Genomic DNA, 71382 nt, shown 5'->3' with positions numbered 1-71382 from the left:
TCTTCACTGTGACTACCTTACCTCTGATTCTCACCATGGTAATTCTATATCAGGTCCAAGTTACACCAGTGTAAAGCAGTATGTTATGCATCTTGGTTTTTACATGGGTGTAAGGGCTGATTATTTGGAGGAAATGCATTAGGTGTCCAAGCCTCAGAGGTTTGAACGTGCAACTTCCATGCCCTTCCAACTAGTTCTCTCAAACCCTTTCCTCTCCTGACACCAGTACTAGTCAGCAGGACCCTCAATGCTCCTAGCCTCTACCTATACCCAACAGGAGGACAAGCCACAGTGGACATTTCACAAAAAAATCCCAACTTTGTTCTTATGGCTCAGGGGCCACGACTCTCCAAAAACAAACAAACAAACAAACAAAAAAACCCAGGTGATGCATTATTGACCTATCGTCACTACACTGCTCTGCTGAAGATATCAAAGGGTACACGGTGGCACATGTGTAGAATGTATTATAGTTTCATTTGTACTCTTTTAGAACCTGAACCAGCAAGATGGTTAAGCATGTGCTCATAAAGAATCAAACTGACTTCTACATAGAGTTGGGCAACATACTTTTTAAACTAAAATGCTGTAAATCCCCAAATTACCCTATTTTAAATGCAATACACTTTTTAATTTAACAGTTTAATGACTCTATTTCTTTCAAGTTTTGGGGAAAAAATCATTTTGAGGGAATTTTCTTTCCTCACCTTTATCATCCCCTTTCCCATCTTTTAAGGCAAAACCTAGAAAAAATAAAGCCCTTGGAATGCATGTTTTTCATTTTGGGGCATTTTGTTAGGGAAAGATACATTTGCAAAGAAATTACAAGATTTCATTGAAATCTCCACTGGAAAGTCACAATGGGAATTGTCTGCACCCAAGGTTGGGGTTTTTGACTGGGCTATGCCAGTGCTCCTGCTGGGATTTAAATTCCAAGGCTCCTGGCTAGAGGAACCTTGGCCCTTTGCTCAAGGTCAGAACAGTCATCATCTTTTGGGTCAGGAAAGCATTTTATCCTATTGCCAGATTGTGGGGGGTTTTGCCTTCCTCTGTAGCAGGGGGCAAGGCCCTCTTCCTTGGATCTCTTGAGTTTATTTTAACTGCTGTTGTGGCAGCAGGACATTGGCCACCACTGTCCCCCTGCATGACCTGTGGCAGGTTCAGGTCTTGTGGTTGTCAGGGTTGACTGTGTAGCTTTACTTACAGGTTTGACAGTAGATTTGTATAGGCTAGTTTAGATAGGGATGATCCTGCCTCTGGCAGGGGGTTGGACTGGATGCCCTGCAAAAATGCCATTCAGGTGTGCTTTTCTATGAAATAAAAAAACCCAAAACATTTATTTTTAGCTTTCAAAAAGAGACATTTTTTCAATATTCAATTAAAAAAATATATACTTCCATGGGTAACTTAAAACCAAACAGTGTTGAAATGTCCCATGACAAATATTGTCTTATTATTTCAAGCACCTCTGTGTCTATAAACTTATGCAGACATGGGCCTTGTCAAAAGCCCATCAAAATCAATGGGAGCTTTTCTACAGTCATCAATGTGGAAAGCTTCCAACAGTGATAATATTTATGGCATAACAATATCCATATTTCATGGAAAGTCATGAAGGGCACAGAAGCAGAGATAAGGTTTTGTGAGGAGCCTTAAGTCTGAATTTCCTTAGATTCACACAGGCCCCTGCTAACACATTACATACATTATGCAATTAACTGGCTAATTGTGCAATACATTTAGACCAGTCCCACATGCAAAGTCATGATCACACCATGACTATCGAGCTCTAAAAAGAGGCAACCAGCTACAAAGTTGGTGCTTGAAACTATGCAAGCACTTCGTAGCTGGTTTCTATCCAGCTTTCATCTGAACATATAGGAGGGCTTGCAGCTAGCTAGGCAGCTCTGTGCCTTGGGCAACCATGCAATTCCTTGGGCAGCACAAGTTGCCGCAGTGCCGACTGCAGTGATGTGATCAGCCGCTGCTGTGGTCATAGCTATTTTTGCACCTTCCACAGAGGCAGTGCCCAGGACAACTGCCCCAGTCAAGCCTCCTCCTTTAGTTACATTACTGGATTCAAATGTGTTTTTAATGACTTACAACATTCTAATACTATCTAAATTTTCATTTAATTAATATAAATTTATCAATTAAGCCCTTAGCTAGCTCCATGTATTTTGTCTCAGAATTTTTCCATTCCTTATCTCAGTCCCAGCTCCTGTACAAATGCAGTCAATGAATGCCTTGCTATTGAATTCAAAGAATTCAAGCCCTTTGATCAAGCCATTAATGGACAAAGGATCAAAGTTTGCACTGGCATGCAACTCTAACAGTTATTGTACAGAGAAGTGCAGTCTTTTATTTCAAAGTGGAAGCAGTCACAGCTCAAGTCAGAGTCACTGAGCTTGTGGCTTTCAAATACATAGCTCCAAACACTGGAAACAAGTGAGGAAGGAATCTGCAGTGCTCACACAGTAGTAGTAGGCATCTGGCCGTCTCACAAGACAGTAAGAATTATGCCAAGTGAGACATCAGCTTGCTGAATGTAATCCTCACTTGAAAGATAAAGCGAAGCTGGAGATTTCTCCAGTGTGTAAAAGCCTGGGCATTGTATATGGAGACACTGAACTGCCCACACACCAATATCCCCCTCTCAGCCATGCTGGTTTCATCCCGAGGAAAGGCAGGTGCCAGTAGATTTGGAACCAGTTTGGCCTCAAGAGCTGCCAGAGCAAAGATCATCCAGATGTCTGTCTACCTGGGCTCCATTCCAAGACTGGCTGTGGACCAGGATTAAAGAGCCCAGCCTATCCTATCATGGAGTGGACTTTACTTCCACAACCTTTTGGTGGCATTTCCTCCACCAGGGGTAAGACTAATACCCACCTCTAACATGCTCTTCTGCACAAAGCCTTTGGCACCCTAGAGATTACCAGGTTAATTTAACCGCCACCCAGCACTTGGCAATACAGGCCAACCTGGCCTGATCTTCATTAGCACCACTACAGTGTTCTTAATGCCCTGAGTGTGAGCACGAAAAATACATGGAAAAGGAAAGCAAAGCAGCATCAGCCTTCAACAAAGAGTCAGTTTTGGCTCAAGGGTTATATCCCACAATTCAAGAAAGCTAATTAATGGTGGTTTGATTCACTGCCTGAATTGATACATTGAACAACAACTACAATTATTTTAGGTCAACGGGGAAGAGATTTTTGTGGATTTTGGGTTGTTTGTTTTCTGAAAGCCAAAAGCTGAAGAACATTCATTTTGGGCAGAACTGAACATGTCAATTCTTTTCTCCCCCTCCCTCCCCCCTTTTCTTTAAAAAAGGTTAAATTAGCACAAAGCATGCTTTGGCAGCAACAAAAATCAAATGTTTTGTTCAGAAATTGTCAAAGAAAAACATTGCCACTTTTAAAAATATTTCTTCAGGTTTTATGCCAAAACAATTCAGCCTATATTTGTGCTTTGTTTTCTTCAACCTCAGAAATGAAGGTTGAATTTTTTTCTGAATTCAATTAAATGGAAAAAAAAAATACATAAAATGTATTTTTCATTTTAAAAAGGTTTTTTCTAGAAAAAATTTGGCCAGCTAGCACCCTAGGGCATTTTTACGTGTGCAAGCGCTGCAGCGCTACAATCCTTGCAGTTGTATAAGCAGCAAAATGCATATCAGTACTGAGAAAATGGCAGCGGCGCGTTTTTGAACTAAAACACCTCGAAGGTGCTTTAGTTCAAAAGTGCACTGCCACCATTTTCTGCATGCTGACGCGCATTTCACTGCTTATACAATTGCATGCAGCAGAGGAGACTTGATTAATCGAGTCTGCTCTGAAGTGGTGGATCTCTGGCGTGTTGCGGGGAAAAAAAAGTATGTGTATAAATATTGTTTTACATGACTAACATACGAAGAACTGTTGTCCTGAATAGCAATGCCCTTTCCTGATTCAGGACTAGGATACAGATATCAGCATTTTAGTGCTGCATGTTAAATGGAGAAAGCAGAATTCAAATTCACTAAATCTGTTTTCACACAGCTGGGAATGGATGGCTGTGCGCTTCATTGTGATACAACTATCAGCAAAGCAGCTGGGTCCTTCATGTGGGCTGTGCAGGTCCAAGCAAAGCCCATGGATGGGGGAGCTGGTCAGTCCAGCAGGATGCTAAAACATGCTTAGATCTGGGCACATGATCAGTCCTGCAGCTAACTTCAAATTACACACCATGTCCCCCTGCGCCTCTGTTTTTCCTCTTCAGAGGCTGGGCAAGGTCAGCGTGGCTCACAGTCCAGTACCACCTAATTAGGATGGGAAGGGATATACTCCCTGTGGCCCATTTAGTGCCACACTCAGGGGGCATGTCTACACAAGATGCTTAATGCGCAGTAGCCTAATAACACTGCACAGTAGCATGTCACAGCATGGACAATGTTAATATGCTACTGCACAGTATTGTCACTAAAAAGGTGTTCACTGGTACTACTATGCACTAACTCTAGTTACTGAGCATTTAGTTAGTACTTCATTAAACAAGTAATAAATGAAATGCACTGTAACTACTGCATTTATTTATTTTTATTTAATTTTTAATATATTTTAATTTAAATTTAATTTTACAATCTTTGCATTGTCCTATGCCTGAAGAAGCATGAATGTGCCTGAAAACTTGCAAATCAATAATTTTATTTTGCAACTATCTAGCTGGTCTAAAAGATAGTCACCTCTATAACAAGTTCTGATTCCTCTTACCTGTAGACCTATATGACTACAACCTGTATCCCAGTAAATACTGTGCATTAATGAATGTGTAGACATGCCCAGAGGGATTTAGGCCATCCCTCTCTACAGAGTCCCTGCCCTGGGGTTGTTTTCTAACCAACTTCATTCTTGCCACCCTACATGTCAGAGGGAGGGTTCCTGCCTCCACCCATTAATCTAGGTTTTACCATACCCACCACAAGCCTAACCTCCACTTTCACTGCAGATGCCCAGGGTGCAGGCCAACCCCATCTTGACACAAGGCTTCTCTCTGCCCCAGAAGTGTCCCAGCCTCCCTTTCATCTTTTTCTCATAGCCCATGTCTGCCCCGTTTGGTTATCCGTGCAACCTTGGTCGCTGCAGGGTCCTAGTTTCTCCACTGTTCCCATAATTTCCACCCCCCCCCAGCTTTGCTGGGTTTACAGACCACATCACTGCTGGCTTTCCCGGTCCCACTAATAGGCACTCTGGTGCAGTCAGATCCAATCTCATTTGAGAGACTTGCATGGACAACTGTGCATAGGTTCACACAGCTATGGGAGATGCAGAATGTCACAGGTTAAAGCCAGGAGTGTCATGGAACTACACAGGTCTAGCTGCATGCTTAGCTGCTTTGTTGGAAAGCAGTCTTTATGCTACTTCGTGCTTTTAAAAGCATCATCAATATCTTCATTTTGCACTTACTCCAAAAGCCAGTTTCTGCCTTCAAGAGATATATACTGTTCCCGCCGATTTCAGTGGAAGTTTCACAACTAGAATCTGACCTTAAAAATGGTAAGAATGGAAAATTCATTGAAGACTTCTCCCTTTCTGATATGGTGGGAACTTGCTAGCCAAATGGTTTCAGAAGGATGTCACAGATGCTCTGGAGCTATTATTATCAAATATAGGTCAGTTCAGTTCACTGAGACTTTATAAACATAGCAAGCTCTGGCCAGAGTCTATCACAGACACAGAACCCTTGGCTCTCCACCAAAAGCAGGTACAATTTGTCTGTTCTGCGTACATTATATTGAGTAATACTACACAGGTTCTAAGCTTCTAAACCTCATCTGCCTCTTTAGTAAGAGACCCATTGTCACAGCACTGCACATGTTGACCGACTTCCTGACACCTCTTCCAAACACTTCCCTTCTGGACCCTCTGCTTCTCTCCACAATCCATGCAGGTTGCTACATCTTTCCACTTAATGGTTTCTCTTGTGTTTTTGGGGTAAACATTTGTTGGTTTGATGGATTGAGAGATTCATAGAATATAGCTCATTCTAGGGACATGAACTTTACTGCCAGCCCTTTGCAACCTCTTAGGTCTTCAAGTGGGTTAGTCCTCAAATCAATCTTGTACTTCATACTTGGGTTACCATGGGTTACTTTTACCATGCTGATGCCTTTGCTATCTTGTGTAGTGTTCTGTTGGTTTTCTGTTGCCCACACATCTCACTTCTTCCAATTCTTCTGCATAAGCCCAAGTGCTGGCTCAGGTATTGCCTGTATGTGTCTAGATGTTCTGTCTGTCTGCAACTACTCTGCAGTTGTCTTTGATTGTATTTCCAACCCTGTCCCAAACTTGTAGCTACCCCCTAAGGCCTCTGTCTCACTGCAACTTGGACCGGTGCCTTCTACTATTGCTCTGTGTGGCTATTTGATTTCATCTAGACATTAAGGGCTGGAAGGGACCTTGTGAAATTGAGTCCAGCCCCCCTGCCAGAGGCAGGAAGTCTGCAGGGATCAGATGATCCCAGCAAGATAAACATCCAAATGCCTTTTGAATGAGTCCAGATTAGGTACTTGCACCACCTCTGGGGACAATCTGTTCCAGACCTTGGACACTCAGACTGTGAAGAAGTTTTTTCTTATATTGAGTCTGAATTGGCCTTCTAGAAGTTTGTGGCTGTTAGGCCTAGTTATCTTTTGGGGAGCCCTGGTGAACAACTGCTCTCCCACATCCTGATGCATGCCCCTTATATAGGTCATAGGCAGCCACCAAGTCCCCCCAAGCCTTCTTTTCACCAGGCTGAAAAGTACCTTGTCCCTCAGTCTGTCCTCTTAGGGTTTGCTCTCTTGGCTTTTGATCATATGGGTGACTCTCCTCTGGACTCTCAAGCTTATCCACATCCTTCCTGAATTGGGGGGCCCAAAACTAGATGCAGTACTCCAGCTGTGGTTTCACTAAGGCTGAGTAAAGCAGGAGGATGACATCTATGATTTTGCTCAAGATGCATTGGTGGATGTATGCCAGAGTTTGGTTTGCTCTGCCAGCCAGTGCATCGCATTGGGAGCTCATGTTCATCCTGTGGTCAATCAAGACCCCCAAGTCCCTTTCGGTCATGGTGCTAAAAGCGTAGCACTGCTGAGCCTGTAAGTATGATTCTGTTTTTTTCTCTTAAGGTGGAGTGCCCTGCATTTCTCTACATTGAATGCCATCAGGCTTTGGTCCATCCACTTTGCAAGTGTGTCCAGGTCAGCCTGTATTCCCAGCTTGTCCTCCAGCGTGACCGCCTTCCCCTACAGTTTAGTGTCATCCGCAAAGTTTGCCAGTCTGCATCCGATGCCTGAATCCAGGTCATTAATGAAGATATTGAAGAGTACTGGCCTGAGCACTGAGCCCTGGGGGACTCTACAGGTAATCTTGTGGCACATTGATTTGTTCCCATCAGGGTCGGACCCAAAGGGTACTAATTGGAGTCAGTTCCCCAGCCATTGAACCATGAGATGGTCAAGGCCATAGTTCCCCAGCTTGGTCACGAGGACATCATGGAGACCAAGTCAAAGGCCTTCCTGAAGTCCAGATAAATGACATCAACCTCGTCTCCCTTGTCCAGGCAATGCATCACCTGTTCATAGAAGGAGATGAGGTTGGTCAGGCAAGACCTTCTAGTAATAAAACCATGATGGCTGGCATTCAGTAGGTTGCCTTCTGTTAGCCTGTTGCAGATGGACCCTTTGATAATTTTCTCCAAGATCTTTCCAGGAATGGACGTCAGACTGATAGGTCTGCAATTCCCTGGATCATTTTTCTTCCCTTTCTCGAAGTTTGGGACCACGCTGGCTCTTTTCCAGTCTTCTGGTACATCACACAAGCACCACAAGCTTTCATATATCTTGGCAACAGGGCATGCTATGATGTCTGCCAGCTCTTTTAAGACTCTCGGGTATGTCCTTCCATGACAAGTGAACAGATTTATTTTCCCCATGGGAGGATATAGGGTTTTGAAAAGAGGGGTGCAGATGGTATGGAACATCACTGCATTTAAGAGCACATATTTTTCTCCAAGTAAAAAAAACCCTAGAAGCTTTCCTTATATGTTAGGGGCCAAGGGCTATATTATTTAAATTTAAGATCAAAGCAAAAACAAATACAACTTCATTAGAATGTACATTACTTTGCTATATCATTTATTAAAAAAATACAACAAACTAGGCACAAATAATTCAAGTGTGGTGTTTCTTTAGTTTTGTAGTTATTAGAATTAAATATAGATCTTTCAGTTTCATAAATCCACTCTTCTTGAGCATCTTGATGGTGCATCCAATGCTTCACTAAATGTTATTTCTACCCAAGTTAGTGTTTCCACTCCTAAATTGATGGTTTTAGCTAGAGTTAAAAATAAACAGTCTGCAGGGCTGTGAAATAGGAACTCCATTACCAGAAGCAGCTAGCAAACCGCAAACTGCAGAGGAAAGAAGAGCTTGAGTGGCAGAACATCAAGACCATTAAAAAGGAGAGAGGGCCGTGATTCAGGCAGACTGTAATGAACCATGAGGTCAAGTGACTCAGTCAGTGTGGCCTGAGTAGAAATGCTGCTGCCACTGCCAGGCAGCTGGTTTTAAACTTTAGGTGCAGCAGGAATCAAAGGGGAGTGCAAGTGCACCGATGCACCCCCTGGATCACCCCGGTTCTGATCTTTGATCACGACACTCTTTGTACTGCTCCATGTCCACTCTCAACTGAGAATTCATTCCTGGCTGGCGAGCTTACTCTGTCATCTCAGGCCTGGCTCTGTCCCCAGACTTGAACATACAAGCTGTATTTGGGTTTTGATCTTGTGTCCATTTGTCAGCAGTATTCATCCATGATCTAGCAGCAGGTTTTTATGTAGCCCAACACCATCTCTGTTCTCCCTCTTCTAAAAACAATTTTAGGTACCAACTCAGACACTTCCCCTGATACCAGCCACAGCATTTCCCAGATTCATGGTACTGTACATTCCTTGGTAGATGCAAGATATATCCTTACACTCTTGAACAGAAAGCTCCTGAACAGTCAGATGTTTTCCATCACCTTCAGTAAGTTGTTCAGTGCCCAAGAAATCTGCACTTTAACACCTGAGGTCCCTCAACCACAGTCTTTGTTGAAATACTATTTCTAAAATGTCAGAGACTATTACTTTCCTTCCCTTCTCAGAATGCCTTTTCACATCTCTCTTGGAAGCGCTTTTAAGTGAGGCCTGCTACCACAGGACACTTCTAGCCAAGACTAAGCAGAGAAAAGCCCTCTTCTCCCTCAGGCCCTGGAGCTCCTCAGCTCTTTTTGGCTTCCTCAGTCTTTTGCCTTCATGCCCTGAGCATGGGCTAAAGGACTTGGTTTTGAAGCCATCAGTTTACTCTGCAGGACTGCTTTCCCAACTGTGTCGTTTAAATACTAGTCATATTATAAATATTTCAGCAAAAATACATGATGGATTTCTTCTTCTACTTGTTTTTCCAAGACAATTTTTTGGTGTTCACTCCAAAGTACATACTTGTCATAGCTAAATGCAAATCCCAAATATGAAGGCAAACAGCTAGCCTTCGTTAAAACATTTTTTTTTTCTTATGAAAGCAGCAGCCTCTCAGCCTGAAAAACAGCTCACCAGAATTTGTGAACCTTGGGAACAGAGGGTCTGTCAAAATTTGGTTTCAGCAATTCCCCAATGTGGAGTGCGCTTGTATGGCTGTTTCTAAATGAGCGGCTGGCTGGCTGTTTTTTAACTGAATAGCAGATTCTATGGGAAGCCAGTGGGTCACTCTGAGATCTCCGAGTAACCCCTTGGACTGCGACAAGCTCGCGCACAGGCTTTGCTCCAGCAAAACACTTAAGAACGTATGTAACTTTAGGGCTGCGAGTAGACTTTTGGACTTCAATGGGGCCACTCTCAGACTCAAAGTTAAGCGTGTGCTTAAGTGCTTTGCTGGATCATGGCCATAGTTTGTTTCTCTCTCCAGAATGACTCAACCTTCCAAAATAAATACACAGAAGACGGCAGTCCTCATTACAGCCAAATCAATAAAAGAAACGGGGCATTCTGAGACCAACTCTATATTGGATACTTGATGTTTCAAAATAAAAATAAATTTAAAAAGAAAAACCAACCTCTTTTCAGTAAGTGCAAAAACAACCTTTCCTCCAACTCTGATATCTCCAAAATACCTGGCTCTGCCAACCTCAAAAACTTTCCCCTCTTTCCAAGGTCATGTAAACACACAATCTCTCTGTAGCACGTTTGCCATGGTTGCTCACGTCAGATCTGTTTTCATTTTCAGGACAGGCACAGAGGCTACTGTGTGTAGTTAGGAAAAGCATGCTTGATTCATAGATTTCAAGGCTGGAAAGGACTACTATGATTGTTTAGTCCAGCTTGCTGCATAATGCAGGCCACAGAATTTCATGCACAATTCCTGTAGCGGAGAGATGTGTTCGGCCCTGCTACTCCAGCAACACCATCTCAAGTGATAACTTCTGGGGCAAGAGCATTTCTTTTGAAAGATATTTCCATCTTGCTTTAAAAGTGTGAATTCCCTGTTCCTTTTATAAGGGTAAGAGTTCACTCAGAGACTTTTGAGTGATGAGGAGTTGACCATTACCATCACTGCTGAAGTCATGTCTTATTTCCAGGCTGAATATTTTTCTGACTTTGAATTCCAGGCTTTGATTCTTGTTAGATATTTTCTCCTTTGGTTGCTGCATAGAAACTTTGGCCTTTTCACTTTGCAGAACCTGTTTAAAGGCTAGAAGTTACTCAACTCCTCCAGCTTCTTTGCATTTTATTTTCATGTCTGTCAGCCAGTGAATGTAGCTTTTCATATATTTTACAGTGTTGTGCTGATGTTAAGTTTGTGGCTGGTTCATCTTTGTTTTACAATGGCTGGTTCTTCTATGCAACACACCCTGTGTTTTAATGGTTATTAGCTTTTTTTTTTTTTTTTCTGGAAAGATTTCTGGATCCTTTGGTCTCCACAACCTGAAGGTTTTCCACGAAGGAGCTTTTTAGATCAGATACATTTATATGCCGTTCTTTGTAATATATTATCACTGGCTCTTCTGCTGTTTCTGCAGAGCTGGAAATAATTAGTTATTTTTCTTCGCTTTGTTAGTGAAGTGTGTCAGAAAGAATGGAAAAGCAGTTGTTGGCTGTGGGAGAGGTCATGTAGATGTACATAAACTTGTCAAATAGAACCCATCTTTTAAATGTCGGTACTTAGGCTTATTAGCCCCACAATGAGGTGGTATAGTCAACCAATACAAGCTGGGAAACAGGAGTTCAAAGTAAATAATGCTATCCTTTTGGACGTCTTCACCGGGGATTTTTTTTCCAAACATAAATCCAGGCAGTGTCATTTCCCAGAGCCTTCAAATGGAAATAATTACTGTAAGAGAGGTGTTTAGTGATTGTTCATTTCATTCCAAGCCTATGTTGACAGTATAAATTGCAACATCGCCAATTATTCCATTGCTTATCATATCAGCTACTTAAAAATTGGGGTTGGCGCTTGAGAACAGCTCTGGCTACATTTTTTATCCCTTCAGTGGTAGTTTCAGTGCCTTTTCTTGGCTTCTATAAAGTTAATTGGAAACAAATACTTAAAGGTGACTTAAAGGGCATAAACCATGACAGATTTTTTTAATATTGATTTTTGGTTTTTTGCACTGCAATTGCCAATAGTGTTTCAAAATTAAGTTGGCTAATTATAGGTCTCCCTTTCCAAGTCAGAATCCCTTCTTAAGCCCCAGGGAAATTAAAATGTAGTGTTTCTGAAATGAACAGATTAACATGTTCCAACTCAAAGGCCCAATTCATCAGCACCTCTACCTATTTTTAAGCATGTGGATGATTAAGAATGAGCTGAAGGGCTGTCCTGATCACAGAGGGATTCAAGAGTCTGCACAGGTATTCCTCACCTGGGGTCTAACCAGGGGAAGTCAACCTAAGCAATGGTTCCAGGGGAATTAAGTGCCTAGAGTCTTATTCAGGTGCCTTGGGTCTTCCCACCATCCCAAGTAACACTAGTGTGAATTAGATCAGAACTGGGGCCTGTTCTCCGTCAGAATTGCAGGTGTGGAGGCTGAAGTACAGCAGAGGTAAATGACATGACTAAAGACATGGATTCAGTCCCCTACTCAGACGCTTATGCCAACCTGTCTCTGGGGGGGCTCCAAAGGTTTCAGATAGGTGCACACAAGGGTTTACTCAGTTGGGCTTCTCTTTACCAGGCCACAAGTTCCCCTGAAGGGCTCCTTCCCTGAGCTGGGTCAGAGGATGCTAGTTCTCCCCACCCTGCCCTGGGTTATATAAAGTACTTACTGGGCTTAAATTGCATCATCCCTAAGGTCAGACAGCCCTGCAAGCTTTGTTTCATGCAATTACTGCAGAGGGCCAGGATGCAAAAGCCTTGACCAGATGAACCTGGCAAATTTAGTGACTTTCAAGAAGGCTTCTCACCTTCTCTCTTCTTCCTTCCCTCTCCCTTTCCTCATTTCCTCTTTGCTGGCTCTTCCTCTTGCATCTCCTTTCCCTCCTCCTCCCTTCACCAGTCTTTTCCTCTTCCCTTTCCCTTGCTCCATTCACCTCTCCCTTTGGGGTCCATCTATATGGAGCATTATGAGATAAACAACTTGATACCAACATTCCCTCCCTTCCCCTTTCCTAGAGATTTTTCCTTGGCAAAAAACCATCATCTTTCCATTGAAATACTAAATCTCTATCATCTTTAGACTGAAATATTCTGATGTCCTGTGGGAAATTTCACAATTTACCCCAGCATTAAAAAAAAACCCAAACCCAAGTATGGGTATGACATGAAACCCTACACCATTGTAACTTATCTGAATTGAGGAGAGAACTATCTTGGAAAAAATTAAGAATAAAATTATACCAGTTTAACTTAAGCTAATATTCATAGTGTGTGTTTGCCACTTCCCCAAAGTTAGGGTGGCCACTGATGCATCCTCAGAATACTGGACCGCCCCTTGGCCAATCAGCAGTGAGGGCCGTCAGGCCCCTTGGCCAATCAGCAGTGAGGGGCAAGGCTACCTCCATCCTCCCTGGCTGGCTGGTAACACTTCTCCTCCTGGCTGTGCACTGTCCTACCTCCAGACACAGCCAATAGACTCACAAGGGCAAGCGATTGACATACATTTCTGCCAATTAACTGAAAAACAGGACTTTTTGCTGTCCACTCCTGGCTCAGGAACGGATATGGTACAAAGTGTTTAAAAACAGGACCAGTGGATCAGGTAGAAAGCAGGACTGGTGACCCCTATTACCTGCTCTCCCCCACCTAAGGTTGAGGTGGTTAAAAAAAGCCTACTGCAGGCAACTGCCCTGGGAGAGAGGACATCCGTCCCCTTGAGATCCCAGTGTAATTTAGGCCGGTATACAAAAATATTAAAAATGCTGTATAATCACAAGAGTGTCAAGCTCATGTGTCCAGGCCCATTATTCAATTTACTTTTTAAAAACCAACCCTCTCAAGGTTTTGGGGTCCCCTTTCTTTGTTTCCTCCCTCCTTTTGCCATTTTTCCTCTCTACTCTTCACCTCCCCACCCACCAGTAAAAAGAGAGAGGAAGATAAAAATATGCAAGAGGGTTGGGGAAAATGCACATTTGGTTGCTTAATTAAAATGGAAATGAGGCATAAGCAATTTCTGTCTCTGCTTTTCACTTTTAGGCTGTGCTGAAGCCACTGCCCATTGTGAAAACAGCCAAAAAGCTGCTGTTTGACCAGGCCCTTTTAATGAGAAAACTTTTTAGTAAGAAGTGTTCAACTAGCCCTACTCATGAATCGAAATCCAATCCTATAACAGTGAGGCTTGGGACCTCTGGGAAGACCTTGGTGATTCCAGGAAATATCTGTCTGAATGGTCTCTTCAAGATGAAGCTCAGCTTCTGTGCTGTGTACATACCCCCCCAAAATGGCTCATCTTCCCTGCCAGACTGGGTGGGGCTGCATACAACGAACAGACATTTTGTATCACCCTATGGCTAACATTTGAAGTATCCCAACCATTTTCTCAGGATTAAACCACCAAAGGATGAATCTGGACCCAAATGAGAGATGAAAGGGCAAAGAATCCTGACAGTGATCTCAGAGGCCAGTTCACTAATCTGCTGCAAGGGGCACCTGGTTTTGCAGAGCACAGTTTGGAGCACTGCTTCTCAGGCATAACACAAGAATATCATTGAGAGCAGTGGGCATCACTTATATGGGCAGTAATCAAAACAGGGAAACTGTTGCATAAGAAAGCATTTCCTATATGTTTGGGACTTCCAATATATTATATGGGACCATATATAAAGCATCTATTTTCTTCCCTCTTCCCCCCCACACAGTCTAAGATTTAACAGGCCAATTTCATTGCTGAAGGTCCTGCACCAAGTCATGGGAATGGCACCTGAGGTGGATAAATTTGCCTTGATGCATATCAGTACAGTCAGCTAGATCCTCTGCTGGCAGAAATGTGCATAGTTCCCTTGATTTTAGTGGATCCAGGCTGATTTTATGCCAGCTGAAGGTCCTCCCCCCACATGTTGAGCACTGAATACACAAGGCCATATATCTACTGACATAACCTAGTTACGTTTGCCAGCATTTTAATGAACCTTGCCACATGTATTTGAAATCTGTGAGCAATCCAACTAATGAAATATGTATCCAGTGATGGAAAGTACCTGTGAGAAGTAAATAATCATGGGTATTTGCAGTTTCCCACAGATGGGCGGGACTGGAAAGTATGCCACTTCCGGCACATCTCCATGATCATTCTGCCATGCACTGGCAGCCAGCTGGTTGGCCGTGGCCATGGCTTGTGACCAAGCTGAGCCGAAGGGAGGGGAATCATGGTATTAGCGTTAATCAGCATCTCACGAACCTTTTTTGTGGGAAGTGGTATCAAAGCTGCCTGGGAACATCAGAGGCAGCACAGGCAGGCTCTGTCATCCACATGCAGGGAGGGGTGGCGCTTACTCCATATCTCTGAATATGAGGAAGAGGAGGAAAGAATCTGTCCATAACTAATCTTTCCACCTCAGCAGTGACTCAGTAATGACTCCCAGCTGTGAGGAATGTGCAATGAGGCCCAGAGTGACCCACATACCATTGCTCAAGGCAAGAGAGGACTGACTCATTTGCCATGTGAAGTAACACGCTGGCAAAGAAAACATGTTTGCAGTGGGCAGATCTCATGCGTCTCCAAGCTGGGGTTTGGGTGTTTGCAGATCTGGCTATGGACAACTTGTATGTGGGATGCAGAAGTAGCTGGCCAGATATTCATGAGGCTTGATGCTCCCAAGCAGCTGGCCGGGCCCCTGACCCAAGTGACCTGAACATGTGCAGGCGGCAGGCCAAATCCATAAACGCATGCAAGAAGAGCACAGAACTTCTGGTATATATAAATGACTTGGAGGCACCAAGACAATACCAGCTACAGTGACCTGAATGCACGCAGCCTGCTGTCACACATGACTTGGATTCAGGATACCTGATCCATGCAAGTGCACACAGTCAAAGCATAGGGTCCCCGACACATGCAGCACACGAGGGACCTCCCTCCCACCCAACCTGCTCCCGGCAGTGACGCACAGAATACAAATACTAAACAGTAGCCCTAAGGCAGTGGATGTGTATTTCTGCAAGGGCATTCTTGAGTTGAAATCAAACATCTGGAAATATCCTTGCCCAAAATGAGGTGGTGTCTCAACATATATTATAGGAACACGAAGACACAGAAAGGGAGAGGGCACTAGAGGAAGAGATGTCAGTACTGCCAGAAAAACTGAAGGGGGATACATGGAGAATTATGCAATTACCTGCAAGTACACAGACCTTGTGGCTGGGATTTTCAGGGGAGTTAGGGACCCAACTCAGATGGAGTTAGGTGCCTAATTCACCTAGGTTGTCAACACACAGCTGAGTGAATCGTTCACAATAAGCAACTGATTTGACAATTATAGCTTTTTTTCTGCTCCTAAACATGGGCGTGAGCCCTCTTTTAAAAATCAGTTCTGCAAATGTGCGAGGAGCCTGATTCCGCAGTCTGTAAGCATGTGCTTACATGCATTCTTGAATTGAGACCTTGAGAGTAGAGGTGTCCCACCTTTGTTCACAGCCACCCCCTCCACAGACTTGGAAGTGCAGCAGTCTCCCCACAACCTTATTTGCACATACGGGTAATAGTAGCCCACCTTGATCCAACAATGTAAGGGCCACATCCTTGTTCCAAAGCCAACGGCAGTTTTTGGCTGTTGATTACCAAGGGCCCTGAAGGTCCCTCCTCAGTGTAGCAAGATGGTTAAGATGAGCCGAGTGGTATCAGGAGTATAATTGAGGAGAGACCAATAAAGCTTGTCTGCCTGGTTTTTCAAGGTCACAGAGGTGGTGGGAAAGAGAGAGAGAGAAAAGTTGACTCAGAAACCGCATGGAATTTTTTGCCTTTTTAGAATTCTGGGAAGAGAAAAAAATAGCCACAGTTATTCAAAGCACGCCAGGATAATAACAGGCTGTTTACTGTTTATATGCAAAGAATGTCAGGCAGTCGATATAGTACAGGGAAGAGGGATGAGGAATTCATCAGACTTGTTCAGACACACAAAGGCTTCTGCTTATCCAAGCAAACTTCAGGGCAAATATCCAGCTCCTTCCTACCTGAGAAACAGAAGAACAGCAAACCCGCCCTCTGCGTTACACGTACACACGCCTGCACACATTTCACCCAAATGCACCAAGATGTTACTGAAACAGCAATAAGCTATGATGTGGGCAGACAGCGATCTAGGGCTCGAGAGGGATAGTCTGTGACTTAGGAGACCTCGTTCAACTCCCTGATCTGCTACTGATTGACGACTACATCCGTGACCTTGGGCAAATCACTTATTTTGATAGGGAACTGAAGCTCAGCAGGGCTACCCTCCCATCTCTCACAGGAGTATGGTGGGGAGAAATATATTAAAGATTGTCAGAAATAGATTAAAGAATCCTTAGGTAATGAAGACCAGAACATTATATCAGACGGAGAAGGTCTATAAGGGTTAAGAAAAAGACAGACCCATTGGGTGTCTGTAGAGGAAAGTTAGGTCTGCCATTATCGATCTACTGTATAGTACTCATGGCTGTCCAGTGCCATATCACCTCTGCTGCCCATCTTCTAGAGTCGGGCATGGTTTTCCTCATTCGATTTTAATGAGATGCCTTTAATGGCTCTTTATAATGTAAGGAAATCTCTCTCTCTCTCACTTCCTTGTATTTTGTACACTAGAACAGGAAGCACTGAGATCTCTTCTCTGTCAGATCGACACACGCACGCATGCATAAGTGTATGCCCTATTCATAGATGACTGGTAGGGGGTGCATGTGCCCCCTGATGGCCAACACCGATCCTGTCGGCAGGGCTGGTGCTCCCCCAACAGGGCTGCTGCCGTTGGCAGCTTCTGCAGGCACCCCACCACATTCAGGAGGCACCAGTCACTCATGCCCCTATTAAAGAGATGCCCAGTGGACACTAGGATGAGATAACATTGAGCCCTAAGCCTTAGCACTATTCCAGTGACATCCCAGTGGAAAGAAGATGCCAATTTTTTTTAACAATGTAATCAACCACAGGAACGTATTACAATGAAAAGTGGTAGATTCTGCAGCCCTTCAAGGTTTTAAATGAAGATTGAATGGCTCTCTAAAAGATACACTCCACTTCCCTCAGGAAAATGGCTTTTATGCACAAACACAATTCAAAGACTCTTTCTGAGTGATTATGGAAGGGATTGCACTAAAATGAAGAGCATGATCCCTCCGGCCTTAAAAAAAAAAAAAAAATCTGACTGAATTAATTGATCGGTGAATTATAAAGAAAGCCTCATGAACAAAAAAACCCACGCACAAAGAAATCACTAGAAATTGAAACTGAAGAGAACTGCTGGAGGAAAAGGATAGAAGACATCATGAAGGGCAACTGCTGGGGGAAGAAACCTGGGACACGGAGAAGGAGGACAGGCTAGGTTGGTCAAGAAAGAAAAGCAAGGCTATATTTTCCTGTTTACTTATCTCTGTTCAGCATTCTGCAAATAATAGGAGTGATTAATTGCAGAACGTTGTATTTACAGGGAAGCTGCCATTTCATAAATGTCAGGCTGAAGCGTCATCTGCTCCCTGCCAGCTCTTCACAAATAGAGAAGTTATCAGGAATTTGACTGAAATGGCTCGGTACATTTTTAAAATAGCTAAAGAATGAATAGCAAGAAGGACACTTAAGCTAGAAGAGTATAAACTGGTAAACATCAGTCCTTAATCCCTTTGGGGAAGCTAGCCCAGAAAGGGGAAGAGAGGACAAGCTAGGAGGAGGAATGCCTTCTGTACCTCCATAATACGTATCGCATTAAGTTGCGCACTCTCAGACCGTACATATAGTAACTTGATGGGCTGCTTAAATCTGTTCCACATTCCTGTCATACCGTTGTCTCCACGCTCATTCGAAGAGCACTCTTGGGCATTTGGCTAATCAAATTGCTTAATAGATTGAACATTCTGAAACTTATATAAGAAATAACACACCCAGATGTACAGAGCAAGACTGTCATTCCATCCAGGGCCTCTTGAGACATCCCATTATAGCCTCTGCTGTGCAACTTTGACCTCAGATGTAGCAATGGACCAAATTTATCCCTGGTATAATTCAAGTAGAGTTGCACCCAGGATGAATTTGGCTCTAGTATCTTAAAGAACTATTTTTCCAAAGAGCACACAATTTTGAATGCACATTATGTGCTGAACACTTAGAAAGTTAAACCTCGAGGGCTTCAGGAATTTGGTTTTAAGACCTTTTAACACTTTCAAGCAGACACTTTGGAAAATAAAAGTGCATGCCAAGCCATGGTGTCCATTTCTGGTTCTAATTTCCTCATTCTCACGTATAACGTATACAGACTGAGGCAAGTACTGAACTTCAGAAAGGTTCAGCCATATTGGTCTAGAGGCAAAAGGAATCAGAACTCATGGTAGAAGTGATATCTTTATTAGACCAACTAGATTTTTTTTAAACCAACTCTTTATTTGCAAAAATCTAGTTGGTCTAATAAAAGATATCACCTCTACCATGAGTTCTCAGCTTCAGAAAGACCCTTCCCAGAGTATAAAGGACAAAGGAGAGATGTCTGGATTGGGCCCTTTCTCCTTCAACTTGTATTACATCAACTCAGAAGAAGGCATTGCTTCCACCTGTGGGAAACTGTTTGTCTTGCAGCAAAGAAAGTGAAGGAGATAATTCTGCTTTTCTACCAGATGAATACCAGAATTGGGAAGTCAGGTGGTTAACTACAGGATGGATGGAAACCTTTTAGGGTGGTAGCCAGTCATTGGTGGAAATGGTCTTTATTGGCTCTTGGTGCCAATTTGTGTATGAGGAGGTTTGGAATTTCTTCATGTCAAACGTGGTAAAACAATCAAGAATCTGTATTGGAAAAGTCTTATAGAAAGGGTCTCCAGAACTAGGTTGAGATATAGCCACCTCAAGAAGGATAACAGAAATAACCAATAAGCTGGGGCGGGGGGGTGAAGACTGATCAACAAAGAAAGTTATGGTTTAGAGGTCAAGAAGTATAGGAGTGAAGTGAGAATCACCAAAAAACAAGCTGAGCTAGATAGTATGTAGTATATTAAAAAAAGAATATCAGGTTCTTCTACTGCACAAACAAAAAAAAGAAAAAATAAAAGTGGAGCCATAAGATAGTTAGGCTAGAGATTAAGGATAACCTAGGTTTGGCCAAAAAAAAAATTTGGCCAAAATACCATGCCTCAACTTTCACTAAGGATGATGGTGGGCATCTTCCATCTGCTGAGGGAGTTAGTTAGCCATGTTAGTCTGAAGTCAGCAAGTTAGAAGCCAGACACGGGCAATCAGCTGGATTGTGGGGAGTGACGTGGGGTCTGCAGCCAAGCCCAGTGCAGCCCCCAGCACCAGCCAGCAATCAGTTGATTTTCAGTATTTCAGGTAGGCCGCACACATGGTTTCTACAAGTCCCCAACACATGGGGAACTTGGACTGCCACAGCTTGATCCTGGGGTCCCCCTGTACCACAGTGCATACAGCCCACATGGTTTTATAGGTCCTGGAACATAGAGGCCCTGGGGTGGGCAGCTGTAGCCTGATCCCAGGGTCTCCAGGCACCAGGTTGAATAAATATTGCATGTGCAGCCCAATATCTGGTTTTTATACATCCTGGCACATGGGGGCTCATGGATCAGGGAACCTCTCCCTGATCCTTGGGTCCTGTCACAAAAAGTGTGCATGCAGCTGGGCTGCACACAGTTTTCTGACATCCCCAGTACACAGGGATCTTGGGAGACCCTGGGCACCAGGGATGTCAGAAAGCCATGGATGCAGCCCAGCTGTGCCTGTGTTTTTTTAAAGGTTATGAGGGAAGTGAGCCCAAGTTCGGTGACATACTCCCTGATGTTGTGCTCACTCATCCCCCACCTACCTCCCAAGTCAGGCAGCAGACTGGGGTCCAGGAACTGGTTTTGCCCCCAGCCAGACTGGGTCAGGAAGAGCTGCGTCCCAGACTCTGGGGCTGCCCCATGCCATATCCTGGCACTTGGCTGACACGAGCCAGCCCCAACCTGCCACACATTCAATTTATGGCACAATACAAACAAGCCACAAAGTTGTTACACATTATGTCTACAATAATTTTGTGGCTCATTTGCCATATTATCATGCCATAAAAATCAACTTAAGTGTGTGGCTGGGTTACTATTTAAAACATAATTAACACATTAATCTCACCTTAAACGTAACATGTCAGCAGCTTTAGATACCAAGGCCATAAGTGCCCTTGGCAGTACCTTGGATAGATCCTGCTGTTTCACAAAAGGCTAGCCATGCCCCACTTTCTCACAAACTCCATGTGTACTAGGCCTGTGCAAAGCAGCAAGTATTTGCTTGGGATTCAGCAGATTTGGAGGGACAATGATTTGATTTGGCCATTCGAATCACTGTCCCAATCCAATCTGGATCTGGAGACTCAGCCATAGACTACACGGCAGCAGTCCTCAACCACGCTGGACACAGCTGCCTTCAGCTGGTAAGTCTGTTGTGGTGGGCAGAGTGGGGAGGGAAGGGGTGTCAGGGGGGCAAGGGGCAGATCAATGCCTCCACAGCAAGGGAAAGATTGGGACTCAGGCAAGCTGCCTAGCTGGGGCAGGGGGCGTGGGACTCAGGGACAGGGGCTCCCCCCACTGCGCACTGCTGCACACCACTGGTCCGGAGCTGCTCTTCTGGTGGCTCCTCTGGTGGCTCTTGCTGCTGGTCCGGGAGGACATGGGAGTGGGCGTATGCCCTCCAATCTGTGTGGGGCAGGCTGGGCCAGGCTGCTCTCCAGACAGGCAGTGGAAGGTGTTGGGAGCAGGGGCTATGCCCTCCTGCTGCTCGCCCAGCCGGGGCAGGGAGGCATGGGACAGTGCTGCTGCGCTGCCTTGGACAAGGTGTGCACAGTAACCCAACTGGCGGAGTAACCGATAGTTTCCCATGAAGTTAGAGGCAAGAGTATGAACTGAATGTTGTTGAGAAAATCCAAGCAACCACCACAGCTCAGGGTGTTACCTAATGAGGGACCATACCCTATATCAAACGTATCACAGGGAAAGGGTATCATTCTAGCTGCCTCTTGCTCAAGTGAGGCGATTTCATAAGAGCCTGGCAAACTGAGTGCTATGGCAGAGGTAGGGGTGTCCGTAGGTGTGTCATCTGTCTGCGAGACGAGAAGAAGTTACTGAATCACTTGCTCCCTCTACTCATGCACTGCACAGCCTATGAAAATGCCCAGAGAGGAAGTGCTTTAGACTGTGTTTTCCCATTTGTAAGTGAAAATACATAGGCTGAATGAGTAAGTGAGTAAATATAGAGTTCATAGCAAGCCTGCGGAGATAGTCATTGCTGCCAGCCCTGAGAGCAAGTTGGCACTTGAGATTCTAAACAGAGAGAAAAAGCATCAACAGAAGGTGGAAAAAAAAAAAAAAGGAGGGTGGTTTCCCTGGCTGGTTTGCTAGCAAGCTGGTTGCAAGGGCAGCCTAAGCACCAGAATGAATCAGCTGGACACTGTCAGCCCTCACCCCCACTGCTCATGGAAACACCACAGACCCCTGGAAGACCTCCGTGAATAATATTTAGAGTGGCAGGGGTTTAATTTACATAAACGTTAATCTGCTAATAAAGAAATGGGCCTGCCACCTACGCTCTCTACCCCGAGGTGAGAGGTGAAGCAGATCGGATTGAATGGATTCCGGGTACTGCATGTACTCCTGTGAAATTAAGTAGCCATTGTATATCATGGATAATTTATAGGAAAGGACACATCTGGTATCAGATACCCACACAATCCAGGCAGGATGGTCTCCTGCAGAGCCGCACAGCTCTGCCACCTGCATCTCTGATTATATTAGAGTGCAAATGTACGTCTCCCTGAGATCTTAGAGTACAGAGTCCTGGACTGACCTCAAAACTAGTGAAGACTTTGGTACTTAATGCCTTTTTTACCTCAGTCTTCACAGGCACAGTCAGCTCCCAGACTACTGCATTGGGCAGCAGTTTCAGGAGGAGGCAAGCAGCCCTCAGTGGCAGAAGAACAGGTTAGGGATCCTTTAGAAAAGCTGGACATACACAAGCCCATGGGGCTGGATGCAATGCATCCAAAAGGTGCTGAGGGAGCTGGCAGATGTGATTGTAGAGCTGCTAGCCATTATCTTTGAAAACTCATGGTAATTGTGGGAGGTCCCAGACTATTGGAAGAAGGCAAATATAGTGCCCATTGTTAAGAAAGGGAAGGAGGAGGATTTAGGGAGCTACAGACCAGTCAGCCTAACCCCAGTCCCCAGAAAAATCATGGAGCAGGTCCTCAAGGAATCCAAAATGGGAAATAAGAATTAAAAGTTTGGACCATGTGTAGGTCAGACTTGCCTCCATTTTTCAGGATGAACCATGAGAGAAAGCAGGACACTAGCCATAAGTAAGATATGTCTGTTATATTCAACAGGCCCATGATTCATCATAAAAGATGGGTCTGAGATGGGATTTAAAAACAGTAGGAGAGGCAACAAGGTAAAATGTGTCAATAGATGACAGAACAAGGAGCTAGGTCTGAAGTTGCAGCAAGAGAGTTTTAGGTTGGATATTAGGAGGATAGTGAAGCACTGGAACAGGCTACCCCGAGAGGCTGTGGACTCTCCATCCTTGGAGGTTTTTAAAGACCCAGGTCAACAAAACCTTGGCTGAGATGATCTAGTTGGAGCTGGTCCTGCTTTGAGCAGGGGGTTGGACTAGATGTGACCTCCCGAGGTCCCTTCCAACCCTCATTTTTCTATGACACTATGAATAGCATTACTCCAGACGATGAGAAAATGTGCTAGGAAGATATAAACCACCCAATGTGGGGAATTCAAGAAACATTCAAAGGTATTTCATTGAGTTGGTACAAAAAATAAAAATAAAAAGAGCCTTATGTTCTGCAGCTAAAGAGGGAGAAGAAAACCAAGCTTTTTCCATTTTTAATCTATATGTATGCAGCTTTTTTTGGTTTTCATTAAAAGCAGAAGATTTGTATTTACATTTTTGGCTCCCAACCGGAGAGAAAAGGAAATGGTTTCCAGATTCTTAGTGAATCCCTCATTCATATTATATACTTTGATCTATATAAGATATGAGGGATTCATTGTTTATATATATATATATATATATATATATTCATCTATATTTTAAATCAAAACTGAAAGAAAAATTGAAGATGATTTTTTAAAATCTAGCCCTAGTATTTAGCAGGTCTAGGAAGCAGGTTGGAAGAAGAAAGATGAGGCTGCAGAAGGGTAGGAGAGGAAGCAGGAGTGAGGTAGGAGGGAGGACTTGGGACTAGATAAATCGTAGAAGTTGTTTAGTGAGAAGTAGTTGAGGCATAAAGAAATGGGCTGCTGGAATGATATAGTAAAACGTAATGGGGGAGGAAGGAAGAGCGAGCAAGAATAAACATAAAAATGAGGGGAGTCAAGTGGAAAGAAAAGCAGATAGGGACCCAAGGCGAGAGACAAAAGGACAAGGAAAGAGTGGAGGGGGAATGCTTGACTGAATGCTTTGGCATCCTGATTTTTAGCTGGTTTAAGTCAGTACTGCTGATCACTATGGAGCAATGCCCATTTACACTAGCTGTGGCTCCATCTTACTGTCCCAAGCAGTTCTGGGTTGAATTACACCAGCTGGAAATCTGGCCCCATCCAAGTCAATAGGCCACCTTGTTATAAGAGGTCTGGGGATCTGGTACCTGGCCTGACACCCCATCCAGCTGTGAGCCCATCACTCTTATGCTTTTTGAGATGCTTCAGAAAGCAGTGACTCGCACCTTCTTCCAAAGCTGTCAAGCAGCGCCGTACTGGGTCGGACCAGTGGTCCCTCTGGCCCAGAAGCCCATCTCCAGTAGTGGCAGAGCTGTGTGCTTTAGAGGGAGAGCACTGAACTGGATATATCTAGAGTTTGTTACCCTCCCTATGAGGGAATACCAGAATGCCACCGGTAACCCAAACCTCCCAATTAATAAGGATGTCACCATGTCACCACCAGATGGATTTTTTAGATTTGAGCCTTTCTGGAAATACGCCAAGAAGCTCTATGATGACAACAAGAGCACTGAAGAACAATGGAGGGAAGCCTGGTCAAATACCAACCTGCCCCAGAAATACATCGTCCCAGCCAGGATTTGACCTACCAAGAAAGTTTTTGTCCTCCCCGAACCACATCCGGACACTTTATGGAAAATGTGGACACCACATAAAATGTAGAGTTAAAGAGAGAGTCCAGGGTGAGGTTGTGGTGAGATTTTTTCAGATGGTGCGACACATTGTGAACAATTGCCCAATTAGATCATTTAATGGCAATCTAAAAATTAATGCATGCGGCTGCATCTGCAACAGTCAAATGGTTATTAAATTTAATGCATGTATGTTGTAACCCTAAAGTGTCATACACAAGAGGACGACACTCTGCGGCTCCCACCATCACTGGCCAGAGCAAATGCCTCCGACTATTCTGCTTCATAGCTTTTAATAGATCTATTGGACTAGATAAAATTTATGGACCTTCAGAACCTGGCCACACCATCTGCCTCTACAGCCTCCCATGGCAGCAAGTTCCCCCAAGTTAACTACATGCTGCCTAAAAAGAGTACTTTCTCTTGTTAGCTTTAAGTCTGTCTCCTACTCATTTCAGTGGGTGCCTCCTAGTTCTAGTATTTGGGGACTGGGTGAACAACAGCTCCCCATTCCCTGTGTGCACATATAGAAGAAAGGAGGATTCACAAGCTGAAAGGAGGATTTGCAGCTAGTTTATTAGACATAAAGTTCAATAGAAAGGTGAATTCCAACTGTGAGGATGACTATCAAAATCACAGCGCGATTATCCCCTTCCAAAACAGTAGGTTCCTCAGTATCATTGTGGCTCCAACTGAGTTCATGCCCCCCTTGGCCTGGGCATGCTGCAAACATATTCAATGGCAGTTCCTGCCCTGAACAGTTTATACCCTAAATAAGTGAAGAACAATCCCCATTTAAGTCACAGAGAAACAGAGCCCAAGGACAAAGATTCACTCAAACACACACCAGAGGACTGAGGGAGAACTAGGAACAGTACTTCAGCCTCTTTCATCCTTTTCATCTCCCCGAGGCTTCATTCCTGGAGGTTTTCCGTCACTGCGTACAGCGTTCCTGAGTCATCGTGGCCAGATGGACTTCAACCCCAAACACCGAAAGAGCGAAGCAGACACTGTCAGGGGAAATCCAAGTGCAAGGGGCTCAAATAAGACAGCCAGCTCATAAGGGAGGCCAGGTGGCCTGGAGATGCAGCCAAGATGACAGAGGAAAGCTCCAAAAGCCTTGCAACAAGTGGTAGGATGCTTGACAGAGATGCCCTACAAGAAAAATGATGCCAGCCCTTTAGATTTCCCCTCTCTCCCCCTCCCTCCTCCCCTGCCCTTTGGCCATGCTGCCAACACAAGTCTTATCAAGAAAGTATGAAAAGCATTTCTCACCTGAAGACTCTTCCTGCTGTGGAGTTTAATCAACCCATCCCCCAGGGCTAAAGGGAGCTGCAGCCGTGTCAGGAATGCAGCCCTGCTTGCTACCCAGCGCAGCCGCAGGGGGCTGCAGTTCCTGCAGGGTTCGTGCTGCCTCTCATGGGTGGAGCAAGTGCATTGACACACCAAAGAACTATCTTCTTGTACCACATGCTTGTGTCACTTGGGGAAAGCCACTGGTCCACTGTTTCTTCATAGTGCAATAGGGTCAGGGCCCACAGTGCAAACCCATGCAAGTCGGAGAACGCCACTCCTTCAGGGCTTTCTTTGAGACTGCCCCCATTGAAATACGTTTGCAGTGGAGCCTGGGTTGGTGGCAAACAGGGAAAGGGGGCTTCCCTCATCCTCCGATCCCTTTGAAGGTGCAGTGGCTAATGTAGCCTGGCAGAAAGTGGTACTGCTGTTGTGCCTACTCCTTGAAATTCATGCTCATCTTTTGGGACAGCTGCAGGCATCTAGCTGCATATCCTCCAACTTCAGTGAGAGAAAGGCAACTAAATGCCTCAGAGGATCTGGACCTTGGTGCCTGTACCCTTCCTCCCCACAGCAGATTAAACAGATTTTTAAGGCTAGGAGAGACCATGAGACCACCTACTCTGACCCACAGAGGCCAAGGAATTTCACTCAGTTACTTGGGGGTTGTGTCAAGCTAAATCACTGCTGCAGAGACAGAGAATTGTATTTGTTCAACAGTTAATCACTCTCACTGTTAAAGTGCACAGCTAGTTTAATTTGAAGCCATCTGCCCTCAGCCATTAGCTCTTTCGAGCTGTTAGACTGAAAAGCCCTTGAATACCTGGTATTTTCCCCAAAGGAGGTACTGGATACACAGCAGATCTGTTCGCCTCTTCATCCGTTTTATGATAAAGCTACAAGCTGAGCTTTTGCAGTCTCTTGCTTAGAGATACCTCTCATCCCTGTCCTAGAATCACTTCTGTGGCTCTTCTCCTGTGCAAGCTGGGTCCTTAAAGCAATGGGCTGAGGACACCCAAAGGGTCCACAGTGGGCTGGATTTACTGAGGAGCACTCATAGGGAGGAGAACAGAGAGTCAGTGAGAAAAGAAAGGGACCAGAGACTTGCTGTAAGAGGAGACTGGAACCAATGTGGAAATGGGAGTTACAGGCTAGAGAGGATGGCTCCCTTCTCCTTATGGCACGTTCCCAGGCCTGACAGCAAATGGCTGGCAGCAACCAGGCATATTTGAAGGAGAAGCTGCTGCTGGGACTGAAATAAATGAGCTGTCAGCATGCGAGGTTCCTGGTATGCCAGGAATGCAATAAAGCTCTTCATTGGCGATTGCCTGGCGTTTATGAGGGAGGCGGGGAAAGACAGGCCTGATGCTATGCCCATTGCCAGGTATGACCAAGGCTGCACACATATGCCACTTGCCCCTGGCACACTGGTGCTGCCTCCAGCATGGGGCTGTGCTAATAGCCCTTCTTGAGACTAGGGGGATTTATTGCCCTCCTGAAAGCGGGTCCATCAGTGGGCTTCAGGGTTCTTGATGCAGAATTGCCCCACACACCTCTTTGCCTGCCCTTATCCTGAAGGAGGAGCGTGAAGGGCTAACCAGGACAATCTGCTTCTTTGTTGTTCCCTGCTCCACCTATTCAATCAAATGACCTTCTTTCTTAAATTCATCCCTGATTCCAGTGTATACAACATGTTGACCAACTCTGACTCAGGCTTCAAGTGGGGGGTCAATTTTAGGCAGCCTCAACCATTCTTAAAGAGCTAACTTGAAAATGACTTGGCAACTGAAGGAGAAGAGCAGAGAAGAAATCCGGAGTACAGTGGCTATTACCAGAGAAGTGGGAGGAAAACCGGGCAGGTGATACCTAATGATACGGTCTCCCCTGAAGTGCCATCTTGGGGTGTTTTCTTATCCTAGCGATGATGATGGTATCTAGCCCTTCCATGGTGCCTTTTCAGATAGGAAAACTGGGGCACAACGAGGGGAAGTGATGTGATAAGGGTCATCCAGCAAGTCAGTGACAGAGCTAGGGAATGGAAAACAGGTTTCCAAAGCCCCAAGCCCAATGCCTGGCATGTGGGGGATGCTCAGTCACATCAAGAGTATCAACCTCATTTGGATCCCTGGACTCTGGTGGCAGGGAAAGCAGCAGGGTAAGTGGGACCAGGCAGCTGTGGGATTAATGCAACCATTGCTCTCCCCCCGCTGCCAACCCATGTCCCAAATGGGTCTCCATACCCAAGTTAAAAGCTGGACCCTGCCCTTGCTTGCCCCACTCAAGTTCTTGGCCCCTGTTTGAGCCCCACAGGCCACATGACATGGATCCACTGGCCAGATCCAGCCCATAGGCTGTATGTTTGACACCCCTGATTTATCTAATTTAGTTGCAAGCATTGAGATCAGGGCCTTTATGATGGGCACTGCAGAGACGCAGGCTAAGCAGGCAAGACAAGATGAGATGGGGACCTGAGCAGCCAAATGACTTCCCCAAAGTGACCAGCAGGCCACTAGTAACACAGCTCTCTGAAAGCTACAGCCAGCTCCTGAAGTGCCTTGCTACGCTCCCCCTCAAGCCCTTCCCCTGCAACAGTACAGATGGCCTCTCACCAAGGGTGGGAGACAGCCTTGAACGTGGCCATCTCCTGGCCTGCTTCCTAGCTAAGCATGCTAGGAGTGAGCTCTTTCCCTGACAGATTGGCCCCTAGGCAGCATACGTGACTGTTTCTGCAAGAGTATTTTTAAAAGGAGCTTGTGTACAGAATTCCTCCGCTCTGCTTTGGAAATAACCCCCGTCTCTGAGCCCGTCTGCATCTCTTCTGTAAATAGGGGCACATTTCTGGGTGGTGCGAAGGATCACTGCTTTTCCTGTAAATGCATGTGCAGTTGCTGTGTCTGGATTCACAAGGCATGTACCCCTCACTTTTATTTCAGGGGCTGCTCTGTAGAGCCTTTCTACTCGGAAACACAAACAGATTAATGTTCACAGAGCCCATCGGGGGTCTTGCAATGAGCTAAATACTTAAAATAATGAACTTTTTTTCCATCAAAAGGAACAGGCTCACAACAGTGAGACACTAGCATTTTCCCTTTCTGTCCCGGATGCCCATCAGCAGCTGTAGAGGGATTTAGGCATTCATCAGGATTTGCCTGGTCTGCGTGAAGGTGGAGGCAGCTCACAAAAGGCTCATGATAGCAGGCCCTGTCAAGACCTGCTGTACTCTCCTGTTAGGTCAGATTGATATTGCTATTGAAGTGCACCAAATCTGACCCTTCCAACAATGGCCAACATTACTTGAGGCTTCAACAAGGCTCTGCTCTCCCCATCCATCCCAGGCTGCTCTTCTCATGTCTCCATTTTCCATTCTACACATCTCCCTTTCCAAGTATTGTTCTATACAAGGATGCTGGTGGTTGGCCCCTTCCCCGAGCCCATAGCACATCCATCATGGCAGATGCCCTGGCTTCATTCCTAGCTCATGTTCCTAGTATTTCCATCTTCTTTCCTGGATCACTTACACCATAAAGGAGATTGCCGAGAGACGGTGGCACTGGATAGAATGTCATTCCTTTTAATGCCCAAGTATGTTCTGGAGGCATGCATCTATACCTTGGTGGATATCCATATGTTAATCCTGCTGGCATGTACTTACTCATGTAAGCTGTTGTGCCGATTTCAAAAGTGCTCCCAGGATGAATAAGTGCTCACCGACATACCAGTTGAGCACCCTGGGAAGGAGCCGATTGTGTATGTATTCCAGAGGGGATTTTCAGACATGCCCAACATTTTTGTGGGAGCAGCCAGGCCCCTTTCTAGTAACTTTAGCATCCTGTCTAATGGGAATGGAGTTAAGCCAAAGGTGAGTTCACTGGGGAATCCCCCTGTTTGTGCCAATGTTGTGCCTTCTTCCTGCATGTGTGTACAGCTATGCCAGACGCCACAGCAATGGCAGAGAGCAGAGGCCAGTGGCTCCTAAGCTCTTGATCTTGCTCAGCCACCAGTGTGCCAGGCTGCTTCAAAGAGACCACTGGATGCAGGTCCTTTGTTTTCTCTATCCATCCAACCCTAGTCCTGCACTGCCTCTGGATGAGTTAGTTAAGGTTTTAAAAGCTCTGGGAAAGTGGCAAGCCCTAGAAGAACCCATCATTTTCCATGTAGTTGGACAGGAGCGAGTAGGATCCTGCAGGCAAAATTCAGAGCAAAGAGCTTCCCTCCCTTCCTTGAAGCTTGTGGCCCTGCTGTTCCCTCCATGCCAGCAAATTGTGCTGGCTGTGCTCCGATTTGTTTGCAAGAGCTGCAATTACATTCCAGCCTAAGCCTGGAGGCGGTCATTCACTCCGATGGTGCTGATAAGGCTGGCATTCAGAGAGATAAGAAACCTAGGCAGGCAGGAGGGTAAATACTGGCATGCACAGGGCGAGCAGGAAGTTTCAGTCTGGCCCAGAAGAGTTACTGTAGCTGGGCTGGAAAGGTAGGCACTTCCCTGCCTCCCTCTTCTATTCCACCGAGCCAAACCATGCTGGTCCTTTCCTCACTGCCTGCCCAAGACTCAGCCCAACAGGGGTGTGAAGAGCAGCCTGAAGAACTTGAGAAAAGCAGTAGCTGCTGGTTGCTTGCAATATCTCCAACCCCAACCACATCTGCTGGGACTTTCTTGCACTTAACTGATTAAAAAAAAAAAAAAAAAAAGGGGAGTTGGGAAGATGGAGACAACCTGGTTACAGGTTTGCTCGGGATCTTCCCAAAGACTGCTGAATGACACAACCTTTAGTCAGAAAGGTGTCTGCATGTGGCTTATTGATGATTAAACTAACTGAATCATAGGCACATTGGGCCACGAGGAGCCTCAAAGGCCCTGGAGTTCAGACCCCTGCTTTCATAGGAACCATTTAACCCACAAACCCTTAAAGAAGTGTCCAAAACCTGCATGCACCAGAGCTGCAAAAAAATGAATGAAAACAGAACTCCAAGCACCTATAACATGCCTCATGTTCAGGGACTCCCTTCATGCTTTGAGAAAACAAGAGCAAACAGAAATATAAACCGCTGGTGCTGGGCTCCCCTTCCTCCCCTCTCTTGCTGGAAGACATTTGCACTGAACAGGGCTGAGGAGCAGGTACCAGGTCATAGGCCAAACCCTGTGCAATGGTCAGTAGTACCTTAGCCACTGTGAAGACAGGGCTCTCCCTTCCCTCCAGGCACAAGCTTCCCAATGGGGAGGCCATCAATGCTACAAATACGTTCCAGGTCTTTTCAATAAGTGGAGTGGAAGAGACCTGCTGCGTGCCGAGTTGCCATTGCTGGCTTGCTGTGATTTGCATCTGAAGCTTAAATACAACAGAAAACAGTAATTAAAGCTATTTTCTTGGCTGTACAGTCACTAAGATTTGCATGAAGCCACCTTCTAGAATTATGCTTTTTTGTTTTTCCAGGAGTTGGTCTAGCAAAACCACCAGGGGCGGCATTTTTAAAAAAAATCAATGGTAGAACACCAGCTGCCCTAGTTGTGAAGACATCTGGTATTGAGGTTCAATGGGACCACAAGCATCCCCTGTATGAGAAGGTAGCTTTTAGGACACAGACCCCTCTAATCAGATGGGGACAGAACATGCGAAATGCATCTTGCATCACCCACAGAAGTATGCAAACAATTCCCTAGTTACATGCAAGCAGATGAGCGGATGAGCCACCAGTTAGACCACATGACTCTTCCTGGACTTGTCCCTTTGTCCCATGTAGATGGCAAGCTACCATTGTACATTTCACAAACTTCTGCCAAGCACTTGGAGAGCTGAATGCCAGCCTTTTACAAAGGACTGGAAAGGTTAAAAGTAGCAATAGGATGACCAAGAGGGTGAAGCACAGGAGTTTGGGGTTTTTTGGTGTTAATTGTTTATTGAACCAGCCATCTAGTTATGAGATGTAGTGCCTTTCATTTGTGCCCAAAAGCTTGTCTAACAGTTCCAGTTTGTCCAATAAGAAATATCACAAAAAACACCCCCCTTGCCTTCTTACAGATTTGCTACACCATCACAGCTACAAAGTGCTCCAACAGTACTACAAAAGGGTAAAGACAGAGAGCAAAAGGCTAGAGTAGACCTTGTGAGATGGCAGAGAGGAAGCTTCTTGGCTGAAACTAATGCTCCTCAGCCTGTGGGTCCCTGCCATCCAGGGATGAGGGGTTAGGAGCCACTGAAAATACTATTATTATATTTCAAAGCAAAGAAAAAAAACATCTCTCTCCTCCCTGTTACTCTGGCCCTTCAAGGCTAGATATTTTATGGACACTCATACAAGTAAGTTATACAGCCAATCATGGATGCACTCACTTTTCACTTCTCTATAGGAATCACAAAAACTCCAAATACAACCTGGCTGTGCTGAGCCCCACAGGACCACACAATAGACTATTTTAGCTCTGAACAGACAACAAATAAGAGAGGAACCAGGCCTATTCAACATGCACTGGGGGCACAGGCAAGAGAGAAACCAAGAAGCTAAACCAGCTTACTTTAGGTCCCATCACAAGGCAGTAGCAGCCAGGACCAGCATCCAAGCTATTACACCCATCCCAGAACCCTTCCCTCAATACCCTTCTTCCAATATTCAGGCCTCTACTTTTATACTTGCCTGAAGCTGCTTTGGCGGACTGGAGAAGCAGTAGAACAGTCGCATAAGAGTCGGAAGGCAAATAACACCAGGAAAGTATCTTTGTGGCCTAGCTGTGAGTGGTCTCCTGGGCTAGAGGGCTACAGGAAAGCTGGATGATTAAAAACAGGGGATGAGCAGCAGCTGAAACTACCAAGCATGACCTTCTTCACTCGAGGGCACCTGGGAGGCTTCCTCCTGGCTGCATTAGAAAAAACTGCAAGCAAAGTTTTTGGGTAGAGGGGATATCTTTTGTTAGACCAACTAATTAGTTGCAAAAAAGATCCCTTAGAAAAAAACTGTATTAAGGGAGCTGATGGAAGCTCCCACAGGTGTTTCCAGAGCCCGTCATGTGTTGGGGGATGTGTTGTCTTACCTATACCTCCTGCATCCTCTGCAACCATCCCGCTGTTCCAGACCTACCTTCCCCCACTACTCTGCTGGCCCCAAACACTCATTTTCCCTACTGTGTGCTCCCAGACAGCCCTCATCCCAGTCTGAAATAGCCCTGATGTCTAGTTCCTGGCGCCTTCTGACCAGGAATTCCTACGTGTGCTGGGCTACGTGATGATCTCTGATTTGTGTGGATAAAAAGCTCGAGGGACCAGGCTGAAATTAGCAGCCCCATTTCATTCATATCCGAAAATAGCCTTGGACCCAATTTTTATGGCAGTAAATAGCATAGACCTGACTTTTCCTGATTATTTTTGAGCAGGAAAGGAAAGTAAGCATGCCATAAGTGTTCCTGTCCTCCTCACAATTACACTGTTGGCTCTGGAGCAGAATTCTTTGGGTTAATCACAGCACATACCAGAACTCAATGCATCATTAGTGGTTACAGATTAACTATCCAGGTCAGCCTTTGCAGGACACAGAGCTGTGCTGGTGAAGCAGAAAAGCTTAATGGACCTTACCACGGCTTTTGGGGAAAAGCACATTCCCTGCCCAGGAATGTGGGTGATAAGATATTAATGCCTCTCTGAGCCCAGCAGGGCAAAGCTTGCTGGGTGCCAGGATGGGTGATGACACAGGGGAAAACAGCCACTTGCTGTTGTCTTTATCCCCAGTTTGCAGAGAAAGGGGAAGGCTGAGAGGAAAAACAGTGGGGAGAAATGGGGATGGGGAAATGAGGTGGAAGGGAGAGAGAGGACTTCCCTGCTGACATGCACCTTGATCATCATGAGCACATTCCCCTCCAGGAAGGGGCACCAGGGACATTTGGACAGTTCAGAGAAGAGGGACTCAGGTACAACAGGTAGCAGGCAGCAGCAGGAAGCATGCGCCTGACAACACAGTACAGAGCGGGGAAGCACACTCTGTGCTGCCGGGCAGGGAACAGTGCTGCTTGTTCTTGCTCCAGGACCTGTGGACACCACATCACCTGTCTGCCAACAGCAGCGCCTATTCAGCTAAGCACGTCCATTGCATGGGCATATAGGGACCCCCTTACCATAGCAATAGGGTCTCCCAGCTCCCCTCTGAGGTTAGCACATGTTGTTATCCTACTACTCCCTTCACTTGGGACCCCATCTGGATTAGGTGCCCAAGGGTGGGCCTACACGAGCTGCACACCACTCTCCAGGTTGCCCCTGCTCCCCCCAATAAACCCTACCCACATTTCAAGCCTGAAAACATAGTGATGAGGGTGATTAGAGCAAGGCCCCCACTGATGGTCCGGAGAGATAGCACTCACCAGGGGCGTGAGGCCTTGGGTCTGTTCCCTCTTCTCCCTGAAAGGATGCAGATCCATATCTCCTGCGGATCCATGTCTCCGTAGAGCTTTATAATCTTTCCTCTCTGCTTCATTGCAAGCACGTGCTTTGATCCTGCTGATTTAAATGGGGTTTGCTTTCCACACCCCTGACTATCCTCCCCACTGGCAGTGCTCCTACAAATGCTTTACTTTCACACCTATCTATCACGGACCCAGAGGAACATATATATCCACCTTCAGCTTCCTCTGTGCAAAATGAAGTTTATTTTCTACCTGAGAGGACTTTTACCATCTTTAATTTTCCCTCAGCATGAAGAAGGGTGTGTGTGTGCCCTAAAGCTTGCAAAGCAAGACATATATATATATATATTTTTGCGATTTCTTAGTTGGTCTAATAAAAGATACCATCTCTGAACCAAGAGTTTTAGAGTTTTGCATTACTTTCACCCCATAAGAAATTCCATCTAATTATCGTGGCATGGAAGGGGACAAGGCTTTGTTTCACTTGTGTAGCAGGGAGAGGGGCTGATTCTCCAGCCTAGATAAGCCCCCCTTGGCCAAAGATTTCTGGGTATTATAAAGTCCTCTCATGATGGGCTGGGGAAGCAACAAGAACCACATTTCTGAGGCCAACACTTCTGAGAACACCTTGGGAATGGACACATTATTAGGACTGAGAAGGGGCAGGCCTGAGAGACAGTACAGGCATATTGGAAACACGTAGTGCTCTGGAGGGTGATGCCTGGTAAGGATGGAGTAGGACAGACTTGCCTGGCTGTGGCCGGTCATTTCTAGGTGCTCCCTGGCACTGTTCACACCTACTTGCACCTCTCCCGAACGAATTTGCAAAGAACTTGATCCCAGAAAGCAGAGAAACACCTGTCAGCGAGCTCCAGAGAGGGAAGGGGTGGAGGCAAGAGAGGAATGTTTAAGCAAACACTATTCGTTTTTATGGTTGGCCTTGGGCATAGAAAAAATTTAGCGATCAATCCTGTCACCTGCACAGGGAAAGGGGTAGTGGGGAGGAAGCCTAGAAATCTAGCAGTGGTTTGAGGCTCTGGAAAGCTCAGTTCTGGTCTTAACTTTGCCACTGCCCTGCTGGAGGACCATGGCCATGTCACTTATCTGTGTCCCAGTTCCCACTCCACTCCCCATCGCTGTCTTGACAAGATTGCCAGGGCCTTGGGGCAGCGACTGTCTCCCACATGGTGTGTGATGCTCTGCACATGGGGTGCTGTGGGCGGGCAGGGCTGCTGCAGCTGCATGAACTACGAATGGCAGAAGAAAGAATTATGACAGAAAAGAAAATGACCATTCAAAAATGTAATGTGCAAGACTCACTCAGATCACTGCCAGACCTGGCACTGTTGTCTCACTAGACCTGGACAGTTCTGCCTTTCCCCCGTGACAATGCTGAGTGCTTCGCTGTCATTTACCAATGGGGAAACTGAGGCAGGAATCAATCTCCTGCCCCACAGCTGGTTTGCACCTCAGGCTGACAGGCAGCTCTGCAGAATGGTAAGGCAGCCCTGAGCGGGCATGCCCCAAAGCTGTGAAAGGCACATGAGGCTGGGGGGACTCCAAACCAGAGGAGTTAAGTGACTTGCCCAAGGGCACACAGGGAGTCCATGGCCAGGATGGCACCCCGCCTCGCACATGCAGACTCAGGCTGCTGCCTGTGCTGCTCTAGCAGGGGTTTGACTCTGGGCTCCACTCACTCAAATCTGAACCTTTCACTTGGCTTTATATCCTCCGCCTTGGGCACCAGTATGGCTGTGCTGGATCTGCGCACTAGGCCCTAGATGGCAAGCCTTGCCCCTGGCACAGTCCCAGGATTGCCTGCTACCCTATTTCCACTGGTCACCTTCGGGCCCTTCTGTACCCCATGTCCTGTCTCTGCTGCCTGTCGTTAGGGCTGGGCACAAGACAAACGTGCAGCAGATAGACGGGCTCCTAGGAAGGCCACTGAGAATGGCTCTGCCACTGCTTGTCTCTCCCTTTCATGTTTTGGGAGCAGCCCCAGGTATTGTGCACAGGGAGAGGTGCCTCCTGTGGCTTGGACTGGCTGAGGGAGACCCCAAGGTCAGCCTGGACATAATATCCCTTGCAGATTTCACCCTGAAGGCCACAATTCCCTCTCTGTGGAAGGGGAAGATAACAGCTCTTCCCTTTTTTGCAGGGGACAAATACCCAATTATGAGATACTCAAAGGCCAGGGTGATGAGCCCCTCTAACATTTAAAATGAGACAGGGGTTTTTGGGTAGATGTAATCTCTTTGATTAGCTACATGATATCTAATAAAATTGTATTAGATATGTGATTTTATTAGATATGCGAGATCACACCTACCCAAAGAACCTTGTCTGCCTATGTCCTTAGTCCAACATGGCTACAACCAACAACCCTAAAAAATGAGACAAAGCATTTCAAATGACGGGCAGGATTTTCACACTCGTATTTCCAGCTATAAACTCATCCTCCACCCCTCCTTAATGACAGAAGAGCAAAGAGGGCATGGAGGAACTTTTCTGGACTCTCCACTCATTCTTGGTTGCCTTAAGTTTTGGATCCTCAGCTTGAAGGCACCCGACTCACATCGCTCCCAAGGGACTTGAGGATGGCTTCCATTAACTCTCTGCTGGAGCATCTGCTCCTGAGTCAGTGGGGCATTTCTGAAAATCCCAGCCTGGGTGTCTTAACGTCACACAGGGGCAAGGATCTTCAAGGCTGATGAAGGGCATCAGGTACTTAAACTGACTCTTAAATTCACGCTCTTTGAAAAACTCAAAGAGTCCAAGATGGGCTTGAGCAGTGAATGTATTTGAAAATTGTAGCTAAGTCTTTTGAGTGCCCCAGCTAAAATTTCTCTTACCCTGTTTCATATGCAGGGAGTTTCTCTCAAGCCCTGCACAGTAAACTGAGAAAATACAAGTGCTGAAAGGGAAGCTTTTCACCAACAAGACTGTTCTCCTTTGTCACCATCACTCTTTGGTCATTGCCTGGCCCCATGGTTTTACCATTCTTTAAAAAAACAAAAAGCAAATCCCCAAACCTTAAAAACACCGTTTTTATTTTTTTATTTTTAACACCACCCCTCTGAGTCTGAGAATAAAATAAAATAAAATAAAATAAAATAAAATAAAATAAATCAGACCGGCCTTTCCCTGCCCCCAAACTGGAGCTTCAGCACAGATATAATCCAATTTACTCCATGGGGAAATAACCTGCAGCCCATCTGGAGCAATTTGATCTCTGGGCACACATTTATCCTATCCCTGGCATCCCAACTATTTAGTTGGTCTAATAAAAGATACTGGATTTACCCAAAGAACCTTGTCTGCCTACATCCTTAGGCCAACACAGGTACAACCTACACCCCTTTCCCCACCCCCTGCATTCCTGGGGCACAGAAGGTCATTTAAATTCACCACAAAAGAATCCTACTTGCTGCAGCACTTTGGCCCCGATTCAGGAGTGCACTTCAGCATAACTTTAGGCCTGTGAGTCGTCTTATTGACTTTAACTGGGTTATGTATGTGTTCACGCTAGTCTGAATCAGGGCCTGTCTTCTGAGTTTTTGTGCACCCAAGAATGTACTTATGCCACCATGCAACTGAAATACTGGTGGGCAGGTGGGTAGGAGCCAGGTCCCAAGCCAGTGGTTTGCACATGGGACTTAGAAACCAAAACATGCTTGTTTCACAAGCGGCTGGTACATGTACCTCTTTTACCTGTGCCTTATTTCCCCATGCCTGCACCTTTACAATTCCCAAAGACTGCTTGTTAAGTGAGGCAGACCCAGGCAGAATTGGTGGAGCAGGTTACCAGGGGGTCCCATGTCATGCTCTCCATTTTTTTTGCTGTACTTTTGCATATTGATTCCGAGTCTTTCAGGGTCCTTGCTGGCTTTTTGTGCATGGGGGAGCAAAACACCCAGTGCTACAGAGATTATTCTGCACTTCCTAGACTCTCTCCTTTAGGAATGTGACTCTAGCAGTGAGATTTAGAATGCAGGCTCCTAAATCACTTGGGCGTTTGGGAATTCTCTCTCAGGTGCAGAAATGCAGACAGCTTACTTGCTTAAAACCCTAGCTTCTCTTGCACGCGGTATGGTGTGAGAGAACACTACGCCTTTGTCAATATTTATTTTTTTTATTAAAATACTGTTATACCAAGTGGAATGCTACAGCAATCTCGGTATAGGGTGGCATAACAAAACAGCCAGGTTTACATTTAAATACTTAAGATAACTTAAAACGCACAAACAAAACCTCATTGTCTTTGGCAGAAAAAAAAAAGTTCACAGCACGAAAAAAATACTTAAAAAGAAATACCAATATTAATATAAAATATATTAAGTTTTTTTTTTCTCTTTCATATTTTTGTTTTGTTTTCCTTGTTGTAAACAATGCACGCGAACCAAATGCATTTGTTACATGTCTGGGAGAGAAATATAAAAAAAAAATGCAGTTGTCCAGCAAATGCAGATGTTTAAAGAAGTAAGAAAGAAAGGAAAAAAAAAAAAATATATATATATGAAGGTTAAGGGTGGAAAGCTTCTGAGTTTAATGGATTGAGAACACTCATTAAAATCCAGATTGGCTACTGTCAGAAGCCAGCTGTCAGTAGACAAGGGCAGGCATGAGGATTGTGAATGGTCATAGGCAAGTATATCTTGGGAGGGATCCAAGAAAGGGGGACTGGACTCCCACACTGCACTCTGAGCCGTTTTTCCTCTCCAATTACAATCAGATCTGCCTTCATTCCCCTTGTTTGTGTTTTTAGATAAACACTGTTCTTCTCCCTCCCTTTGCAGATACAAACAGAAGAACTGAAACACAACACATTGCTTCTGGTATTGCCAAAGACTCCCTCCTGCCATCCCTGACCCTCTGGAGCAGTGCCCACTTGCAGTCATGTGGACATTCCTCAAGCCGTGTACAAGCGCTGAACACCCAGGAGAGGGTCTGCAGCAGCTTGCCCTGGGAACACCTGACATAGCCCCACTGACTTTGATGGAGCTACTGGGACTCGAGGAGTTGCTTCCTGCTCCCCTCTGCCCACAAGACCGGCTCCTGAGCTAAAAAATATCCACGCATGCTCAGAGACATTTGGCTCAGGGCAAGTATTCAAATAAACAGAGGGGAAATTCCAGTTGAAGGAACCATGGGAAAGCGCCCCAAAGGAAATAGCCAAAGGACTCCAATGACAGATACACAGCTTCAGAGACAAACAGGATATGAAATGGAGGAAAAGGAACAGCACAGTACTGGAGACCTGGATGGAAGACAGATGAGGGAGAAGCAAAAAAGAAGGGGAGAGATGGAGCAAGGGAACTGAAATGATAGATACAGGGCTTGCTTCTGTTGTACAAGACAAGGAGTTATTTACAGAGAACATCCCCTTCCTCACACACTTCCCAATGACACGCACCCTGCGCTGCCTCCCCATCTCCCCCCAGCTACTGAACAACCTCTTTAGGAAAATGCCAAATGCCTCTGGGATGCTACCTCTCACATCCCCCTCACCCACAGCAATTTCCAGTCCTCTTCAAGAGAAGCGTAGCGCAGAGCGGGGGATAAGATGAGGAGCAGGAATTCCATCCACACCAGCAGAATTCAAATGCTCCTTATTCCTGGTAGCTTCAAAGTGTGGAGCAGGTGCCACCAGCATGTCCAACAAAAACAGTCCTTCCAGTACCAGTTTCTAGCCATCCACAGCATGCCATTCTCCTCTGCCATCCACTGCTGAGAGGCAGAGGAGAGCTCTGTACCTCTTCACTTTCAGCTTCTCTTTTCTCCTTTCCTGGGGATTTCCAAGGGCAAGGGGAGCTTGGAATAGTCTTTCCCAAGCCAAAGGCTTCAGCAGCACTGCCCAGCACTCTAGCAGGCTCTTCCTTCCAAGGGGCAGGTGAGATCCGGCTCTGCCACAATGGAAAGCGAGCAGCAGGCACAAATGAACATGGACATCAGCTGCGGCTTTGCTCCCAGCCCTCAGCTCATGGACTTGCTGTGATCTCTCTTGCATACCCTCCCCCAGTCTCCTCTATCCATGAACTCACCACAAAATCATCAAGGGAGAACAAGTCCCAGCCAAGACTCCCAGTAACTGAAGGGCACTTGCACCAGCAGATGCTTTCCTCCGATATGGCCGACATGGCCTGCAGGGGTAGAGAGGACAGTGGCCAGAACCAGCCCTCCCTTAAATCAAAATTTCTACCATGTCCGACAGGTCGAGGGTTCTGGCAGCAGTGAAGGTCTCTGCAAGAAAACAAAGTTGGGACTGTAAATACCTTGTAGCACCTTGACCCGAAGCCAGCACAATGGGGGCCCTGTGCTCACTACAGAAATGCAAAAGACAACTTTGCAGCTGAACCCAACTTGAAAAGGAATCAAAAAGAGGTGAGAGACCCAGGTCCTACATAAGTGATGAGTGATATGCAGGACCCATTTGAGAAACCATCATGGGACCTGTATTTCAGAGCGCAGAGGAAGTACTGTTGGAAAATCAGGCCCATTTGGAAATCACTAGCTGCTTCTGTAAAGCTCTTCTACACTACCCAGCCCTCTCCTTCTACAGCCCGTGCAGAGGCATCATCATCTGCACTGAGCCTTAATTCTAACCAAATGGGACATCAGATAAAACCCAGCTCCCTCTATTCATCCCACCAGGCCCTGGCCCCTCAAACTGCCAAAGGCTGAGACCTTTGCTGGTCTCTTTCAACTGGTTGAAGGGCCTGGGGAGAGGCGGTGAGGGAGAGGTGCTGAGGGATTCTTCAGCACAGGGAGATCTATGCACAGTTAGTTGGGGGACGCAGCCTTGCAGACTCCATCCTCCAAACACCTTCAGGTTAAAAGCCTGATTCTCCTGCCAAAGGAAGGCAGGTATTAAGCCTGCTATGCGTCTGACAAGCTGGGTTTCCTTCAGGTCTCTGGCCCCAGAATGAAGCCAGCCTGGGAATCCTAATCTACAGGTAGAGCCCAGAGCCTGATGGTAGATCCTGGGTTGGGGGAAAAGCTGGGTGTGCTCACATGTGCACACCCACTGTCCCCAGCCCCAGCAGGCCAATCTGTGGGGGAGAGAGGAGGTGGGGGCCAGACAGAGGCCCCTGCGGTGAGTGGCTGACTGTGCAGCCCAGCCAAGAGCAGGGAAAAGTAAGTGGAGCTGGCCAAGTGGTGGGAGGACTGGAGCCCAAGGAGGCTCCTCCAGGGGCATGGGGGACTCCCTCCCCATCTCTGTGGGGGCAGAGGTGGCAGAGGCTGCTGCTGCTGCTGCTGCTGCACCTTGAGTCGTGCTGCAGCTGGCCATGTGTGGGCATGGCTCAGCTCAGCAGCAGGGACTCACGTGGGGGCAGCCCTGGCCCAGCCGGGTCTGGGAAGATCTGGTCGTCCAGGGGTGGGGCTTCCACTGCTGGGCACAGGCTGGTGGAGGCCCTGGGGGCCCATGCCCACCCCCCACTTGTGCTCAGGGTGGACAGTCTGCAGCAGCACCCACCTCGTCCCGAGCACAGGTGGGGGGGGCACGGGCCCCCAAGGCCTTTGCTGGGCTGTGCCCAGCGGCAGGAGCACCCCCCACACATGCCTCTGGGCTGTGGAGAAGAGCCGGCTGAACCAGGGCCCAACGCCACGTTCCTCTGCCAGGCAGGTGCAACTCAGTGCAGCCACAGCACTGAAATGGGATCAGGCCCCATCCCAGCCAGGTCTGGGACACTCCACAGTCCAGGGGCGCATGAGGCATGGGGTGGGGCAATGGGTGGGGGGCATGGTAGATCCTGGGGTGGCCTTTCATTCCAAAAAGTGATCTTCACTATAAAAAGGTTGGGGACTTCTACCATAAGGAATAAAGAGAAAGCCTGAGAGATGTTCCCTTCCTTCTTTCCCTCTCCTTTCCTTCCTCTCTCATCCCTTTCCACCCTTTTTTTCCCGGTTAAGACATTCCTAGTCTACTATGCCTGATGTGCCTCGTGCCCACAGTTAGTCCCTACCACAGCAGGGGCTGCACCCTGGCCAACAAACTGGAGTACCCCACTCCCATGCTCTCCTCACAGCTATGCTGAGCTTGGACAGTACTCAGGGCAGAGGGAAGGGAAGTTTCTGGATTTCCCACCTCACAAGAAACCTGTACTCAGATCTGTACATGTCAGAGTGAACAATGGCCCCAACTCTGTCCGGTGGGGACTGGGGGAAAGGGCAAACACAGCAGGTGGGACTTACCCAATGAGTTGGCTGCGCAGTTGCTGCCGTCGCGCTGGGGTTCGGGCCCATCGCCCTGACTGCTCAGGATGCTCTCCGACACACCATCTGTCTGCGTGCTCCCATCTTTGCTGCCATGCTTGGGGTGAAAGGGTAGAGGGCCGCAGGGAGGTGGGGCAGACATCTCTTCCATGGGAGCCTTGCCTGCTGAAGGAGAAAAAAATGCTGGCACCTTCAGTTGGAAAAGGTTTAAATGAGCTTTGCTTGATCTGGGCTTTTCCTAGGTCAAGTGGCACTGGCAGGGCACCCCTGTTCTCAGTGGTGGCAGATGACAGAACAAGGGGCAATGGTCTGAAGTTGTAACTCCAGCAGCTCTGCCCACCGGCTACCCCCTGGGGGTATTACTGAGGTTGGATATTATGAAAAACTCTCACTAGGAAGGTGGTGAGGCACTGAAACAGGTTACCCAGAAAGGTTTTGGAATCTCCATCCTTGGAGGTTTTTAAGACCCAGCTAGACAAAACCCTGGCTGGGATGATCTAGTTGGGGCTGGTCCTGCTTTGAGCAGGGGGTTGGACTAGATGTGGCCCCCTCCGAGGTCCCTTCCAACCCTCATTAGTCTGTGCCTGCCGGCCAATCTGACAGTTCCCGTTATGTCTGGTGTTCCAAGCTGCCGTCCTCACTCTGCCTGAGGGACGTTGCACTCAAGCTGCTTGCTACCCAGAGCCCCATTTGACTAGGTAACATCCTGGTGTGGGGGAAACGAATGCCACAGAATGGAAGCATTTTAGGAAGTGCCACAGACCAAGGGAGCTCTCAGGCAGGGCTTTAATACTGATCAGAGGGGTGAGCTTGCCACAAATGTCTCAGCTGCAGAATCCCCTCAGCACAGGGAAGACTCTCCACTCACCTGGAGTCCCTCTGGAAGTAGCCTCATTCAGCCGCTCGCTGGGAGTATTGCCCTGCCAGCACTGGGCTCCAGAGGCCGCAAAGATGGATGGCACAGATTTGGCTGGCCTCAGGGCGCCCTGCAGAGCCTTGCTAGGGTCCTTTCTTGAGCGCTGCTGCAGGACTTTGATGACTGCATCCTTCTCCAGGATTTGGGCATGAAGGGCTTTTAATCTGGAGGACACAAAAGCAATGCGCCAGGTGAGATGGGGCTATCAGCTGCCAGAGATCTGGCTGAAGGAGTTTGCAGAAGGCAAGGACAAGGCTTCAGTCATTTTGTACCTGAAGCAGGCTTCATCCTTAACGTTAGACCTTAGTCAATGCCCTGGCAAAGATGCCTGGTTTCCATGATGGCTAGCTAGTCAACAAGAGGCCAAGTTTGAAATGATCCATGAGAAATTGTGTTAATTGCCCAATCAAAGGCTGACCATAATGGAAAGTGAATGGAAAATGGGCCCTGTGAAACCCAAAGCTGGGCATACCTGTTCTCCATCTCTTGGTGCTTGTGGTTGGCCAGCAAGAGATCCTCGTTGAAGCTGTTGTTGGGGGAGTGGCGCGGGGAGTGGTTGATGATCGTGGTGTCCCGCTGCGCAGCAGCAGTGGCAGCAGCATCCATGGCAAACTGCCTCATGGTGCACTCCTCCAGGTACTTCTGCTCCCACTTGGTCATGTCCGCCTCCAGGGCTAGGATCTTCTCCTCCTTCTCCCTCACCTGCTCCGAGAGCACCTGCGCACTCAGCTCAGGGGATCCTCCACTTGTGGCTCCCACCTGCCTCTGCATTGGCAAAGAAAAATCCATGCATGGTGTGAGACTGCCTCATGGAGAAGGGGCCTGTGGGCCTGACCAGCAGGCTCTCAAACAATGAGACACTGCACATTCTTTACCACCTTCTTCCTCAAGCATCTGGAACTGCCCCTGCTCCCATTCCCTAGCCTCCATAAGCTCCCTTCCTCACCTGCTGAGCCCGCAGCATCTTCAGCTCCTGCTCCAGGCGGGTGCGGAGACGCAGTTCCAGCTGCTCCCGCTTCTCACAGGCAGCCTGGAGTTGGCCCAAGGCCTGCTGCAGCCTCTCCACCTTCTCCACGTATGCCCTCTTCTTCCTCAGCTCATCCTCGGTCTTGGCAGCCCGTGCCTGAGCATTGCTCAGCGCTTGCTCCAGCAGCTCTGCCCGCCGGCGCTGGTCCTCGTTGGCACTGCGCAGCAGCAAAATCTCCCGCTCCAGCTTCTCCTTCTCCTGCTGGTGCTCATAGTCTGGAAAAGGCACCAGGAGCAACGGTATTAAGGCTGAGTGCAACAGTGCTAACGCTAAGAGAAAGGCACATACTCACAGCTTCCCCAATTTCCTCCCAGTGTGCGACTGGCAGACACTGCCTCAGAGCTGTCCTGCCAGTGCACTAACCCAGGAATAGACCGAGGGAAGTGTCTCCTGCTCCACCTACGGAGACCAAGAGGCTCCTCAGGCTCTCTCAGGCAGACATCAGATATGGGGGGGGGGGCCCAAAAGGGATGTTCCCTGCCATACTGTGCCTTCCTTACATTCTGACACCACTGCTATTCTGGTCCCAGAGCCACTCCTCAACTCTGTCTGCCACCTGGCTACCCCCTGAAGCCAAGAACTGAAATGGCCCTGTCACTGACTGCCTTGGGAAATAATCTCAGGGCTCACCCCTCAGCTCACACAGCAGGGGCTGCACCTCTGGGATTTTGGAGCCTGGATGCTAGTCCCTGTTCTGCCACTGACCAAGTCATTCTCCTGCTCTGTGCCTCAAGCTCCCCTGCCTATAAAATTAAGCCAGTGATACTGCTCCCCTTGTAAAAGCTCTTGGGAGAGCTGGGTGGGCAGGTAGAGGAACAAGTTCATGGTGGGCAAGACTGAAGCTCTGTGCAAGAAGCCAGCATTATCTGCCCAAAGCCCTGGTCCATTCCATCCCCCTCTTATCCAGTTATCAATGGGCACTGCTGTGCCACTGACTTCAAAGGAGTTTTGCTGCTTTACACCAATTGTGGATTCAGCTTACAGCAAGTATGTTTTAAGTGACAACTCCCTTCCCCCTGCCCAGCCAAACAGGGTGACAGGGGACTCTCAGAGGGTGCCTCCATGGTCATGAAGCAGTGCATGCTCCAAAATGAAAGAACAAGACCACCGGTTAAAACTATGTAGTGTTCCCTCTGCCTTTCTTTCCAAACTGAATTGCAATTTCTGCAATTGTATTAAACTGTTATGTTCTGCATGCAGCCAGGCCTGAGACTGAGGGACTAAGGCAGGTGGTAAGAAGGGAATTGCATGGCTGTGCCCCCTTTTTGCTTCTTGGGCATGGTGGACATCCTGCTGCTGCTCATGGGAGCCCACACAAGCAAGGAAGAGAGTGCCTGGCTCATTCCTAGCCTCCAGCAAAAAAAAAGTTTTCTCCTTTTTAAAAAAAAAGCAAAACAATAGAGAAAGGGAGAAAACCTCAGCCTGGGACTGTGAGTGGAGGGAGTGTGAGTTGAGCTGGAACAGCCGGAACAGCCTCTGGAATGCTAGGAATCCAGGTCACACCGATGGCTGTTGTGATTAATGGCTCTCGTTTAAGTGCCAAGAACAGCTTTAGCTCTCCCTGGGGAATGGCAAAAAGCTTCCAAGAGAGGATCCGCCTCCTCTTCTATCTTAAAGGGACCTTACTCACCCTCCCAACAAACCCTCTGTGAAAAATGTGCCAGTCATGCCCTTATCTGCTGGAAAGATTTACAGCAAAGGGCTCGAGATAGAGAGAGCAAGAAAGGCTCAACCAGACAGTTCTGCAAGCCACATCCATGAGGTTTTGGCATGGAGTGGGCACTCACTTTGTGCCAAGAGTTTTGCGACAGTCCCTTGGTTGCCTTCTTGGTTCTCCTGGTTCTTGCTGGCCAGCTGTTTGTTTGCAGATTCCAATCGTTCTGTTTTCAATTTAAAAAAAAAGAGTCAGACATATTTTCAGAGTTTGCTTAATGGGGAGCAGCCTGGTTCCTGGAAGAAACCAGTATTATTATGAATTCATCACACAATGCGTTCCACAAACTGATCTACCAGGAAACAATTTAGCCTAGAGAAGAGAAGACAGGGGATTTGATACCAGTCTTCAAATACCTGAAGGCTGATTACAGAGAGGATGGGGATGGGCTTTTCTTTGTAGCTGTAGGGGACAGGGCAATGTAGCAGGAGAAATTTAAGTTGGAGATTAGGAGGAGCTTTCTGACTGCAAGGCTGGTCAAGCATTGGAACAGGCTGTCCAGAGAAATTGTAGAATCTCCATCCTTAGAAACTTTCAAGAGCAGGCTGGACACACATATGGCTGGATAGTTTAGGCAGAGATGCTCCTGCCTTGAGCAGGAGGCTGGACTAGATAAGCTTATGAGGTCCCTCTTCCAGCCCTACTTTGCTTTGATCCTATGTCCAGAGACAGACTTTGCTGGGGGACTTGTTCATGACAGGTGACTCTCTCCAGTCAGAGAGAAGTAGGTATTGGCTGGTGCTTCTTGGGCAGAAGCACATGTGACCTTGACACATGTGACCTTGTAGGGCCACATATGGGGCCATGCACTGAACAAGGATCTACATACTGGGGAAGAATGGTTGTATGAGTGTTATCTGGGATGCAGAGGGAGCAGCAATGTGGGTAACCTCAGCCCAGACCAAGGCCTGATTATAATCATTATCTTCCTTGGTATGAAAGACAGTCTAAAAATAAGCAGGCCCCAGAAATTCCTTGCTCCCTCTTCCCTGTCTGAGGCTGCCCCAGCATCTTACCTTTCAGATCCCGGTTGAAATCTTGTAGCCGACGCATCTCCCCATCCTTCTTGTTCCTCATGGTTTTCTCCAATGCTTCTCGCTTGGAAGAAGCCTTCATCAGGTTCTCATAGTCCTCCGAGATCCGCTGAATCTCTGTCTCCAGCTAAGAAAGAGGAAAACAATGGAGTGACATTAGATATTTGTGGTATGAGGCAGAAAAGTGGAAGAGGACAGTAGGTCACCACCATGTCTGCAGTGTGACGTGCACTGCAACACACTGGGGCTGCTGAGGATTAGTAAATTGGTCTTTTCAGCTGCCAAGACCTGGGCTGGAGCTTGGTGGTTGGTGATGAGTTTGGTGAAATGGTGTCACCCTCCTCTTCATGGATGTGGGTCAGGAGTGAAGTGCACATTGGCAGACAGACAGCACATAGTGAAGGCTGTGTGCTGCCTGCCTGTACTTGCTGCCTGCCCTGAGCCAGTGTTCCTTGTTTGTAATTGCTACTTACACTTAAATAAAGTAATAACAAAGACTTTCTCTCCACCTCACAGAAAACCCCAAGCACAACCCAAGCTGAGAGATGCCACCCACAAAGTGCTTGGCTAGCTGTCCTTAGTGTCTATGATAACCTGCTTACCTACCATGCACTTGTTCCTCTACCTGCCCACCCAGAATGCTCACCAAAATCATGACACTGTTTTGGGACTTTAGACCTTGTTTTTGTTTTTTGATTTTTTTTTTTAATTTAGATGGTACCTCTTAAAAAGCCCCAGGCATAATAAAACTCCCAAAGATTCAGACTGGTTTTTCCTCTATTCCTCAACTTGCTGGCTTGCCCCAGAGAAGCATTTTCCCCCTTTCTCTCCTGTGAGGAAGTCTCTCCAATACCATCTCAGGTCAGGGAATTGCTTTGCTCTATCCCACAGGGATAACTGAAATGTGCTGAAAAGTCCTCATATTCTCCTGGGTGAGATGCTTCACACAGAGATGGAGAAGAGAAGGTGCCCTAGGCTGGGTTGAATCACAGTAATAAAGACTTCTAGTACACAGTCCCACCTCTTTCTAGCTCTGGGCCTGGCCCCAGAATGGGAGTGGGGATGTTTCTGGAGCACTTTAGCCACAGAGAAATACTGGAATATTGTAGCAGCAAAGCATTCCTGGCATATCTGCACCTATGCCGGGCAAGATGTGCTTTGCAGTGATCTCGTAAAACTGCCCTTTACAGGTGAAACAAGCTAGACCAGTAACAGTGCATTTTTGTTGGCTTAATTGCATTTATACCAGGGGCTTCTGCCGGCATATCTGTTGGTCAAAGGCCACCCCTCTTCACACCCCGCCTGAGAGCTATGCTGGCAGAAAGTTGCAGCATAGCTCTGGTCCATGCCTGCACTTGTCTTGTGGAAAATTCAGGCTCTTCTCCCCCATCCAGGAAGAGCACAGGCCAACTGCAGATGCTTCCTCAGCCTGATGAAGAGTGTCTATACCCAAACGCTTGCAAAGAAGAATTTTTCCAACTATTTGAGTTGGTCTAATAGACGATATCAGATTTACCCAAAGAACCTTGTCTGCCTATGTCCTTAGACCAATGCGGCTACAACCTACACCCCTGGCTCTTATCCCTGTAATTTGAATGGATCCAGGGATGGAGCAGGGTTGAGGGATCCATGCAGGTAAGCATGTGCTTTATGAAGGGTGTCCCAGCTTGTCCCCTCCACCAATGGCCTCAATTCTGTCCCGCACAGGTGGTCTCCTGCTCTCCTGACCCAGGACTCACTTTCACCTCTCCCTCCCACCCCAGTCCTGGCACATGTTCCCTGCCTCCCCACCTCTGCAGCCCTGGCACGTGCCTCTCCTGTTGCCAGAAGCCCTCCCAACTGCACATTTGTTCTGCAAGGAGCGACTTTCCCCTTGGCTGAGGCTGGGCTGGAACAGGCCTCCCCTTGTGTGCCTCTGCACAAAGGCCTTTCTGTGGCAGCCCAGCACAGACCCCAAGAGGGAGGGACAGGCAGAGAGCGGGCCCAACTGTTAATAGAGATGGTGAATGGACTCTTTTTTTATCCATTCAACAACTGCCTCAGCTGAGGACCTGTTGTGCTGTGTGCTTCTGAGCCACAGCTGTTTAAAGGGGTGGGAGAAGGAAGGAGTAAGCAAGTGACAGGGGGAGAGATTAAAAAATTAGAGGGGATGAATTTTCACAACAGCTGTTTGGTCCTTCTCCAGACAAAAATCAAAACCAAAAACCAGCCAGAAAGTGCCTTTAAAGAGAAGCAAGGAAGCCGGGACTCTGAAGGGATTTTTCTTTTCCCTGGGTCTCATCTTATACAGAACTTTTCCCAGTGGAACAGCATCCAGTGAAAACAGCTCCCTTATAACCCAGAAACACATGTCCCAAACACAGGAGGCGGTGCCTGGTCTGTCATCCTAGAAGGAATCTGAGGTGCCCTGCCCCTATGAACCTTCATTAGGTGGCAACAGCCAGGAGCTCAACTGCTATCCCCACCAGAGATGCTGCACAATGCTGGATTGTCCCCTTGGGATGGAGCAGGGATTGGGAAGTCCCATATAGCCACCTGTACCTGGTGGTGCTGGGATCAACGTGCATGTGGGGCTGACAACTGCTCTGAGACCCCCAGGCTGCTGCACTGAGAGGTGGGAATGGGAGCTTTACCACTGCCTTCAGTGGGAACAGGGCTAGGGCAGAGTTGAGCTGTATTGAAAACTCCACCCCTCCTGGCTCCTCTGGAGTTGTCCAGCTGAGTGAGCAATGGGCAAGGCTGAAGGGTCCCAGAAGAACTCAGAGTGATTCCAAATGTAAGCAGCATCATTTCTTCCCTGTCCCCGCCATATCTGGTTTCTCAGGAGGAGGGTGGAGAGTGCAGCTCCTTCCCATTTCACTGGTGACTGGTTGAGTGTAGAGCTAAGGAAAGCAGAAGGCCTGGTAGAACCAGGCACTATGTATGCAGGAGCTGAACCAACTTCCTCCAGAGTGTTGTCAAAGCCCTTCTATCCTGTCTCCAGGGGACTCCTTTCTATCCACTTTCATGGATCCCCTTCCTGCATAACTGCCAGGGTATAAAGTATGATGCCAGGTGCATCATATCTCTTTCAGTCTGTAACAGCCAGGCAGGCAGGAGGGGTCTGGCCATGGTTCTAGGCAAAAGCTCTGGATTGACACACAAAGGGCAGCTTCAGGAGATAACAGTCTTGACAGAGGCTTCTTGTTCAGTGTTAGCAGAAAGCCATCCATCTGCTAAAGGACCACAGGCCTGCCTTGTCCTGAACAAAGCCTGCCTGCCCATTGGACTCTGCTGTTCTCTGAGGAAAGCACTGATGCCCCCTTTCTTAGACATGTTTCAATCATCATTTAGTGGTGAAATGCATGCTGAGTCCCCCTGGCAATCCAACTGCCCAGGGGTCTTAGCCTGCCCACTGCTTTGCAACAAGGGCTTTGGCAGAGCATACCATTGGCAAGACCCTGGTAATGCTAGCTCTGTTCATTTACCTTCTGGATGCGGCTCGCTTTCTCGCTGTAGCTCTCAAGCTCCCTCCGTAGCTTCTCATTCTCTCTCAGCAGCTTCTCATTCTCTCTCAGCACAGTCTCCATCTGGGCCAAGTGGCTACTAGCAGAAGCAGCTTGGGCTGTCATCAAGGCCTCCATCCCAGCTGGAGTGAGAGACCCCAGTGGACTATGGCACAGCGAAGCCTGCTGTGGCAGGAAAGCCTGGGGCAGGTGGGCCTGCATCACCCTGGAAAATATTTTTAAAAAAATGGTGAATACACAGGCCTGTTGACACTGCTCTTCACCCACTGTGTGCACTTTCAATGAAGGGATGGAGGGTGAAGAGCTGCACAGCTCCACTGACCCCCAGAAATGTTTTAAGGCCCCGGTGCTGTCCTTGGATGGGAGGCAGTGAGAGCTGCAGATGATACCTCTGCACACAGGCATGTGAGGACAAAAGCTGGCACTGGAACACTGAAAATACTCTGCAGGACAGTCATTGCAGAATACCCCCAGGGGAATACTTAAAGAGCTCCTGATGCATCTTTCAAGCAGGGGTCAGCCACAGCAGCCCTTAGCACATCTGACAGAGAGAGAGAGAGCGCACGCAGGGGTTTCAAAACAGGCCAGACTATCTCTGCCCTCTGGTATAAGTGCTCCAATGGGAGCTGATGTCAGGTAGAGATCTGCTGAGATCTCTTCAAAACCCCACCTGAACCTAAATAACACCCTTACAATTCACTCTCCTGTAAAAGAACCTGGGGAAAGTTTTTGAAAGCATTTGAACAAATGAGGGTGAATAAGTCCCATTTCCCAAAGGTCCAGATAATTAATAGTATTTAAGCACCCAGATGCAGATGGCCCCTAGTAGGCAAACCAGGCATTGAAATATGTTTCAATATGGGGCCTTAAGAGACCAAATCCTATTGATCTTCACCACCAACTGGTCCTCTAAATGTCTAAGCTGTTTTTGAAAATGGGAATTGAGTGCTCAAGTCACTTCAGTGCTTTAAAAAAAAAAGTGTTACCCCTTATTTCTAACCCATGTTTAAAGAGAGACCTTGTACCACCCAACCCCATCCCAGCACTCAGAGAAAGGAAATTATTTGCCAAAGCTAAGCAGTGACAAATCTTTAAATCTCCACAGCACCGCCCCACTCCCCTGGTGAACTCCAGGAAGTTAAGGATGCCTTGCTCCCCCCTAAGGTGATTCCTGATCAGCAGGCCCACCCTGTATGCAACTCATATACGTTTTACCTTACCTAGTTTGTGTCAGAAGAGCATGCTAAGCATATCAAATGCAGGCGTAGGTCTCCCACACCTCCCCCACCAACACACAAAGCAACTGCCCCGAGCTCCCAGACACTGTCCTTGGTGGCAGCCTGGAATTCCCAGAATTTAATATGGCTGCTGTATGGGATGGGAACTGTACCGGATTTAACCAAGGTCTGGTCTGGGAAGGCTTATTTAAACGTGGGTCTGCATTCTTGTGAGATGATTCGGTAGCAAAAAAGAATAAATACATTTTCCTTTCTGCTTGTGACCCCCTCCCCTCTTTGTTCCCTTGAAGAGAGAGCATTTCCTGCCAGAGATGCTATCTCTTCCTGCCAGCATTCATTCTGACTTATCCAGCAGCAGGAACCCATATGCACTCTCCTCCACCTTTCCCAACTATGCAGCCTGCTAAGAAGTCACTGGGAGCCCAAGCAGCTACCAAATGGGGGGCAGTAGGGACAGGACACAACACCTCAAAGAGGTAACTAAGGTTTGGTTTCTCCCCTGTAACTCTATTCTTTCCCTCATTTTAAGTAACCACAGACACTGTTTATAATGTGATCAAACTCCCAAGCAAACTGAAATGAGCAATGCTTTGTGCAGGCTAAGAACTACAGCAGCAGACCTGCATCGTTAGCAGTGCAGGGTGTGAGCATGCCCCAGCTTGGCTTGTCTAAGGTACTTGATGCACTTGTCATCTTCCCCACTACCTCTTAACAACCCTTCACTGAGACAGCCAAAAGAAGAGGAGCCTTAACTCATTTTATTGGAATTACCCTGGTGTAATAGAGAGCAGAATTTGACTAAGGTTGCAATGGAGGCAAGTAAGGCTGGATTTGGTCTCTGGTGTTTGCAAAGTGGACAACAGCATGGTATCAATGGCACTGCACACAGCTGCTTATAAGCTTGTAATGACCAAGGCTGACCCCAAGAAAGTTCGGGCTATTCTGTACTCAGCACGGTCATCAGCTCCCACAGGCCACCGGCTACTTATGAGACAGTAACTGCACTCTCCTCCTGCCCTCCCAGGGCAGGATTGGTACTTGTCCGTGTAGCGGGGGGGTAACTGTATTTTCTTTTCACCATTGCACAAGCCTATTCCAAATTTAGCCATTTCCTAATTCAGTTTCAGTTCCTAAATCAACCAGAAATTCCACTCATCACACCAAGGGAAAGGGCTTTTAAGAACAGTTTAATTTTCAGAGCCAGTGGGCCAAATGTAACCCTACACTAGCCTCACCTGAGATGCACGTAGCTTTAAAAGCATGATAAAAAAGTAAATGCCCATATTCTCTGCCCCTCCATATCTGCCAGCACTTCCAGATCTGGGGAAGTTTCCACAGAACTGGGGGGAAGTGAGGACTGGCAACAATTAGCAGAAGACTGTAGAGTCCCTGCCTTCTCTCCTTATTCTGCAATGCTGGGCTTTCTCTGCTTATGCACAAAGCCTTGGGCATGAGAATGCATTGGAGGGCAACAGCCAAGGTTCTTCCTAGGAGCCATGTGGGTCGGCAGAAAGTTACCCAGCACTTTTTCTATTCGTCTTTTCCAGGGCTACGACAACTGACTGCCCCCAGGACTGCAGGGATTGGCAACGCAATGCTGTTCTGTTGCGGATGGTGAGGTGCAATATATATGCTGTTGGTTACCTGACTTCAGGGTGCTGATACCCTGGGCCATCCCTGGAGCAAGGTCTGGGACCTGCCAGGTAGCTGACTGAGGGCTCCTGGGAGGGCAGAATGTAGGGGTATTCTGGAGGGGGCCCCCGTGGCTCCATCCCCTCGGCATGCTGGCCTCTCAGAGCAGACAGCTGGTAGTGCCTCGAAAGCTGGGGATAGCTGTGGGAGGAACTCATGTGGTTCTGGGCCTTGGCTCCATTCCTCTCCAGTGACATCTGCATGAGGCGTTCGCTCAGCGACCTCACGTGACCGTGCTTCAGATCCTTCAGGGACTCGTCCTGGCGCTTGCTGCTGCTGTCGGCGGCGTAAGCTCTGCGCTGGCCTGTCTCGGCATGAGCCCCTGAGCTGGCCACCCCCGCCTGCTGTCCCCCTCGCTGCGAGGCATAGTACTGGGAGTGGGCCTTGGCCTCCTCGTAGGTGGGCAGCTCCTCGCCTTTGTGCTGTGGCTGGTAGAGCCGGTACAGGTTGTTCTCCAGGTAGATGTGGTCGGAGTGATGCTCCTGGCCCTGGGGCTCCTGCCGGGTAGACTGCTGCACCATATGGCTCTCTTCTTGTGTAAGGCTCTCCAGGGAAGAGCGAGGGCTGCCGCTGCTTCCTCCTCCACGCAGGGCCTGCTGCTGAATCGCCAGCAGCGTGCGGTTCTCCGTAAGGTTCCCATATCTCAGCTGCTCCTGGATGAGCCGGTGCAGGACTGTCCCAGAGGAATCCTCTGCTGTCCTCATCTTTGACTACTCAAATCGGCAACCAGTGCTCCCAGTGGGAAGAGATGATACAGTCCCACGGATCTAGCAGCGAATGGCCACTGTGAGGAGCCTGCAAGAGAAGGAAATTAAAATCAGAAGACAGCTCTTGCAGTCAGGCAAGAAGGAGCAACGTTTTTTTCATAGCGTATCTTCAGAGAGTTGCATTATTCCAGAAAGCCACTGCAGCATTCTGGCCCTGAAAGAAACTGCCTCTCCTTTCGTCCCATCCGATGGGAGCTACGATGGGGGAGGAGAGGGATTCTGAGCAATGCTTATATGCTCATACCCTGGGACCAGCAGGGAGTTACAGCTAATTCTGCAGGGGGTCATTTACAACCAGGGAACTTCAGCTTCACCTCCTGTCCTAAGCACTGCAGCCTGCCTTGCGGATGCTGGAAGTGGACCAAACCATGCAGGTTCAATTCCGAGGGAACCCACTTCTCTTGCAGGATGGCACCCTACTCAGCTGCTCCATTACATCCCATCTTGTCCAAAATGTCCTGACCTCAGCTTGCTCAAGAGGCGACCTTAGGTGGGGAGTGAGGAATGTCGCTGAACAGGGAACTTCTATGGGGAACTTCGCTGGCTTCCTATTGTTACACAGAGCCTTGGCGCACTGGCTTTCCCTGGGACTTGAAGCACAAACAGTGCACTCGCGGTCCAATGCAACTAGTCTGTACAGCTGTATTTACCACCTTGGAAAGAAATGCTTATGTACCTAGTAAAAATACCTGAATTTGGTGCATCTATCTGCAGGTGCACGCACACATGCACACAAAGGCTAGGTAACAAAGAGAACCACGACAGGGAAAAGTGGGGATTGCTGCCTAAGAAATCCAGTCCATCTGCTAGGTAGAGTCAAATTCATCCCCTTAGACAGAAGACCCTGCAGTTCTGGGAAACTGCAGCATTGATAACGGAGGCAGGGAAGAGATTTTATTAACTGCAGTGAAAGATGTGCTCTCGCCTAGACTGAACTAGGCTGTGCTGGGCAGCCCCAGGGGCATACCAGTGCATGTTATGCCTCTTCCCTGTGTTACCAGCAAAACAGGACAAATGCTACAGTCCACCTCACACAAGGACTTTGGTATAAGAGGCATTTGTCAAACGCGGACCATAAATTAGCCTTTTTAAACCAAGCTTTGGCAAACCCCAAGATCGTTATGCACCCAGGGGACACTTTGTGATCTCCAGAGACTTAATCGCCAAAGCGAATAAACCTCCGCAGGTATGCTAGCAAACACTGCAACACCGAGCGCGCAAAAGGGAGAAGTGGACTCAAAAGCCCCAGGACGCAAAGGGGAACAGGACGTGTCTATCCCTACTGCCCGGCCGGAGGGATGCGAATAACAGCACGACAGCTTCCGAAACGCGCCTCTCCGGTGTTTCGCTGCCTGCTCCGGCATCTCCGCCTGCGCCCCGACGTGTCACCCCCGCGGCCGACCCTCTGCCGGCCAGGAGGACGGCCGCTCCCGCTCCAGACACGGGGGGTCCCGGGCCCCGGCCTGCCCCCGCCGCTCCCCCCGCGCAAAGCCGTCTCCGCCCGAGCTCCCCCCGCAAGCCGCTCTTCCCTGGAGGTGCCGGGCCCGCCTGCCCCCGCTCTGGCTCCGAGCACGGCGAGGGGCCGCCGGCCGCCCCGCGCTTAGCCCCGGCCCGGCCCCGCCGCACTCACCCGCGCATCGCAGCCGGGACCAGGACGAGCGGCGCGCGGCGCCCGAGCCGACAGCTATGCCCGGAATGTGGCCGCCCCGCCCCGGCCCCGCCCCCTGCCCCGCCCCGCCCCCTGCCCCCGCCCGCCGGGCCCGCCGGGCCCGCCAGGGGGAGCGCGCGAGGCCGCGGCCCGCCTGCCTGCGGGGCTCTCCCTTCCCCTCCCTGCTTCTTCCTCTTCCTCCCCCTTCCCTCACTCGTTTCGCTGCCCCGTCCTTCCTTCCCCCGCTCCTTTCCTTTCCCTTTCCTTCCCCTTCCCTCTTCCCCTTCCTTCGCGCCTTTCCCCTTTCCCTTCCTTCGCTCCTTCCTTCCTCTTCCCCTTCCCTCTCTGTTTCCAGGGCTTGGCGCTGGGCTGAGGCTCGGCCAGGTGCGCGCCAGCTGTCCCCAGGTCTTTCCACCAGCCCATGTTGTCTGGAGGTCTGCCTTCCACCTGGCCCGGTTGTGCCACCTCTGCCCACCATAGGGTGGCCATCACAGAGGACAGTCTGGTTTTCTGCTGCTCTGCCTGCTATTGATATGGCACCCAACGCCTTTATGTCCTCTGTTTTTCTCTTCAAGACAAAAATAAAGGACATAAAGGCATTTGGTTTCATATCAATACAAGACAGAGAACAAATGGACACAAACTTTCTGATGGCCACCCTAGCCCACCACCAGCTCGCAGACCAGAACTAAGCCACAAGCAGAGCACTTGTTTTGGGAGTCCAGAGTCAGGCATCCATGCACAAGGTCCAGCCCAGCGAAGCTGGTGCTTGTGGCCTGCCATGGTACTCTATGCTGGTGATGCAGGCCCAGCACGAATGGGATGCTGGCACTGGCACTGGCACAGCCGTCTTCCTGGGTGATGTGGGGGAGTGTCGGCGATCCCTCTCCAAGCTCTTGAGGTGACAGCCGTAGTCACCCATGTTTCATATCCATACAGGAGAGTGAGGATGATGACTGCACTGCAGACCTTGGTGTTTTACCAGAACTGGTGATGAATAAAGACATGCCAGAGTAGATCCTGTGCTGATCTCCTCATCCATACTCTCTCTGGGAGGTATCAGGGGAAGGGATCCACTGCCTCCAGGGTTTTAGCATTGCAGGCAGCAAGCAGAATGCCCCGTCCCTCTAATGGGAGATGTTCCAGTGGACACCATGGCCTCACACCCTCCATGTGTATAGTCACTGAGAAGGGAGGCAGCAGGTTTAGTGTAAAAAGCATCTCAAGCCTAATCGGCTTTGGCTTGCAGCTGTTATTCCCCTGCAGTGGCCATCTCCACCCCCTGTGCGGGGTGCAGGCAGCATTGTTCTTGCTGTGGTCAGAGCAGTCAGGGATGAATCCCATCAGGTGCCGTCCACTTAGAAAGAGATGGTCCTTGCTCTGCAGAGCTGATCATTTAAAGAGGCAGGCTAGGCAGGCTCTTAGAGGAGAAACAGAGGCATGAAGACAGGCTGCGACTTGCTGAAAGTTTTGTGGCAGGTGAGCAGAAGATCAGGACAGAGGAGTTTTGGGCCTGCAAATCAGTGCTGCTTATCTGGAAATGCACATTCCCTTCCCCACTTAATTCATAAACTTCTTGGAGTAGCCATGAGGAGACAACAAGGAGTCATGTTCACCCAGCATGAGTTACAACACAACCCATCAACCCAATCAGCTGTGTCCCAGAAATGTCAACCCAGGTGGGAGAATGTATGGGGACACGAGGATTGTATAAAGAGCGGGGTTTGGAGCGGAAAGTGTTTGGTAATCTTTATCACAGCAGTCCCCGCTGGCACCCTGGTGCTGCTATGATTTTGTGACAGGCGCCATTTTCTTCCTAAGTAAGGTCTCAGATAAGAAAATGAGCTCTTGTCTCTTCAAAAACTCACAATGAAATCATGAGGATTGGCAACACTGGGATACCAACCCAGAAGGTAATTCACTGGGATGCGCGTTGAAAAGCAGGGGTTGCCCTTGACATACAAGAACCATCTCGGCCCACATAACTCATGAGACTTGCTTAAAAACTGTAAGTTTAAAAATGTGATAGTAATATGTCTGGGGATCTTTTTTATTTGTCTCTTGGTTTCTGAGCTTCTAAGTTGTATGCTGCCCAAACTTCAATCTTCACCAACAAAGCAGGAAACTCCCTATTTTTTAATGGAAAAACTGAGATTTTCACTTAATAACGTGACTCCAGGAGCTGGGGCTTTGAGAAACTTCGAACTCTGATGAGACTTGAATTACTAAATTTATGACAGCTGGCAGCAAGGGAAAGCTACACACTCAAGTCACTTGTGCTCATGGTTTTTCTGTGGTAGGAGCTTGTTGTGTGTCCAGAACGCATGTCCAAAACACACACTGCTGTCAGATGTGTGCATGAGTCAATGGGCTGACCGCTGGACTGGTGTCTGTCGATGAAAACTGCAGGCTGGTGGATGGGGCGCTGAGTCCGTATTTGTGAACGGAGATTAAGACCAAGGCAGGAGTAGGTGCACTCGCATTGTTCACATGGAGCTTTGTATTGGAGGTCTGAGGAGTGGTGGGAGGCAGCCGCGCTGAACCTGGGGCCAGAGGTATTGTGTGGGTTGTGAGTGAGGAGATAGCAGGGAGCTTGCAGCTGGCGGTGGCGTGCCTGCTGTGTGTGAGGAGGTGGCAGGGAGCTTGCGGCTGCCTGGGGGGTGTTTGCCGAGGGGGTGTTAAGACTCTGCCTGCCAGCTGTCCAGGAGAATAAATCTCCTTGTTTAATCAGAGCTTTGAGAGACACACCATTGTCTTTAATACCAAACAAGCCTGATAAAAACCTGCCTTCGCCATCTGCTCTTCCTTCACGCTCCCTTCCAATGCTACTCTTGGCTTCCCCTTCCCTCCCTGCCCCCATCTGAAAGGTGATGGCCAGTTATAAGGCACAGAAACAGAAACTCTCCTTGCTTTCCTGACCATTCCTTGGCCATTTGGGACTCTTTCCCCCTTTTCTTTCATTAGTGCTATTGTCCGCTCCGCTGGACGGGGGGATACCTTTTGTGACGGGTTATCACACTGAGCTCGTGGGGAGAGACAAGAAGGATAGAGGGAGGGCGGCAGATATGGCAGGCCAGACAGGAAGACACGCTGAAGGAGACAGGTTTTTCTCTTTCCGTTCGCTTTGCATCTGTAATTCCACGGCACATTAAAGGGAGCAGCAGGTAGACTCCTTCATGAATGGAGAGAGGACTATAAGCAAGGGAGTGGGTCATGCACATACAGAAATCCATCACCCTGCCATGCAGGCCCTTGAATGTGAGTGAAAGGCCCCGTGGCATTGAAACCATGTCAGAAGACAGGTGTTCAGCATGGCTGACTCAGGCGCTGCGCATGTGTTTTTGCATTATGGACTGGCATTTAAAAACTCCTGACTGTGGAACAGCTTCCAAAGGGCACAGCATGCCAGCCAAGCTGTGCTCATGGCCCTTGGCGTGGTGCTATCCCCATGGCTGACGTGCTGGCCTAGCTGGGGCCTACCAGACCACTTCCTTCCGGACCTGCCCCTGTGCAGACAAGCCTGCTTTCCTCCAGCTAGAGGAGGAAATCAGTAGAGGGGACGAGGGTGGGGAAATAGAGCTTGATTTGCAGAGCCAGGATGGATGTAAATCAGGATGGATTTCCCCTGGTCCAGGATCTGGCCTCATCAGACCCTAACCATCCTAGATGAGATACGTTCAGACTTGCTGATTCCTCTTCCCAGCTGACGTTGCACTGGCTGGGGCCAGGTGCTGATCTAAGCCACTTTAGGAACAATTTCCTCCCCCGGGTCCTTCCTTGGAACAATAACAGCTGGGAAGCAAGGTAGAGCTGGACCACAATGTGGTCCACGGACAAAGGCTGGGATAGTAGGGGGAAGGAGCCTGTGTCTGACCTGTACTCAGCAGAGTGGGTTTCCATTTCCCTCCATCTGTTTGGCCTCCGGCTACAAGCCATCACGGGCAATACTGCAGCAGCTGCAGGTGCGCTGAGCACAATGTGCAGTACTGGCTGTATAGAAAGCTGCATGCTCTCTTCATGCAGCCCAGCCTCCGCACAATAACGTCTCAGCCTGGTAATTGGACCCTTTCTCCTTTTAGCTTCCCATTGTTCCCTATGGAAACGAGACAGCTCAACAGATGTAATCGTGTCAGGGAATCAACTGCCAGGCAATAATGGAAGGGGTTTGGAATACACTGACGCCATTAGCCAGGGGAGCGATCCTATCTGGCATGATCTTATCAGGGGTTTCACTGCCTGCTTTTCTCAACATGGGGCTGGTAGAAATTCACTTCTGTGAGGGGAAGCTGAGAGAGAGAGAAATCCACTAGGCAGAAGGTAGCTATCCCTGTCACCTCATGAAATCATCCGCACTCATGCACAGAGGGTATAAAACGCTGCCATTGTGAGCCGGTAGCACGCCAAGGCACTTGGCACTAGTGGAGATGATTATGCAAGAGCAAGAGCTGCAGTGAATGAAATGCAGGCAGCTCTTTAAAAATGCAGTATGCGGGGGAAAGGGTCTCTTCAAATGAGCAGCACTGGGTGCATGTCAATGCATGCTTGGGGGCTGCAGTGGATTTAAAGGGACTTCACATTCTCAGCTGAAATAGCAACGAATAAGGGACCTAATGAAATAGGAAGCAGTTTGTTCAGATTTTCAGAAGCGCTCAGCTTCCAATTAGGCACCCAAATAAGCGGCCAGATTTTCAGCAGAGCTCCAGATGCTCAATGCATGATGGGGGCTGAGCCCTTTTGCCAATCTGGCCCTAAGTGACTTATAAGCAGTAAGTAACTTTATTATTTATTACTGCGGCAGTGCTCAGACTGTAATTCTCAGATTGCTGACAGTCTGCTGCCAACTTCTAGGTCTACGTGACAGTCCTTATCGCCTTGCTGCAGCATCTGTCAGTCAGTGTATGAGCGGTGATGCTTGGAGTTGTCTGCAGTTCAGTCCCCAACCTCTTTCAGATTTCCAGAGGCTATGTGCATTTTTATTCACCAACCTAACCTAAAAGGCAATGATATCAAGTTCCTTGCTGCAACATGAATGGCATCTTCATACCTTTGTCTGTCAGATGCTTCAGCACAATCAGTTCTGAGTGGCACCTGGGGGTAGTGAACACTTAGGAAGATGAAACCAGAAAGCAAAGTGATCTGGAGTTCTTAAGCAAGAGGAACTGAGAGCAGTGAATATTTGGCACTAAGAATAAAGGTATGTTTCTTCTTGTTGAAATTAGCAGCTCAGATACAAGTTAGTCATTAACATTTCTATAGATGAATTCATCCAGAGATCTCAACACACTTTACAAAGATGGGCGAGTATCAACAGAGGGACAAAGTGAGGCACTGGGTGATGAAATGACTGTCTGAACATGATGCAGCATAGCCAACAATAGAAAGCAGAAGGTATGACTCCTATTTCAATGTCTTGTTCACTGGGCAGCCTGGAAGCTCTCAAGGATGCAGTCAAAAGAGGAACAGCCAAAAACCCAAATCTTGTAACATTAAATTGAATTTTGTTTCATGTTGGCTCTGCTGTCTTGTGCCCGACCTATTCATGCAGTCAAACCTAGTATTTAATTAGGAATGTAGGAAAGTGGAGCTGGACATTTAGAAGAGGAGGTGGCTAACTGGAGACCGCCTGGCAAATTAGGCCAATCTATGGAGAGGTTTAAGGAGCCTGAAACTAATAGATGCAGGACTGGTCACCTGACCCAGTCAGATGGACAGATGAGTCTAGGAAGACATCACTAAAGGTTCAGGTTACCCCTATGACAAACTGATGGTGGCCTCCATAATACACACTGCAGGTTTCAGTAGGATGCAGTGCCATCTCAAGGCAAGGTCCTGAGAGACCTTAACCCTGGGCCCCCAGTTTGGAAGGACCCCAAGACTCACCTGTCAGTGCTGAAGGGTGACATGTGTATTCTGTGCCCCCACACAGGATGCAAACACTCAGGGGTACAAAATGAAGAGAAAAACAAGATATGAGCACACAGATGCACTAAAATCCAAATGCACCTGCACATATATTCAAGCACAATCCCTGCAATAGCTGTCATGTGCTTATATGTGTAGGTGCCCCAGTCAGCACTATGTCCAGGTTCTCCAACAGCCTTAAGACGGCCCTTCTAGCTTCCAAGAGTAGGCAGAGATGCCAGGGCCAGCTGCACATGTTGCCATGCAGCTTACTGGCTCCCACCATGCAAGGCCAAATCATGTCAGATATTGCTCCCTCCCATAAGTTTCTGCTTCAATGTGGCCTGCACATTCTCTGTTATCGCTGTGTGCTCTGGGAGATCATGAAGGAGGCATCCAAACAAATCCAGAGAGGTGGTGTAAGCAGGGAGGCCATAACCGTTCCTGCTTTGGGATATATCTGTGAAGTGTGAACGGACCATCCTCTCTGCCACTCTGCAGAGCTCTCCTGGGTCAATGGGTTTCCAAGGCAGACCTCTGATGGTGTGCCCCAAATGCTGAGCAAATGACAAAACTAAGGAGTGTCTGAAATGCCAGCCCTGCTCTTTTGAGCCTCCTTAGACCATCTCCAAGGCACCATCTACTGTGGCCCCTGGAGGGGAGGATGGACCCAGTGGCACAGTGGGCACTGGGCCCTGATGCGAGGCACATACAGTGTTGACTCCAAAGAGAGGAAACATGGTGTCTATCGTGCCTGAGGAGAGGCTGCTCCTCCTTTCGCGTAAAAACTGGTAGGGAACAGGGAAGAGGTTATGGCTTTGCCAGGTGTGCAGTTCAGAGGGGTCTCTGCTTGACTTCATTCCCCTAAAATTTCCACCGTTGATCTCAACGGTAGGAGCACTAGTGTAGACAGCCTTGTGACAGATCCTGGGGTTTTAGTGCTGGGGTCACCTAAGCTGACGCAGAGCCAGACCCAGTGCTTAAAATGCCTGAAGTTGCCTATTCTCATCTGTGCACATCAGAGTTGCAGTGCTGTGGCAACATGAAGTGGCATGGTCCCATGGCTTCCTCAGGTGCTGGCCTGGGGTTTGGGATACTTGTGCTCTGTTCCCAGCTCTGCCACAGAGGTGCTGTGCGACCTTGGGCATGCTACTGCCCCTCTCTTTTCTGTCCCCCTCCCTGTCTGCTCCACAGAGCTGGCAGCAAGAGCTGGTTCTTACCATGTGTTTGCACAGGACGGGGGCAACAGGCCCTGGTCTTGACCTCTGGGCCTTACTGTCATATAGAGAATAATAATTTGAGAGGAATAATGCTGCATGCACAAGGCTGGAGAGGGGAGGCAAAGCTCTTTGTCTGCCTGAGTCCCCCACACCCCCCCTTTGTGGTGTTTACATTGACATGGCAATGTCTGGAATGCAGCTATTTCCTCTGCCCTTCCCCACACAATACAAAGGGGGACAAGAGGCAGCAATTTGCTCACCTCAGGTCAAAGATTAACTCCCTCCTTCCCTCCCTGAAGCAGTCCCCACTGCATATTCCACCCCTTCGGCCCCTATTATCCCAGCAGGGGGGTGGAGAAAGCCATTCCTTCTCCTCAGGAGCCCCGAGTTCCCTTTGGAGTGGAAAGGGGCTCTAACACCCCTCTCCACCCGGTTCCTCTGCCCTACCTCCGCTGGGCACCTCAGCCCTCTGGATTTTGACCGCCTTGCTCATGGCAAGTGGCATCTGACACCTCTCCATTGATAATAGGGGGGCTGAAGGTGAAGCCAGATTCTGTTTGGCTGGAGGAAATGCATCCTCACATCACTGCTGGGGCCTGAGCACTTTCCTGGCTAGAAAGGCACCAACCTGTGATCACTATAATTATTTGCGTGCACTGCGGTACAGGGGAGTGTTCTAATCCTGAGCCAGGTACTGCACAAATACAGAAGAAAACAGAAAGATGGGCTGTGCTGTTAGTTAGAGCCTGCAATCTAGCAGGCTAGCATTTGGCCAGTACAGAAAGGGCTGTTAGGAGCCATGTTAAAAACAGCGCAGGGGTAGGCAGGGCCTGACATTAGCTGCCATTGAAATTCATGAGCTACGTGATCATTTTTGGAAGAAATGAGCTGAGAGGAAAGGGTAAATGATGGGGATTAGCCAAGACAGGAGGATGATGATGGTGGTGATGATATCAATTAGCGTAACACCTAAGATGCCCAGTCATGGATGATGTCTGGGGAGATTTAACCGCAGGCATAGCGGTATCCAGGCAAATATGTGATGATCCAAAGACACACTGAACAAAACATTGCCTAATGGAAGAGAAATGTAGTTCTAATTTCAGTATTTCTCAGGTCAGTTGGAAGCAAGTCCAGAGAAAGAACCAGCCAGAACCATAGCCTGAATCTCCAGCTTGGATTAAAATCAGACCCTCTTTCCAAATTAAGTCACTTGCCTTTCTCTCTGCACCTTGTGCTTAAATCCATCCCAAGGATTCTCACCTATTTCCTCAGTCTCTGGATTTGTTACTATAGAGGTAGTCTGCTCTAGGATTTGCAGGTATGCTGGCAAACAACCCCCAGGAACATATACTAAAAAAAGAGCTTTTTTGCTTAAACCAGATCCTGGAACAGTACAAGGTTTTCTGGGAAGAAAAACATTCCAGTGTAACTACATTTCCATTTTTTTCCCTCCAGCACAGCTGTGTCAGTTAGGGATATAACAAAAGGGCCCCTACAGAGCTCTTGAAAAAATGTTTCAGTACAGACCAAGCCTATTTTAGATTAAAAACAAATAAATGGGGGCATGATAAAGTTATACAAAGTACCAAGTGCTTGTTAGTACTGTGATTGCAGCAACGGTGGCTAACAGGGTGCCCCATTCCCCCCTTTTTCATGACACAAGAAAGAAGGGACATTTGATGAGAATGAAAGGCAACACATTACAAATAGAGATTCATTCCTTAAGCCTGTAATTAGCAGGTGGGACTTGCTGCCACAAGAAATTAACTTGCTGCCATTAAGAAATCAAGAAATTAACTTGTAGCACTCACTGCCCCAAGATGTGGCAGGGGCTGATGATTTAAGCAGGTTCAAAGGAAAATTGGACAAATTCACATGGGATCTGTCTATCCGTGGGTGTGTGGATTATGCAACATAGATGATGCCGACATCCATAGATACCTTTTATCACGCAAGCATATATAAAACCCTCCTGCTTCATGCCAGGTCATTCCAGTTACTCCGGAGTTGTTCTTTAGGGGTTGCTGACACCTTCCCATGAAACATCCAGGTCTGGCCACTGTCAAAACAGGAATACTGAACTCATTTTGGCAGTGGTCAGCTCACTATGGTTCTCATTATTCAGGCCTAGATTTTCAAAGGTGTTTAGGCATCTAACTCCATATGGTTTCATTACAAGCTAAGTACCAAGGCATTTCTAAGGATGTGAGATTCTGCTCCTAAAATAGGCTGCTGAATTGTGCAGCAAGGGAAAGTGTGGCTTTTAGCCAAATTGTGGCTTTCTTCGTGGTTGGTTTCAGCTCTTTTGGGTCATTCAGTCAGATTGGCTCTGGCACGCATCATAATCCCATTTGTACCCCTTGGGAGAGATGGCAGCTTTACTCATGCTCAGCAGATCTTTGTGAAGCACAGATGTATGTGCACAAAGCTTTGTGTCCTACTGAACATGTGCTGGCAGCCCCTATCTTTAAGAGAGACTCTAAACTCTGGCACTCACGTTTCAGTCCCAGCTTTTGGAGTATGAGTCACTTTGAAAATTCAGCCCATAAATTGGTGGATAACAGATGCCAACATTGTTCCACCACACAATCAGCTTCTGCTTCCTTAGAAAGCTGTTGCTTTATTTCTGTGATCCTTCCTCCTTTCCAGTGTGAAATAATGACCATTACTGACCAACCTCTCCAACAAGGCGGGAGAATCAGGATGACTTGTTCTGCTCTTCCTTGCTGGGCTACAGTGGGTTCCCCTGGAACTGGATTAATTTATTAAGGAAGCATGTTTGCAGAGAAAAATAGCAGATTTTTGAAGAGGAGCATTCAATTAGTACAAATTTTCTTTGAGAAGCTGAAAAACAGTTTAGGGTTTGATGGAAGCCCTGAACAGAAGTGATACTAGTAGTCAGAACTGAACCCAAGAGAGATGCAGTGCAAAGGATTTGCTTCTTATAGCATTTGCTTTGCTGTGTGATTTAAGATCACTGGTATTGTCAAACCCAGGATGTAAAAACCAAGAGTAAGGTCCCTGAAAATTATGAGAATGGTGTAAATCATGAGAGCATTAACAATAGTGTGTGTGTGTGTGCGTGCACATGCACATGTGGCACTTAAGAGTTATATGCCCTGGGGTTTCACGTTTTCAAGCTTTTCCCTGCAAATAGAAAAGCTTTTTTTTTCTGCTTTTTTAAAAGCAAAGGCTGAGATTCCCACATAATCACAGGAGTCCAGAAGCAGGAGCCTTGAAAAAAAACACCAAGGGCTAGATCCTATTCCATTTATTAGATGCGGAAGTGTAATCCTATTCCCCCTGGTCAAGCCCATGAAAATTCACTAATGCAGCCACCTCTGTAACATGCCCTCCTCTTAGTCTTAAAACAAAGTCACAAAAAAGCAGTGAGGGAGAGAACTCACCCACCATTTTTTAAGCGTGGGAAGAACAGAAAGTCACTCAGGTGTTCAAAACATGGAACAGGATCTGGCCTCACATAGCATGAGACTCACAACTACCTTGTCAGAGTTGACTGCCCTGAGTCACTATATGCTCTGCGCTCCAGTCTGGCAGAGCCTGATGCCAGCTGCGCTGAGGATACGGAGTTCAGGCCTAGAACAATCCGGCCTCCTTTGCCCCCCAAGTGAGAGGACATGAAGACTTGTTGTGCATGTCTTCACTGTCTCCATGTCATGCGCAGCTGTGCCATCCTGAAGAATGTGCCACCCCTGCTCTGTGCACACCAGCCCCTGGAAATGTGGCAATGCAGCTGCTTTAGAGCGCTGAGTGTGTGCCAATAGATATGGTTTCAACAGGGACCCTGGCAGTGGTGCTGGACATGTGCACTATGGTGGCAACATTGCTTCATCGTGGGGAGTTGGCAGGGGTGGAGTGAGGGTGAGTAGATGGGCTGTGGTGCAGAGGCGGTGCAGGCATGCCCATAAAAAAACAGTATTTTCATCTCCATTGCCCCTCCCTTCCTCCTGGGGCACACAGCATATGGGATGGATTGTGCAAAGAGTTCAGTTACCATGTAAACACCTAGATTAGTGGGTCTCAAGGTTTTTAAACTTGAGGCACCCTTTGGAAAATGCCAGCTTGTCATTTTCATTTCTTTTTTGACTACAGAAGAGTAATAGAGCAATTTTTCTGTTGCACAGAACTCAGAAAGACCACCACAGGTCAGAATATTTTGAACACTGTAGATTCCTATTTGAAATCTCTGGGTTTATCTTGTGAATGATGTTTGCACACCCAGCAGTGCTGACATTGCATGGCACCCCATGGCACCACTGAAAGGATCTCACAGTATCCTAGGGTGCTGCAGCACACTGGTTGAGAGTCACCGACATAGATAAGGGCCACGTTTTCAAGAATGCTCATCCCCCAATGCGCTAAGCTGTGTTGGTAATCCAGTCCTGACTATGGGTGCCCATTTTGGCCTTTCAGACCAAGGGCTGACAACTCAACAACCAGAATTGTCACCAGAGCATTTTTAGCCTCTGCTTTTGAATAGTGAACGCCCACTGCCCTGCCGTGGCGTCCTTTTCCATGCAAACAGCAAGCTGCCCTGACAAAGAGATGCCAAGCAACTGCTCGGGCTATATCCCAGGGCATTTCAAACCATAAAAGCTCCGGGTGGGGAGGAGCGTACTTGGCCATCAGCCCTTCTGCTGTTCTCCAGGGGCACTGATAAATGAATCTGAAATAAGCCCCTTCTTGTCTTCTAACGGCTCTCTCCAAGACACACATGTGCCCAGCCGTCCAGACACGGAGCTGCTGCTGTCTGCATTGGCTCTGAGACAGCAGATGGTCAGAAGGACTACAGAGAGCGGGAGGGAGAAAGAGAGAGAGGGGCAGGTGCAGGGAAAATTGCTAATTAGATACGGAACATTAAGCTTCCATTCTAGAAAGCTGGAATTCAGCACCTTTAAAAAAAACCCAACAACCCTCGCCCAGGCCTCGGAGTTTAACTGGTGATTTCTCAATAAGCTGCATTCTCTGCTGGAGGCTGCAGCTCCCCAACAAAAGCTTTGTCTCAGGGGAGAAAGGGATTTTACTGCTCGAGAGAAACTTCTTCACTTGCTGTGCACTCTGGACTCAATCCAAAGCCCTTCCACCAATTCCAAGAGGCTTTGGACCAGCGCCTCCAAGAGAGACGAGTTATTCAGCGGAGAGAGGATCTTGCAGGAGGAATAAATGAATATGTAAAGGCTGCATGCCAATAAAGCAAATGGCGCCCCATGAAAACAACCGGGACACTCAAAATCCCAGACAGCAAACGGCATCTGCATAAGGAATTTCTGATTAAAAAAATTAGCCAGCTAGTTCTCCCCATCGCGCCCATCCAGACAATGCCTTTGCTATTGCAGCAGCACGAGGGGATTGTCTGATCAGTCACCCATCACTGCTTGGAGGGAAAGAAACCAGGGGGAAAGGCAAGCAAGGCTGCTTCGGTACTGCAATATCACTGGCTACTAGTAACAGTCCATAGTGGCATCCTTGCCAGTCAGGATGGGGACAAGGTGTCAGTGTGCCAGGCTGGCTCTGAGCTGCCATTGCAAAGCTCGTTCTTTAATACTTTCTCCTTCTGTTCCTGTCCCATCCCTCTCTGTGCCTTTCCAGGCCTCTTCCACCCTGGGCAGTGCAGTGCAGTGCTTGGGTGCCTCCTTAATGATCCCTTGCCAGTCACCTGCTTCTGGCCGCACCTGGTGCTAGTGTGCAGTCCACCTGCACACTTTGGCCCTGCCTCCTTCTGGGGAAGGGCAGCCAATCAAAGCTGTAGGAAGGGGCAGACAGAGCTCCTCCCTCTGCCCCCAAGAGGTTTTAGACAGGGAAGGCGGGGAGGGCAGACAGTACCATTTTCACATGAACTGAGAGGGAAGGAGCAGCGGGAACAAGCCCAAGGACCCTGGCTTGTCCATTCCCTTCCCTCAAAGAATAATGAGCCAGTCTCTTCCTCCTCCCCACTCTTGCTCCCATGTCCCTCCCTGCAGCCCCAGGCCCTGGGAAATGGGTGACACGGCTATAGCTTTCCCCTGGGCCCTGGAAGAAGAGATTGTGTCTCCAAGCACAGATCTGACAGTCTCCTGGCCTGGCAGTGGGGTCCAAGCTGGGCATGATAATGTGGAAGGGAGGAGAGAAAAAACATTAGAAAGAAAATACTGTAAAATATTTGGTTTTATTTTCAGTTTTCACTAGTTTTTTTTAAAATTCTTTGCATGTGCTGTACTTGAAAGTCATTTTTCTCCCATTCAAAAATTCATTTTCTTTGGAGAAAAAAAAATGAAGGAGCTGGGATTTCCTTCAGTTTTGACTTTTCTTTGTCATAGGCAAGTTGAACTTGCAGTTGTTAAAATCTCACTTTCACACTTTTCCAGTGGCAGGAAGGATGTGTGGGGGATGATGTGACTTCACTCCAATCTGTGCATTAGCACATTGGTCTTCCCTTCCCGCCTATGGGATTCATAGTTCAAACTTCTGTAAACCGATGCACGCCTCCAGATAAGCCCCTGGGGACACTCCTTGTGATGCAGCTGAGTTGGATTATGGCTTTCTCATCTATGGCCTCCTTCTCTGAGAGCCAACAAGCATTCCCCTTATAAGAGATGCCTGGACCTACTGTATTATGTTAATACTCTCTCTTGCCCTCCAGTATGGAAATGAACACTGAGGAAGTGGTGCTGGCTCCTACCCTGGGGGTCTTTAAGAGGAGGCTGGATGAACACCTTGCCAGGGTTGTTTGACCCCAGTACTCTTTCCTGCCATGGTGGGGGGACTTGATGATCTGCCCAGATCCCTTCCGACCCTACCACCTATGAAACTATGAATGAGTTTAAAAATTCAGTTTAGAAAGCCACATGTGGTATAAGCAACTGCCTCCCTAGTTAAGTCCATGGAATCACAATGTCAAGTTTAAATAGATTTCAGAAACCCGCTCATTCCAGAATGATCTTATTTCCCTCACCTGCCAGAAGAGAAAGATTCGGGAGGAACAACTTGACAACACTACTTGAACAAACATACAAAGCACATGAGCTAGAGCAAATCTTTTATTGTTATATCTACAAGTTCTTGAATGCTAGATTTGCTAAAAGCCAAACAAAGTCCCCTGCATAACTGCACCTTGTTAGATAGTGCTGGGCAATGCGGCTGTGAAAACACACCCCACTCACTTGCTGTCACATGACACATATCGAATGCCAAAAAATGTCACAGAGCTGCATTTCGGTGCTTGATCAGGTTGCGCCCACTGCTGCTGTCCCGCTCCTGGTCTCACCCATGCTCATTAGAGCAGAGCTGAGCATGCCTGACATTGCTTTAACCGTGACTACGTGTCATTCTTCAGGATGCAGGACATATGGAGTGGGATCTAGTGGGCAAGGTGTGTTATCATGGCAGCAGTGCTAAACACACTCCAGCGTGGTACATACTGGCCCTAAGTATTTTAGTAGAGATTCATAACATTTAAAGACAGAAGGAAATATTATGGTCAAATCAGATAATGATACGATACTATCAGCGTGCTTAACAAAGGCCACAGTGTCACTCAGTGTCACTCAAGCCTGTATTATGGGACTGAGAATGCTTCAAGAATCCCTTAATAAAGTTGCTAAGTAAACCAAGTTCTTGGTATGTTTTCACTGAAAAGAAGTAAAATCCTATAGGCCAGATCCTCTGGCGGTGTAAATTAGCGTAGCCACATTAAAGTCAATGAGTGATGCCTGGTTCCCTCAAGAAAGGGCCTGCCCTTTCAGTATTAGGCTGTTATTGTTTTCAGATTTCTTCCTTGTGTCATAAAACAGAAGACTGCACAGCCAAAAGTGTCTCCCTTTGTCACTCCCCCTCCCCAGCATTATTGTATTTCAAAACCTACATACGCAACACCGCCTTCCCATCCAACAAAGGAGACCTTGTTTAATCGACTTGTGAACTCTGGCCCTTGTCCCTTGTCACACCAGCCGTTCAAATGTCCCTTTGATTCTCCTCTGTATTAATTTGTGAAATTCTGACGGCGGCAACAAAAAAACAATACACCTTTCTTTTTCC

General features: G+C 47.8%; 1 protein-coding gene across 3 annotated transcripts; it reads right to left on the bottom strand.

Annotated features, from left to right (window-relative positions):
• Positions 1 to 38580: 38580 nt before the first annotated feature.
• On the bottom strand, positions 38581 to 56282 carry AMOTL2 (angiomotin like 2). Of its 3 annotated transcripts, none has more exons than XM_090052258.1 (10): positions 56207 to 56282; positions 53762 to 54604; positions 50841 to 51084; positions 47356 to 47500; positions 46413 to 46505; positions 44545 to 44840; positions 44071 to 44363; positions 43551 to 43762; positions 42662 to 42847; positions 38581 to 40708 (listed from the first exon to the last, which is right to left on the bottom strand). In XM_090052258.1, the coding sequence occupies exons 2-10, from the start codon at positions 54511 to 54513 to the stop codon at positions 40650 to 40652; spliced, it is 2280 nt and encodes a 759-aa protein (XP_089908384.1). In that variant the 5' UTR covers positions 54514 to 54604; positions 56207 to 56282; the 3' UTR covers positions 38581 to 40649. The 3 variants fall into 3 exon arrangements, with proteins under 3 accessions (XP_089908384.1, XP_089908386.1, XP_089908385.1); XM_090052260.1 differs by having other exon boundaries at positions 42662 to 42844; XM_090052259.1 differs by lacking the exon at positions 56207 to 56282 and adding an exon at positions 54891 to 56153.
• Positions 56283 to 71382: the final 15100 nt, after the last annotated feature.

The sequence above is a fragment of the Crocodylus siamensis genome, chromosome 6 (assembly GCF_052110815.1).
Source record: "Crocodylus siamensis isolate JL-2025a chromosome 6, ASM5211081v1, whole genome shotgun sequence".
Lineage (NCBI taxonomy): Eukaryota > Metazoa > Chordata > Crocodylia > Crocodylidae > Crocodylus > Crocodylus siamensis.
Note: the sequence above shows the minus strand (reverse complement) of the source record. Positions and strands in the feature narration are given on the sequence as shown.

Excerpts from the sequence above, each read along its gene's own strand:
- AMOTL2 (XM_090052258.1), bottom strand. The coding sequence starts at position 54,513 with ATGAGGACAGCAGAGGATTCCTCTGGGACAGTCCTGCACCGGCTCATC. Across the intron at positions 51,085-53,761 it reads TATCAGCACCCTGAAGTCAG|GGTGATGCAGGCCCACCTGC; the intron begins GTAACCAACAGC and ends AATATTTTCCAG. Across the intron at positions 40,709-42,661 it reads CTGCGCAGCCAACTCATTGG|AGACCTTCACTGCTGCCAGA; the intron begins GTAAGTCCCACC and ends GTTTTCTTGCAG.